At 56.2% G+C, this 69,928-nt stretch overlaps 1 protein-coding gene across 2 annotated transcripts; it reads right to left on the bottom strand.

Moving 5' to 3' along the window:
- Positions 1 to 37,873: 37,873 nt before the first annotated feature.
- INSIG1 (insulin induced gene 1) lies at positions 37,874 to 50,479 on the bottom strand. 2 transcript variants are annotated; one of them, XM_042976212.1, is made up of 6 exons: positions 50,366 to 50,479; positions 49,550 to 49,978; positions 47,127 to 47,251; positions 45,524 to 45,690; positions 45,073 to 45,172; positions 37,874 to 39,699 (listed from the first exon to the last, which is right to left on the bottom strand). In XM_042976212.1, the coding sequence occupies exons 2-6, from the start codon at positions 49,950 to 49,952 to the stop codon at positions 39,670 to 39,672; spliced, it is 825 nt and encodes a 274-aa protein (XP_042832146.1). In that variant the 5' UTR covers positions 49,953 to 49,978; positions 50,366 to 50,479; the 3' UTR covers positions 37,874 to 39,669. The 2 variants fall into 2 exon arrangements, with proteins under 2 accessions (XP_042832146.1, XP_042832138.1); XM_042976204.1 differs by lacking the exon at positions 37,874 to 39,699 and having other exon boundaries at positions 43,686 to 45,172.
- Positions 50,480 to 69,928: the final 19,449 nt, after the last annotated feature.

The raw sequence follows: 69,928 nt of genomic DNA, 5'->3' as shown, positions 1-69,928 counted from the left end.
GAACCCGGGGAGCGGCTCTCAGCAGCCGCCAGCTCGCTTCCCCCTCGTCCCGCAGGGGGAGCGGGGCGCCCAGGGGCGGGAGGCCGCGCTCGCTCGGGCTGGGCCAGGGGGTCGGCCGGCAGCGGTCCCCCACCACCCCCGGAGCCGCCATCCCCCCACCCCCCAAGCCCAGGGCCACCGGAGAGAGATGCCCCCCGACACTCACCCGCACGGAGTCGGGCGCGCCCGCGTTCTCATCGGTCTTTTCGGAACCGAGCAGGCCTCTTGTCCCTCCTGGAGCCCGGCGCCGGCTCGCCGCCCGCCCCCGGCACACTCACGCGCTCGTGCACACTCACACGCTCGCACAGACTCACACGCGCCCCTGCCGCAGGGCCCCGCGGCCCAAGCCCGGGGAGGTGCGGAGGGAGGGTCTGCAGGTCTGCGCGGGGGGCCTCGGAGAGCAGGGCCCGCCGGACCCGAAGGAAGCGGGGGCGTACCGGGGGGCCCCCCAGCTGCTGCGCCGCGGGGAGGGGACGGGCGCAGAGGGAGCCCCGGGGGCCTGGGGTGATCACACCAAGGCGGGGGGCGAGGGCGGGGGGGGGGGGTGGACTGCGCTTGGGCTGCGGGGCGGGGCTGGGGTGGCTGGGACCCCCCCTCCCCCCAAGGGGGAGCGGGCGGCGCGGCGCTGGACACCCTGGCTGTGCCCAGATGCCCTCCGAGGCGGAGGGTGGAAGTTGGCTTTTGTCTGACCCGGTCAGACAGAGCCGTTTTGTGGGCGAAAAGGCTTAACGCTCGGTGCACACGCAGAAAAAACTCGGCGCTGGCCCTCTGACAATCCCATTGTCTGGGGCCTGAGCCCGCGGTTGGGTCTGAAAGCGCCAAGTTCATGACATTTCAAAGAGAAATGATACTGGGGGGGGGGGAGGGGGGCGGGTAGGGAAGGGTGTGCAGGAGAAACAGAATCCTAAACCGCCGGGGCTCCTCAGCAACGCTCAGACCAGGCCCCTTTCTCAGGACAGATCCGGACGGGGGAGCCAGGCTGATGTCGGAGTCCCCAGAAGCTGCTGTTTGCAGGGCCAAGGTGCAGGAAGGAGCCCAAATAAGCAGTGTGGAAGCTTCCAGAACCATTAGCGGAGTGCAGCAGCCATTAGCACAAAGCTCCCATTGTCTGCTCGGCCCTGCCTGATAAGAATTTGCCAAAAGGACTGTAGGGGACAAATTGAGTTTATTTTTTAAAAGATAGGCTGCCATTGTTTTCTTTCATTTTTATTACTGTTATTACCATAGCCTTAAAGAAAAAACAACAACGATGTTCTGAGCCAGGGAGGTTCCATTTTTAGTGTTTAATTTGTTTAACGTGCCCCTGCAAAAGCAACTAATTCGGGAGAGAAAGCGGAGGAGTCAGGAAATTGAACGTGTTTTGTCTCCAGCCAAGTTTCCCTTGAGTGATTTCGTTTGCTTTCTGTCTCGCCGAGCAGACTCTGCACTCGGACATCCAACCTGCTGGGCCAGGCGGTGGCCTGGGTGTGGGGAGGGGGGCGCTCTGCACCCCTTGGCCCACCGGCCAGGTAAACCATCCTCCCGAAGAACAAAACATGGCCTTGCAGAATCCTTCTCCCTCGAGGAGAAAATAGGATTAGGCCAAAGTATCAGCAAGGTAAGTCGGATTATCAGCAATGTTCAATACAGTCTGGCATTCTTGCGTGATTTTTAATTGTGCGAGGGCATACGTTTCCCTTCCCTGGTTTTATTTAAAGAGGATGTTTGTTTGTGCCCAAGAGGTAAATGATGAGCGATAAGGCTCTGTGTGGAATTGGAAACGTATAACCTTGCAAAATGACATTTCGCCCTGGAAAGTGACACGCACGGGCAGATAAAGGCCGCGTGTCTACGCCCGTTCTTTGTTAACGCCTCTTGCCCCTGGCGTCCCTTTGATAGAAGGACACCCCACGCGCTGCAGACAGGCTCCTTCCCCACAGGCAGCGACAGCAATCGATTCATTTTTTAAATACCCAGACAGATTCGGTGTTTAAAAGCGGAGAAACGCAGACACGGCAGAACTCCATGGCCAAGCCTGTTGTTTCTACTATTGAGAAAAATACGGAGATCTTTATTGCATTTCGCCACATGCAGATTTAGTCTCGATTTGTTAATCGGGCTCCCGTGTGTCATACAGTAACACGATTTCTTTGGGGCAAAGCAAGGGAACGTTTCTAATTGTTTCAGGGTGCACAGCGCTGAGCCATGAACTTTGGGGGCCCCGGGGTGCGTTTCCCGAGGTAGCCACGGTCAGTTCATGAACCACTGGGAAGTCATTGAATCTGACTTGTCTGTGGCATTTCTGAGAGCGTTTTTCAGGATGAGCTGCAGACAGAAAGCCGGAGGGGACAGAATTAATCCAAAAGGCTCTGAGGTTCTGGCTGAGAGTAAAGTGTGCATCCGTAGAAGCTCGGGGGGGCCAAAGGAAAAGAAAAGTTCTGCTTGATCAAAGTTTCCCCCTTGAGGGGAGGGCAGGGAGAGAGGCCGGCCAGGGGGTTCTTTCGGCTTCCCTTGCAGACGGCATGCGGTAAGCCGGGGAGGGCACAGATCTGGAACGTCAGTTTCTATAGGGAGAGACAGATGTCCCCAGAAGAACCGTGCAGGGCCAGAACGCTGGGTAGATGTCTGCCGCTGTCTGCTCACAGAGGCAGATTGGCTGTGTCCTGTCCCGGGGAATGGAAAGAGAAGTTTGCTTCGTCTGAGCCCTGGCCTCGCCTACCTTGTGTAACTGCTATCTGAGAGCTTCCCCGCGGGCAGGCTGGCGAAGTCCTGGATGGCACGTTTTCATAGTTTTCTATAGTTTTCTCGGGCGACGCGTTTAGGTGAATCCCTTTTGATCAATCTGGTGAGAGTGCAGTCACGGATTTGTTTATTTTTAAAATGTTTCCTGTTTCCCATACGTAACGTAGTATGTGTGTGTGTGTGTGCGCGCGCGTGTGTGTGCGCGCGCGCGTTAGCAGTAACGAAGCCCTTTTGCAAGGCCGCATCTCACTGATTCCGTGTTTTAATGGCTTGCTTTGCGAATTCATGCACGGGTGCCCCTTTAAAAACTAATCAATAATCTCACTTATTGCTAAGGCTTCAGGACCCCAGGACCCGTTATTTTCTCATAGGTGGGGTAAGACCCACGACCTCGTTGGTCTGAACTCTGTTCTGGTTCCTCTAGTGAACACATTAAGCACATGAGACAGTTGACGGTTCTAAAGGCCCAAAGAATCTGGCCCTTTTTGCCTCTTCTCCCCATCTTTATCACATTTGGGGGTTTTCCTTTACTCAGGTCTGTATCTCTTAGTGAGGTTTTCATTCTCCCAGACGTCTGCCATAGTTACCCGACCCCCCTACCACCATCCTCCCCCACCGTAGGTGCTACATGAGGGGAGGACGTGGGGCACACCCCTACCCTCCCCTTCTCTGGCTCATTCTGCTGAACCCCAAGCTTAAAGTGACACAGAGGCGTCCCCAGACCGGGCCAGGCTAAACAACTGTCAACATGGAGGACAGGGACAGCGGGGGGGGGGGGGGGGGGGTGGCGAGGGGGAGAGTTCCACAGCAGCTGCGTGTTGACCAAAGGTGTAGAAAACATCAGAATGTCCCTTCACTCACACACCTTTGTTTGGGCCTGGGATGTACACCCTCTGCTGATTTTCCCAAGCTTGTGCATAACCAGCAGGTGTATGTGTTTATCTTTACTGTCTTTATCTGGATTAATTATAACATTTGCTGTTTAGCCAGCAATTACAAGTAAGGGTGAACCCTCCTCTCAGGTGAAAGAGGAAAGAGCTCGAGCTCATAGGTGTGGGGGCGGCTCTCCTCTCCAGGGTATCCCTAGGAGGGGGCAGGGCGGCCTTTCCTTTTGCACCTGCAGGGGCCCTGGAGAAACCCAGAGGCCGGCCTCTTCCTTCAGGCCATTTAGTCTGCACCCCTGCCCTCCCCCCCCACCGCCTCCCCATCTCCGACCCACAGACACCGCGAATAATAACCACTACAGACATGAGTGGGCTCTCACTGTATTTGTGCCTTTGTCGGCCTTGGGACTGGCAGCCTCCAGCTCGAAGGATGGCGGTCTGCTCCGGTGAACGAACGGAGCTCAAATGATCTGGGGCCCAGGGGCGGGACATGAGCTGGGGTCGCACCGAGACGGGGGAAGGGCGAGCTGCTCCCTGGTTCCAGGAGCGAGGATTACCGGGCCGAGGCCCACGAGGGGCTGCCCCAGCCCCAGCAGAGCCCTGGTCAGGCCGGAGCCCAAGCTCCTGGCTCGAGGGCTCTCATGTTTTTGTGTTGGGAGAGGGGTTTGGAGTGCACTGGCAGAGCACAGAGGAAATATTAGGATGTCTCTGGCCAGAACTCAGCGCTAGAACCACGGAGGCCAGCTAAGCTACATTTTAGGGAGGCCTAGCCAGGTGTGTGCTGGGACCAGAAGGGACATCATGTTAGGGCTTCGGGGCGGCCTCCTTCCTTTGCACACTCGGAGGGGCTCGGAGCACACAAGAGGCCGTCCAGTGAGCCGCGAGGTTCCAGTCCTTGCTCCCCACTGGTGGCCTGTGTAGGGGAAATGAGATAAACCCACGCACAATCACAGCACACTCAGGGGGAGGGGGAGCGTGAGCCCCAAACAGAAAGGGAGCAATGGAGAACGGAGAAGGGCAAGTTCATCCCCAACAGACCGTAAAGTCGGCGTGGAAGAGAACAAAGCGAGAACTGTTAATGTTTGTAAGTGTACGTATTTATTCAATATTTGTCTTCTCTAAATATAGCATCTAATAAAAGACGTCTTAAAACCCCTGAATTGGGCAGAGTCCAAAAGCTGTCTCTTGGCCAAGTTCGCACACATCAGCTCCCTCCCGGGCATCCTCACACGTTTTATTTATCCTTCAGTTTATTCAAACTTATTTTTGAGCCACACGAAGGCCGTTTTATTTGGCTAGTAAAGATTGTGTTTAACTCATTGAGTATGCATTGTAAAAGTTTTGCAGTCAAATGCCAACCCGAATTCCAAATTGGGAAGTTAAATATTTGTTTTTAATTTTCTGGCTTAAAAATGTTAACTAACAGAAATGATTCTTTCTGCTCTGATGTGCTTGCATAAATGGGGTTGTTATTGGAATCTTCCCCTCAAACAACATTTGCTTCCTGTCCTGACACATCGTGTGCGGAAAGTCCACTCTTAGGAGCAATTTTAATATGTATAAATAAAAAGCAAGTGCTTGACCTTACAGTATTTTGGCTCAGAGGCTTAGAGGAGGCCGACGATGAGAGCACAGCATTCATATGATTATTCGAGAAGCTCGATTATAGACGTTTAAGTAAAAGAATGTATTCTGTGGGAATTTGTAAAAGAGCTTGCTTTCCAAAAAATATTGGCACCAAAGGTCCCTTTGTCCTTTTAATAGGATATATGTTTGTCCTTTTAATAGGATAACTGAAGATTGAATAAATAACTTAAGATCTGGAATTTGGTAAAAAAAAAAAAAATGTCAGATTTAATTGGCCAAAGATTTTAGCCGTGTTGCCTTAGCTTGCGTTTACCTATTCGTACAGGTTACTTCCTTCAATTGAGCACAGTGCTCTTGCCTTCCCTGGGCACAGGTACCTGATGGGGAGGACAAGGAGGTTTGGAAGTAGCCTCACAGGCAGCCGCACGTGGGGAACGGAGCTGGAGGAGGGAAGTGCGTTTCCAGGTAAATCAAAGTGCAAACAGTTTTAACCCCCCTGCTGCAAAGAGACCCGCAGACGATGGTGGAAACGAACCATCTGACCATAAGCCAAGACGGGATGCATTGTGGACAGTCACCACTGCCACAGTGCTCACATCTGAGTTTCTTTAAAAGCATGCTTTTCGGGGAATAGATATGTCTGAAGCCTGGGGAGGTGAGAAACGCATTAGCAGCCACGACAAGCAGGTGGTGGCTGCATCTTAACTCGGAGCCATTCACCTCCACTCCGCTCTACCTCCTCACATCCGAAGGGAGCGGAGATGCCTTCTTGTCCCTGCCTTTGGGTCCCCGCCAGCCACCGGCCACAGGGGAGAGAGCAGCGGAAGCTCACTGGGTTTTCTGTGGATCGCTCACCAAGGACCCTCTCTTCCCCTGACCTTGGCCTTGACGCCCATAAGTAAGCACACACTGCACCTCCTACCGCGACTCCAACCCCTTCCATCTCCTTTCAGCCAAGCAGGGTTTGTGCAAAGTCTGCTTTCTATGGCATCCACACGGCTCCCGCGAGAGACACATGTCCGGGGGACGGCCATGTATACCCAGAGTGTCACAGGTTTCAGAGGGTCAGATACAACCATTCCATGTCCCCCCCCAAGTGTGAACCCCATGACCTTCTTCCTCCTCCTCCTCCTCCTCCTCCTCCTCCTCGCCGGAACCCCAGGAAGACAAAGAAAGAGGGGTGAAGTTCTCTGGTTGCTGGGGTGGGCAGGGATGGAGGGGTTTCCAGGAGGCAAATTTTTACTTCCCTTCACCAAACTCAGGGAATTCGTTCCACCCTGTAATCTGGAGCCAGCCCCGTCTGACATCTCCCCGGGACAAACTTTTGGGTGGCCTTCTGGGTGTCCTTCCCTCCTCTGAGCTCCAGGACCCCTTCCGGGAAGCCCTCAAGGCCACCCAGCTGAGGCAGGCTTTCCTCTCTGGGCATTGCCTCTCCTGGATCATTTTGAAATCTCCTCCCCTGGAAGGAGTGGGCTTTGCCTGCCCCAGCCCTCTCCTGTCCTGGCGGTCCCGCGGGAAGGGACGAGGAGATGGTCCCTTTTTCATTGTACTCAATGCTTCCTCTGAAAAACAGCGGGAGGAGAGACCGCGGTCCCGCCTGTTGGCTTGCCACCCTGTCGCCCTCCCCTTGGCCAGAAGAGCCCCTGTCCTTGCAAAAGCGACCTACAACCCCCTCCGCCCCCGGAAGACACCCGGTTCTCCACCGCCAGGGTGGAGGAGGTCGCGGGGGGAAAACCGGTCGGAGGGGGAGAGGAGAGACTTGTCGGGGGCCTGCCCTTTCCCACCTTCCCTAAGTGACCTTTAGGCCCGTGGCGGCGAGGAAGTGAACACTATTGATTGGGTTCCACGGCGCCGCGCTCCGCTGTGCAAAATGAACCATTAGTGGACGCTATTGACCCGGCGCGCCAGCGGCCTCTCCCCATTCACGTGTCCCCCGCGTAATGAATTCGTCCATTTAGAAACATTACAAGGAATATTGGAGATTGACTGCCAGAGGAAGTGACACTTGACCCTTGCATCCTGCGCCCCGGAGGGCACAGCCGCCGATTTCAAAATAGGAGTCCTGGAAGCAGCGCCGCCGCGCTCCCGGGCTTCTCCGGGGGCCCCTTCCCCGCCCGGGTCCCCTTCCCTCTCGGCGGCCTCGCCCCGCCCGCCCCGCGCGCCGCGCGCCGCGTTCCCTGCTCGACACCTTCTCGCAGCCGCGTTTCAATCAAACGCACTGGGACGGCACCGAGCAGGCGCCAGGGACAAGGAACACGGGGCGGGCGACAACGCGCGAACAAGCCGAGCCGCGCGCTCCAGCGCCCCCACTGACGCGCGCTCCGCCCCGGGGACCCCCATCCGGGCCGCGCCGGGGGCCGGAAGGAGCTGGGGCCCCCGCACGGTGGCTGCCCCTGGGAGGGGGGAGGGGGACGAAGGGACGGCGTTCCCCGACCGCCCCGCTCCCCGCTCCGCTCCCCGCGGGGCCCGGCGCCAAGAGCGGCCGGGGAGGCAGAGAGGAGGCGAGGAGGGCAGGAGGGCCCGGACGCCCGGCGGGGCGGGCGAGGCCGGGGCGGCTCGGGGGCCGCGGGGCGAGGCTCTGGGGCGCGGGGGCGGGGGGGAGCTCGCGGCCACAACCGGGGCCTCCCGATTTCGAGGTCGGGGCGGCGTGGCTGGGGCGCGCGGAGCCCGGGCCTCGGCTCGCTTGGCGCCGGCACCGACCCGCCGCGGCCGCTGGGCCTGCGGGTGCGGCTGCGCCCTTTGTTCCGGCCGCCGGTGTCATTTCACGTAAAATGCCCGTTAGAACCACCGCGGCGGCGACACGACTTTCCCCTTGTTTGGCCGCCAACTAACAGGATTAGCCAACAAGAGCGAGATTTCAAACTAACCATAAAAATTACAAATTGCAATTCATTTAGCTGCCCGTTGACGACATTAAAACACATAAATAAATGGAGCTGCGCTTTCGGAGGGTTGAAGCGCCCGCCAGAAGCTGCGCGGCGGGGCTCGGGCCCGGAGACCGGAGCGCCGGGCCTTGGCGCCGGGATTCGCACTGCGCTCCCGGGGACCGAGAGGCGCCGCGCCCCCTAGCAGCTCGCTCAGCGCACTCGGACGAGGACCGAGCCTGCCGGGCCCCGGCGCGTTTGGCGTCCGCGCTGTTCCCTAGGGCTGCGCGGGGGGAGCAGTGGGGCGAGGAGGCCAGAGGGCTGGCCGGAAACCAAGCCTCTCGGGAGGAAAGCCGCGGAAAACCAGCAAAAGTGATTTGAAAAGATCCGGGGTCGGAGCGGTTCTCGTTCGGTGCCTGGAGCCCGAGGAAGGAGACCGGGCGCGTTTGGGCTGCGGGCGGGAGCGGCCGCGGCCAAGTCATTCCCTCGGTCCCTTCCCACCCCGGGCCGCTTTTAGGGAGCAGGCCTTCCTCTGGCCTTGCGGGTGCTCGTGGGGAGCCGAGGTGGCCTTTCAAAGCCAGTTGCTGCTTCCGCTGGTGACGTTTTTCATGTTACAGATGCCTAGGATCCTGGATTCTGTCTAAGCGGTAGACCCATTGGGAGACCTGATTTCTGGGGTCGCCCGCGGTCGAGGCGGGTCAGCAAAGGGGGAGGCGGCCCGGGCAGGGGCCTCTCTTCCCCACCTTGGCCATATACCAATCAGAGGGAACGCTGACCAATGCTTGCGTCCCGCCAGGCTGGTTTTTCTTTCGTTCTGGAGATTTCGTTCGGAAACCAGATGTCTTTGGCCAGGGACACATGCCTTTCCCCTCTCCGCCTTCTGAAACGGGGCCTCCCCAGGGAGGTGGCATTGCCCCCGCCCCGCGCAGTCAGCAGGGGGCGCGCTGAGACGCCCCGTGGCGCCAGCCTCCAGCTCTGGGGGCAGCCGCGGGTGGGGAGCCCCGAGCTTCTCCCCACAGGAAGAAGGGACCCCGCAGGTCTTGGGCTCTGCCGGCTGTTCCCCTACCTCAGGAGCACCTGCCCTCGAGCACTTCCCTGATTGGGGGAGGGCGCGCCAGGGCGGGCGGAGGCAGGGGCCGCCCGGAGGGAGCCACGGGCGGGGACCCGGAGGCCGGGTCCGGAGCCGGCGTCTCGCGCGGGACGGGCTCGGCTCCAGGGCTCCGTCCCAGGATCAGAAGGAGTGCGGATTCCGTCCGCTCGCTGCCAAGGCGCGCACCCTTGTTCTTTCAGACCGTCTTCGCCACTCCTGCCCTAAACTCTTGGCCCAGTCCAGAGAAATGTGGTTTCTCCCTTGAACATTCTGGAATAAGTGCAGAACATGTAGTCCGAGTCCACCAGTGCATAGGCCTCCACGATGAGGCTGGAGTCAGGTCAGGCGTGGAAGGATGCGAGTGGAGGCAGGGGCTCGGGTCTGCTTAGGAGACCTTTCCTGGTGCCGGCGCCGCTGTCCCACCCGGTATGATCTCTCTCCCCAACTGAACCTGCTCAAGGGGTGGGTGGGGTCCACAGAAAGGGCTCCTCCGGCTCAGAGAGGCCAGGATGCAGGGCCATGGACTTTTCCAGAAGCTCTTGGGAGCTGTGGGACCATGGGCATCACCTCCGACAAGGCTTTGGCGCTTTCGATGGCTCCCAGGATAGGGCGGGCCTGGCCTCCGGGCTGCGCCCCATACGGCGGCGGAGCGACGCTCTCCAGGCCCCCAGATCCCGCCCCGCCCCCACCCGCTGCGCCGCGCCCTGGCGGCCTCCACGCCCCAGGGGAGAAGGGCGCACCCAGCCCACGCCCAGCGCTGCTCCTGCAGCTCGTCCTGGAAAAGGGAGCTAGGCGACAGAGCGAGTCAAGAAATTGTTTTCCTGTTCCCCTGGCTGGCTTTATCACTCTCCTGCACGGAGCCAGAAGACACAAAGGGGAGTTTGTTCTTGAACTCTCCGCCAACAACCGCAGCCAGATTATGTTTCCTTTTCCTCCGCTCACGGTGGTCTAGTTCCCGGGTGCAGGGAGCGGGGAGACGCGCCTTTGTTCGGCTGACAAAGACCGGAAATCTAGCCAGGGACTGTCACAGGTTGGATGGGGTCCCCACATTCTTCTGCACGTTTCAGGGCTGCCGGCGGAACCCTGCGGAGAGCTCAGGGGGCAGCTCCTCGGATCCTGACGCTTTTCTCTTGGGGCCCTAGACCCTTCCCTGGAGCCTGCCTGGACGCTTGCAGAATCTTAGCAAAAAATACCCAGCTGCGTGCAAAACAGGACCTTCGGCGAGAGTTGAGGGGCCCGGGAATAATTCCTGTGATCATGGGAGTCGGCCTCACGGGCCCCCAGGCGGAGGGGCGGGCCGTGGCCCAGCGGTGTAGCCAGGGCCTCCTTTGTAACAATAACCACCGGACGGGCCAGGTGGCTTTCAGCGCTCTTCGTGGATTATTGTGGCTAATCTTTTCCAACGACTCAGCGAGGCAGGTCCATTTATCCCATCCAGTGAGGAAACTGAGGCACAAACAGGGCAACAACTTTTTCAAGGCCACACAGCTAGTAAGTTGGTCAGAATTTGACCAAGATCTGCCTTGAGAACCGACACATTCTGCCGACCCCTTCAGTGTGCCCGTGGGGAGCCCGCTCTGCGCCTGGTTTGGGGAGAGGGGGGTCTCAGATGACTGGCCTGTAAAATGATGCTTAGCCGACCTTACTCCCTTCACCCTGGAGCGAAGAAGCCTAGACTAAAAAGGGATGAGCAAATACTCATTTATACGTTTCTTCAGAAATGCGTAAATACCTGAACGCATGACGTTTGCTCTTAGTGGTGTGGGGCGGGACGTGTTTTGCTTCCTTGTGGCCCAAATGGCCAAGCGCGTGTTGGATTCTGCCCCGTGCACTTGCTGTGGCCGTGCCCTTCGGAGCAGGGGGGCCATTGTCAGATAAGAGGGCGCTTTGCGCTGGGATGATTTTTAACCCGCTGAAGTGATCAGGGACTGTGTTTCAAATTTCCGATGTGAGTGGATGAGTCACGGAGCTGACTAGGAGGAGGTGGGGTTGAGTCCTTTGAGAGAGACAATGCTGGAATCCAAGATCTCTGGACAGCAGTGCTTGGCAAATTTTATCAAGCACCTGCTATGAGCCAAACTCGGTTTTAAGTGTGCCAAAGGATACGCAGGTGCATGGGCCCTGTAGCCCCCCAGAGCTTGCCCCACTATGTGTGGTTGGCTTTAATGTTTTTATTTTATTTTGAGAGACAGAGACAGAGCACAAGTGGGGGAGGGGCAGAGAGAGAGAGAGAGAGAGAGAGAGGGAGACACAGAATCCAAAGCGGGCTCCAGGCTCTGAGCTCTCAGCACAGAACCTGACGTGGGGCTCGAAACCACGAACCGCAAGATCATGACCTGAGCCAAAGTTGGACGCTTAACCGAGTAAGCCACCCAGGCACCCCGTGTTCTTTTTTTTTTAAGTTTATATATTTATTTTGAGAGAGAGAGAGAGAATGTGCATGAGTGGGGGGGGGGAGAGGCAGAGGAGAGGGAGAGAATCCCAAGTAGCCTCTGTGCTGTCAGTGCAGAGCCCAACTCGGGGCTCGAACCCACGAACCGTGAGATCACGACCTGAGCCGAAGTCGGACGCTCAACGGACTGAGCCATCCAGGCAGCCCACGATCTGTGTGCTTTAACTCAAGGAAGGCGGCCTCCAGCATAGTTTCCTAGTTACTGCTTGGATAAATGGGGCACCGATAGGCCTATCTAGAACCTTCCACAGTATGGCGAAAAAGCTGCTCAACTCACTCCCCCATTTTTCCTGTCCACTTCCTGTGGACGGCTTCCCTCAGCTTCGAGCCTGGATCCAGTGCCCAGCATGTGAAGACGCCTCCTCACCTGTGCTGAGCTGGGCCAGTGAGAGAACGACAGGTGAGGGAGATGTATCTAAACGCACATGCACAGGACAATCATGCTCTAGAACATCCCGTGGAAGGCCCTTTTTATACTTGCAAGGGTCTGAGCAGACCGTGCCGCCTTGCACAAGCCTCTGCCGTTCTCACCTCTCACCTCTGCACCTGCTCTCCTGACCCCTTAGGACCACGTCCTCTGGGGGGCAGAGAGGGGCTCCGGCCGGGGAACGAGTCCCACCTCCCACCACTTCCGGTCCAAAGGTGCATCACCTTTGCAGGTAAGAAGCCTCGGGAGGGCAGGTGCAAGGTGGGGGCGGGGTTTCCCCAGGGCCTTGCCAGATGAAATGATCGACCGACCATCGACCATCGAGGTCAGCCACGGGCGGGGAAGAGGGGAGCCCCGGCAGCTGATATCAGGCGTACTTGGGGAGCACTCCCTGAGCAGCGATCACCGTGCCTGCCGCTTCAGGAATGCAGCCTCACAGCGAGCCTGGGGGACAGGCTCCAGCCTCATTCTTCCCATTTTACAGAGGAGAAAGCCGAGGCACCGTGAGGTTTGGTGACCTGCCCAAGTGACACGCCCCCAGGTAAGTGATGCAGGCTTTGTCTCCAGACGGTCTGGCCCTGCACAGCGTCACCTTCACAAAGAGAGGCCCGTCCCATCCACTGTCGCTAGAGGACAACGGACAGGGAAGGAGGAGGCAACGGAGGTCTGGCCACCCACCTGGCTGCTGGGACCCTGCCTTTCATCCTGGAGCCTCCTGGTCCCCGCCCTGAGGGTGAGCTGGAGGAAGCCTCCAATGTTCCCAAATCAAAGAGCGCAGCTGGCCCCACATGCCATTTGTCCCATAACCCCTGCCGGGAGAGATTCCCGATGCTGACCCTGGGCCCCACCCCCCCTGTCCTTAGCTTTGATCTAATGAGTCTTAATCCCCGCTGGCGCTGGCGACCTGGCCTCCGTCCATCTGCTTCTGTCCACCAACCGGGCAGCAACGCCAGCCTCTTTGGGATTCTTCGGCCTAAACACCTGTTCCCACTGGCGACCCTTGTCCCCCGAACCTCCTGTCTTCCCACAGGGCGGCAGAAACACAGCTGGAGTGAAGCTGTCACCAGCCCCCTTAAGTGAATGTTCCCCAACCCGTCCAGAAACAGCCACGCCTGTTTAATACGCTGCAACGAAAGCTCGGGAAGTATGTTTAGTAACGGACCAGACGATTCCCTCCAAAGTAGGGAAAATAATATTAAAGTGGAGAGGCTTTCTTATTAAGGGTGCCTACCTCACCTGCCCGGCTTGAAACTGTGCCCCTGTTGTCTCTGGAACAAAACCACACTCACGTCGGGGTTCCCGGCTTCCACATTTCAGGGACCGGGGGCACGGACAGCCTGATGGAGTTTGGGGAAATTACTCGCTTCCTGCGAGTTTTCCTTTACCCCAGACCCCATAAACGGATGCTGCAGGTGTTTGTTTGTTTTAACCAGACCATCTGAGACCTGAAGACACACGGGCAGGTCTGGATTTCACTGCCATGAGCCTTTTTTGCAGACTCCTCTGAGGAGGGGCACAGCCGCTCCCGGGTGAAGCAGGGGCTGGGGGTCTCTGAACCCCAAGATGGCGTGGCCCCCGAGTAGCGGCTGTTACTCGCCTGCGGCCCCCCGTGTGGTCTGTGCTCTACAGGAAACGAACACTCGTGAGCGTCTCTCCCAGCCGTCCTGCTTCTGGGGTCACATTCACCCAGCCTCCAACGACCTTGCCTCAAAAACAGCCCTCCTGACGTTGGCCTCATCCACAGCTGCTGCAAAATTGAAGTTTAAACGAAAGGGGAAGGACACCTGCAGGGCTGGGGGCCGGGGAGCCTTTGAAGTGTGGGTGCCGAGCGCTTTGCCACCTTTCGGGTGGCAAATGGATTTTCCTTCAGAGAAAATCGAATCCTTTGAGAGGGTGCCTGACCAGAGAAGATGGGGACCGAGGTGTGGGCCGCCGTTCCAGACGGGAACCAGCTCCCCGGGTAGTGACGCTGCCCGCCTCTGCTGACCCCCTCCCCCACGACCGTCCCCACACCGAGCGGGTGGCTTTGCCGCAGAGCTGGCTAAGTGCACCCTCCTTGCAGCGTCCAAATCGGAACGTGGCCTATGGATGCAGTGTTTGCCCAGGTCCCGGAGGCGCCCCACAGGGTCTCCGCGGCACCTGGGGGCTGCGTGTCCAGCAGGCTTTTCCCATACAGCCGGCCCAGTTCCGATGACCCCCGGGAGCGGGGCATCCTGAGGGCGGGGCCCTCCCTCGGTCACGCGTCACGAGTGGCCGGACGAGGGGTAGAGAAACACCCACAGCCGCCGGGTGAGAGCACCCGATCTGTGTTATCACCTGTGCCAGCCACGTGTGGGTCTCTTTTCCCCTGGTGGCCCCTCGGGCGGACCCAGGATGAGCCGGTGTCCCCGCTCCTCCCCGGAAGCACCTGCGGCCTCACCTGCAGACTCTCAGCACCCCCCCACCCCCCCACCTTGGCGTCCGCACTTCCTGAAGGGCCTGAAGGGCCTGAAGGGCCGCGGGAAGGCTGTGTTCCGCAGTAACCCTGGAGCGTCTGACTTCATCTGACTTTCAGGACTCGTGATGAGCGGTCCCCACCCCTGGGTGGTCTGAGCGGTGTGCCGAGAACCTGGGGTCTGGAGGGGACACACTCGCTTCAGCGTCTCGCGTCCCAGACCAGGCGCCGAGAAGAGAGCGGGACGGGCCTCCGCGGCTTGTGGTTTGGCTCCCGTGGCCTTGCCCCACGTCACACTTTGGGGTCTCTAACCTGCCCCTCCCTTAGAGGAGGGGTGAGGACCGTGGGGGGGGGGGCTGAACAGACCACGGTTGAACTGGGGCGACAGTGTCCCGCCCCCTCACGTCCTTCCCAGACCCTCAGGGGTCTTTGCACCTGTCGTTAGTCATCCTGGAGCAGGGTGGCCCTGTAGACGTTGACTGGAGAGGAGGACACAGAGACATCCAGAGAGGAAGGCCACATAACGATGGAGATGGAGGCCGGGCCGAGCATCCACAAGCGGGGACCAGGGAGGCCCGCAGGCTCCCCCAGAGGCCCGAAGAGGCAGGGGGCCTCCCCTGCAGGTGCCAGCTTAGCCTGGATCTAAGGCTGGGAGAGAGTCCACTTCTGCTGCTCAAGCCCCCGGCCTGTGGGCCCCTGTTTCTGCAGACCCCGCAGGAGGAGGGGGGTGGGGCGTGGCAGGCCGGGCGGCAGCCAGGCCGGGGACACAGGAGCCCCCCTCCCGCTGCGATGCCACGGTGCTGTTCCCGAAGCCCGTGTGTCCTCGTCCGTCTGCCCTGACGAAGGGGCCGGCAGGGCCCACGCGGGACCGGGGTGTGCTGGGCTGTGAGGGTGCGGGAAACTCCCTCCGCCCTTTCCTTCCGTCTGGTCCCAGCCCCCACCCGAGAACATCCGCCTGGGCTGCTGCGTGTTCCAGAAGCTTCCGTGTGGGCTGGGGTGTGGCGAAGGCCGAGGGAGGGGATGAGAGCCAGGCCTGGAAAGAAGCCACTGCCTACACTCCCAGGACCCTGAGGGGTGGCCACGTGCCTCGCGGGGCCACGCGGGACGCAGGGGCGGGGCGGGGCGGGTGGGCAGAGGGGCAGGAGGGAGGCAGGGCTTCGGGGTTCCCGAGGGAAAGGCCAGCAGGGCTGGTTCGAAGCATTCCAGTGGGTTCCAAGCTCTGGGGTGACGACGGCAGAAGAGGGTCGCCTCCGGGGGCTCGCAGGCCAGACAGGGGCTTGTGGCTCTGTGGCCGTGGAGTGGCTGGTTTGCGATGGCTGCCCCGGGGCAGAAAGAACACACACTGTATGGAAAACAGCACGGACCCGCTCCCGCAACGCTCGTCTGTCCTTCCTCTTGACAAGTCCCACGTCCGAGCAGGGACGACGCGGGATTGCCCGCCAGCCACCTGGGTCACCCAGCCACGCAGGTGCGTCTGCCTCCCCGGGGAGGGAGGGGGTCCGAGGCCCGGAAGAGCTGGCTCCGGGGAGGGGGGGGACCCGAGGTCAGGTGGCGGGATCGCAGGGAAGAGGCCAGGCGTGTGAGCTCTGTCCGCGGCTTGTGCTTTATCTGCAAAGCTCCGCCTGCAGGGGAGCGTCAGAGCTCCATGGGGGCGCTCCGTGCCCACGGTTCAGAGACCACGGGGGTCCTTGCGGGTCACCAGGCGCCCGAGGACAGGACACTGCTACCCATCTGCCGTTGCCTGCTGCCCAGCCCTCCCCCCGCGGTCCGTAGGTGTTTGCTTAGAGCAGGAAGGAGCTGGGGCCCGTGACCTTGAAGGGGGGAACACAGCTTTGCAACGTGCCGGGCTCCCTTCCGGGGGGCCACGCGGGGCCCGGCCGCACATCTGCCCGGAAACCCGTGGTGGAAAAGGGCTGCTGTCCGTGCAGTGACAGCACAGCCCTGAGGCCAGGAGGACAGGGCCGTGCATGCCGCGTCCAGCCCCGGTCCCTCCTGGTCCCTCCTGGTCCCTCCGTGGCCCGGCTGCCGCGGGAGGGGTGGGGGGAGGGGGTCCGCTGAGAGCTGCAGAGGGCGCAGAGGGGTGCCACTCCCTGCACCAGCCTCCCTGTCCCCTCCCCATCTTCCTTTTCCTCCCCCTAGACCACTTGTCTGTTCCCCTTTCTCTCTTCCTCTTGGAAGGCAGGAGCTGTGGGCAGAGGTAAGTGAGGCAGAGCGTGGCCCTTCTTTAGCTTTTGTGGACCAGGGCCCGGAGCCTCTTTATAAAAACGATGGGGACCGTCACTCAGAGCCAGGCTACGCGTAGGTGTCCCTGTGCCTGATTACCTCCGGAAGTGACATGCCTCCTGGGAGCACCAGGCAGAACTTCCCGCATGGTCCAAACCTCGGGGTCCGTGTTTCCCAAATGGTGTTCCTGGGAATGTCACTCTCTCTAGGTGTCGATATCCTGTGCCATGCAGAACGGACGAGGGGGTTCCGTGAAGAAACAGTCGGGCATACCACCATCTGGAGCCTCCTCCCAGAGGTGAAGATACTCATGTAAGCATAATAAAGGCTCTGACAAGTCCTGAAATGATAAACCTGTGTGGTTTCACTTAACCAGGCATTTCCCCCGGAATCTCTCCCTACGTAGCTCCTACTGATTCCTCGGCGTCTGGTGTTCTGGAACAGTTTGGGAGAGTCCAGTTTTACAGCATCGGGGGGAAATGGTCTGGGAGCAAATCAACAGTGCACATGGTTTCCATTTTTGTGACCTAATAACCGAGCGGGCTTTGCCCACTGACAGGTTTGAGAGTGGTTGTCTGGGCCAACTCCTGGGGAAGATGGGACGGTTTGTCTTCAGTGTCCTTGGCCTCCCCTTCTCGTCCGCTTCTTCCCTGTCAGCGTCCCCTCTCCTTGACCTGCTCACATACCCAGTGTTCTGATTTCTGCCTTTCTTTTCTGTCCTTGAAATGTCCTTCCATGACTACAATAGAAAGCTTGTTTATACTAATGTGTAAATGGCTACCCAGCTGATATCACTTACATTCCTTCGGGCAGGAAGCTTTGTGTGCGCTGCCCACGTGCCTGGGGCGTTTGCCTTTTAGCCGAGGACCATCCCTGTATTTGCTTCAAGTTGAAGGTGTCCTCTCTAACTATAGAGTTTCAAAGACGGCAGAGTTGCTTAGAGTATCTATTTACGGAAGCCTTCATCCATTCAACAAGTATTAATAGCACTATTATGAGAAACCCCGTCCTGTTCTAGATACAGATGTAGAAACCACCCCGCAGGTTGGCAAGAGGGATAAGACCCCTGGGGCTTAGCTTCCGTCAGGAGAGACAGAGAAGACCAAGGTAAAGAGGTGAAGTGCTTTTAATTTTAAGCCAGTTGCTCTAGGCTAAGTGAGCAGGGATGGAGGCTGTCACTGGGAGCCAATCTACACCGTCAAGGAACTAGCGGCTGCCAGAGCGCGTTCCGCGGAGACAGGAAATTAGAGATGCTTAGATCCAGGTGGGCGAACGCCTTCTACAAAGGGCCTCATAATAAACAGGGTGAATTCGGCTTTGAGGCCACGCAGGGTCTCTGCTCACGTGCTTTCTTTGTGTTTTGAAAACCCTTCAGAGACGGGAGAACCACAGTCACTCACCCCGGGGCCAACCTGGTCCGGATCCCCAGCTCAGAGATGGCGTTTTGCCCACCGGAGGGCCCTGTTTTTAGAGAAGCGTTCTGGGTTCCTTCAAAACAAAGCAGAGTAAAACTAACGAGCATTCGTGTAAGTCTGGCGGATAGAGGAGGAAAGTGCCTGAGGTTACGGTTGTCAGTGGTCTGTGTCCTCGGGGCCAGCCTCTGGTGCCCCGGCATTGAGTCAGACACCAGCCTGGATGCTGCTGTGACGGTATTTTGTAGCTGTGATTAACATTTAATCAGTAGACTTTGGGGAAGGAAATTACCCGCCAGAACATGGGTGGGCCTTATCCAATCAGTTGAAGGCCTTAAGCGCAAAGACGGCTTTCCTGGCGAAGAGAGAATTCTGCCTCGAGCCCAACATACTCGTCCTGTTTCCAAGCCTGCTGCCTTTCAGAACTTGGCCTCGAGATGGGGACACCAAATCTCACCTGAACTTACAGCCCCTACAGTCAAGTGAGCCCATTTCTTTTCTATTTTCTTTTAATGTTTATTTATTTTTGAGAGAGACAAGAGTGTGAGCGGGGGAGGGGCAGAGAGAGAGGGAGACACAGAATCCGAAGCAGGCTCCAGGGTCCGGGCTGTCAGCACAGAGCCCGACGTGGGGCTCGAACTCACCACCTGCGAGATCGTGACCTGAGCTGAAGTCAGACGTTTAACCGACTGAGCCACCCAGGCGCCCCAAACGAGCCCATTTCTTAAGTAAAGGTCCCTCCCTCCGTCCCCCCTCTCCTCCCTCCTTACACACCTTCTTGGTCCTGATTCTCTGGAGAACCCAGATGCAGCAGCTTCGAAAATAGTTGTTAATCCGAATCACCTCTTGGTAAATCACCCCGGGGCCTTGAACCTTCCCTGGACGGCTGCAAATGGCCTGTGGCATCTCTGGCCCCACCCTTCCCAGGAGGGAAGAAAGAAAAGACTTCTCTGGAAGGGCATGGGGCCAGGCAGCTGCAGCGTCCTGAGCGAGGGGTGCACGGACCTCTGTTGAAAATCAACAGCCGCCGTGAAGACATCCCCCCCGTTCCTCTCTTTCTTGCCCCCTGTCCCTCAGGGCCACCCAAGGTTGTCTGGCCCGGCCCAGGAGCACAGCCACCTGCCTCTCAGGGTCATGTGTCTCAGGTGTCGGGACTGGGGGCTGGGCCCCTGCGCCTCCACCTACAAGGTCCCTTCCCTTTCCTGGGCTGTCCTTGAGGTCTGACCCCAATGCTGACCCCATCATTTGGCGTATGGACGTCCTGAAGGCTTTCCCTTTCCGAGTCCCGGGTTCAAGTGCAGATAGGCCCCAGCTTTTCTTTTCTCAACTGTGTCTCATGGCGTAGGATCAACCACGAAGAAGGGCTACAGAGGTTCTCGCTCGGCGTGGTAGAGACCGTTAACTGTCCCTCCGGACACAGGAAGAGTTCCCGGTCTCCTCTGGATTAGGTGAGGTCGGGGAGGTCCTGCCCTCTTTCCATTCCCCTGTGGCTGGTGGTAGGCCACTCGCCCCGGAGGACAAAGTGACCGCTAGGACGCGCAGCGAGGCAGCACGCGGGAGGCGCCTGGGCACCGGGCAGCCTTGGGGAGCAGACCCGCCAGACCTCAGTCTCCACCAGCCCCGACTCCTCCTTGGGAGACGAGTGCATCTTCGCCGGAACCTTCCTCCGTTCTCGAGAACTCTCCTCGGGAACCCTGCCTGAATCAGCATCGGCTCACGTCCTAGGCACCTGTCCACACCTCGGTAGGGACCCTGTCGGCCAGCTGCCGGGGAGTGGCATCTAGAGCAGCGGACGTTTGCAGGGGGAGGGCGAGGGTGTGGGAAGAGCCCCGTCAGGTGACGGTGGGTCGATGGGGGGCCCATCCCGGGGGTCCCATACTCCTATAACCCATCTTCGCCTCTGTGGCCACGGGTGGTCGCTAACGGGGGCATCGGAGGCCCTGCCTACCCAGCAGGAGAGGCGGAGCCGGGGCTGTCCTGGGTCCCCGGACCAGGAGCGGGAGTCCCCAGACCTTGGATTCTTGCCTTTCGGCGCTGTTGGTCTCCCCGGAGGCAGCACGGGCTCAGAGGAAGCGCCTGAACTGGGCCTTCCCAAGCCAAAGGGGAGGACCCGTTCAACGCGGCCAGAGGACGGATCCGTGGAGTGCGCACAGAACAAGTCAGACCTTTCTGAAACCCGTGTTGCCTTGCTGGTGGGTCCAGTGGTGTTACCTTCTGTAAACAGAGCTGCGATGGGCGATTGGGATGGGGGTCCTGGGGCCGGAGGGACGGGAGTAATTGGCCACGTGAGAGACACTCTCCTCACGGCAGAGCAGCAGCGAGAGCCCCTCGGAATTATTATATACCGGGAATGAATTTTAAAAATTCATGCTTCCCCGTCTTTTTCTCTTCATCACATGGTTCTTTAAGAATATCATCCTCAAAAGGCAATCTTAAATATTTAACAGGATCGTTCTTGATTAAAATCTAATAAAAGGGGGGGGGCTGCCTTCCACACAAAATGCACGCGCACAACCCAAGGCGGGGGGATGTACGTGCTCCAGGTGGGGTCCCCCTTCTGTTCCAGGTCTCCGAGCGGCTCATGACGCGGGTCTTGCTTCCGTCCCGCGAATCCAGGACCCCTGCTACTTCCCTGCACTCAGCAGGTCTATACCCAGCTCCAAGGATGGGGATCTGATTCCTGGGTTCTTTTTTTTTTAATTTTTTTTTCAACGTTTTTTATTTATTTTTGGGACAGAGAGAGACAGAGCATGAACGGGGGAGGGGCAGAGAGAGAGGGAGACACAGAATCGGAAACAGGCTCCAGGCTCCGAGCCATCAGCCCAGAGCCTGACGCGGGGCTCGAACTCACGGACCGCGAGATCGTGGCCTGGCTGAAGTCGGACGCTTAACCGACTGCGCCACCCAGGCGCCCCTGATTCCTGGGTTCTTATCCCGACTCCCCTGTGAGCAGCTGAGGAGATCACATCTACCCAATGGCTCGCCTAGCACGAGCGATGCGGCCCATCGTGCCCAGCCCCGGGCTGACCCCGCGCCGAGCCAGCCACGCAGAAACTCAGCAGGGTGTCCTGGGGGGTGGGGGGGTGGGGACGAACATGCCGCCGGCTCCTGGTCGTTTCCAAAAGTCGAGGACTCGTTTACGCCTGGGCATCGTCTGTGCGTCTCCGGGCGAGAGGGCTTTTGGTCTGGAGAAAGCCCCCACCGTAGACAGAATCTGCATTTGAGTGTCGAGAAAGCACTATTTAAGTGACACTCCGTGATGCCTTGTCCCGTGAGTGAAATGCGCTCATGCTTCGCTGGTGGCTTGTTTCTGCCCCCCTTCGTCGCTTTCAAATTGTTAAAAGCGTTGGAATGACTGGTAGCTCGGAGGCTTCAAACCCGTTCCCCCAGGGCCCGGGAGAGTCCTTGCAGCCTAAAAAAGGGGATAGGGACAAATTAAATGATAATTGTGCACCTGCTCTGGTCTGTAATTCAGACTCCTGTCATGAAAAAACAATGGATAGCTTGGCCTTTCTTCTGTGTTGAAAGCTTTCATCACAGTTGTTCAGGTTACAAATCAAAAGCCATAGGCCCCCCACCAGCAGATCGCTTCTTTCTGCCCCCGGGGCTGCTGTGGGTAGACACAGAGTGCGTTTTCCGAGCCGGGAGCCCCTCTTCTCCTCCGGAGGTTGGACGGGCTCCCTGCTCCCCTTGAAAGGCTCCCTCCACGGTGCAGGGTGATGACACTTCATGCCGGTCGGGGTCTGGCCTGCACGGTGAGATCCACCCCCCTGCCCCCGCCCCCGTCACGTCTGTGTCCCTGTGTCCCTGCAGGATGATGTCCTGTAAACAACCTGGCCCAGAAGCTTCTCAAGTCACTGCGCTGGCCCACGTTTGCTCACATGGCTCCGCGTGGCTGCAAGGGAGGCTGGGAAGTGAGGTTTTCCGCAGGGAGTCCTGGTGCAGCCTGGGTGTTCTGGAAGGTTCTGAAAGGAAGAGAGGCTCCTGGGGACAAAGTGTGGTGTCTGCCATGGCCACGGGGAACGGAGCAGGCACAGAGAGGAGCCCCGTGTCCACCTGTGAGGGGACGCCTGTGTCCTATGGTCACTCCTTGGCACTGAGCTTCCCTCCGACCCCAGGGCTGGTGTCGGGATGGACGAGAGAGAGCTCGTCCCTTCCACTGGGGTGCGAGGGAAAGGCCCCCACCACAGGTTGTCCCCTGGGCCCCCTGGCCACCCCACCTGCATCTCAGGCACTGGGCCTCCCCGCCCGGGATCAAGACGGACTAGCGGATGCCCAGCTGGGAGGTAAGGCCGCCAGATCACAAACCAGGGGCTTAAGCAGCAGAAATGCATCGTCTCTCAGGCCTCCCCGCGGCCCGAGATCCGCTGCAGTTGCCAGAAAACACGTGCTCAAGCCACCGCCCCCCCCACCCGAGTGTGGTGGCCCCTGGTCCCCGGGCTTCTGGCAGAGAACGCCCCCGCCCCCACCCCCCATTCCTGTCGGTGTCCACACTCCCCTTCTTATGAGGACGCCAGTCACACGGGATTAGGGCCACCCTGCTCCCGTGTGACCTCGTCTTAACTTTCCAAGGAAGGTCACATTCGCAGGCACTGGGGGTTAGGAGTCCAACAGATCTTTTTTTGGGGGGGGACACAGTTCAACCCACAGGAAGGGTTCTGTCCAAGTTGAGGGGAGCTGGGGAGAGGTGAGCAGGAGGGGGAATCCACGGGAGGTTAACTGTTGCAAGCTTTTATCTTTTAATAGGGTGGGGACAACAAGTGCCACTTTATCATTCTTTGTATTTTTCACTTGTGGTAGAAAGGAGTAAACCCACAACAATAGAGCAGGGGAGGAAATGACACCAGAGGGCCATGGAGGGGTGTACCAGGGGGGACGGGGTGGGGGAGGAGGAGGGCCGCCCAGGATGGGGGCGGGGTGCCCGGAGGAAAGACAACCAGTGCCGGCTGGGGGTGGGGGGGGATTTTATACTCCCCACAGGTACCGCGGGGGCAAACAAGCCCTGTAGAAGCTAACTTAGAGGGGAAAGACCGTCATCAACATCAGGGAAAGTAAAACTGTGCACCAGGGGCGCCTGGGAGGCTCAGTCGATTAAGCGTCTGACTCTTGCTTTCCGCTCCCGGTTCTCGACTTCCAGCCCTGCATCGGGCTCTAGGCTGACAGTGTAGCACCTGCTTAGGATTCTCTCTCTCCCTCTCTCTGTCTCTCAAAATAAATAAAAGTAAACTTAAAAAAAAATTGCAGCAGCAAATGAATATCTTACCGCATAAGGGAGCGAGCTATGAACAATATTAACACAACCATATACTATCGTAAGCATCCGGGATCAGTGTGGGGGGGGGGTGTATGACAGGGTTAAACCACGGTTCCCCATAGGAACCAACGAGGTAGCTACTCACAGTATTCATCCACATGAGGAAGGCTCTAGAAACAACAGCCAGAAGAGATATGGATGGCTGTGTCAGCGCAGAAATTCCAAGTGGTGGGGGTGGGGTGGAGGGCTGCTATTGTGTTATAAGCTGCCCAACGCGTTACTTTTTTTTTTTTTTAAGGTTTATTCATTTTTGAGAGCGAGAGAGTGAGAGGACGAGCTGGGGAAGGGCAGAGAGAGAGGGAGACACAGAATCCCAAGCAGGCTTCAGGCTCCGAGCTGTCAGTACAGAGCCCAGCGTGGGGCTCGAACTCACAAACCGCGAGATATGACCTGAGCCAAAGTCGGACGCTCAACCGACTGAGCCACCCAGGCACCGCCCCCCGCCTTTGACATGTTTAAAAAGGTGTACGTGTCAGAACATGGCACCAGTGGGTGAAACTCAGTGTGGGAGCCCCAGGGACACAGGCACGGAGGGCTGGACGGGCTCCTGGCCGCACATGAGGGCCAGTCGGGGGCCAGTCATCCCTTGTGCTGGGGACCGTCAGGCTTTGTGGGAGGCTGTCCCTCCAGCTGCCAGCAGCTGGGGGGTGGGCGACAGTTGAGAGCAGCTGTCCGGGGTGCCTGAAGTCCCCGCAGGCCCTGTGCCCGTGCTCGAGACCCCGGCTGGATGCCTGGCTCAGCTGGCAGTGTGCTCCGGAGGGAGACAGCACCTGGGGAAGAAGGCAGGGCCGCCGGCCTGGTGGGGCCGGAAGGGGACATGTTCGGGCTGGGGAGATGCCCTAAGGCAGCCCCCGGACCACCTCCCCCTCTTCTGCGTCTCAGGTCCGGTCTCCATCCGGCCACAGACTGCTGGGGCTCTGGGCCTCGAGGGGCGGCCCACACAGCCGTGCCTCTGGCCAGAAGCCCACTCTGGACCTTTCGGGATGCACATCGGCAGAGACAGTCTCTCTGGTACCTGGTTATACCTGCAGCAAGGGACGCGGGGGACAGCAGGGCCTGCCCGGGGCGACGCGGCTTGCAGGGGCCTCGGGCTGCCCTCTGCGGCCTGGGGGCCTGGGGGCAGCATCGCGGGACCCCCATTCCTTCTCTCAGAGAGCCTTTCCTGTTCTCAGCGGCGTCTGTGGCCCCCAAACGGCTAAGGCCCGCCCCCTTCGAGTGGGGCTCGGCTGGGCTCTGTCAGCCTCTCCAGCCCACAGATCTGTCCTCGGCCACAAAGGGCAAAGCTGTGGGGTGACAAGCCAGGCTGGTGCCGGAGGGGCAGAGCGGTGTCATCACGTCCCTCAGGCATCGAGGGACGACGGCTCCTGGACGTCTGTGCGTGGAAAGAATTCCCAACCTCTCCTCTGTGCCTTCCCCCCCCCCCCCCGATCTGGCTTCCAGCCGTTTATGCCCATGAATGAGGGGGAAAAGGGTATTTTTCTTCAGTAATGTGCCTGCGACCAAAGCGCCTCATTTAAAAATTCATTTCGGCAGAGGCCGTGGCATCTGTTACCGTTTTGCCTGGGCCCCGGGGGTGAAGGCTCTCACCTTGCTGGCTTCAGACGGTCCCGCTCCCGCGTCCCGTTCCGTTGCCAGGTCTCAACAGCAGGCAGGAGCAGCCAGGGGTCACCGGAGGCCCCAGTTCCCCGCCGGGTCAGACAGACGGGTTTGGGAGCCAGAGACGGGAAGGCAGGTGTGCGCACCCGGCCGGAGCCCTGCTGCCCCTTCCTCCTGTACCCGAGCCCTGACAGTGCCCGCCGCACTGATCCGCCGGGGATCCAGACCCATTTTCCTCCCCGAGCACGGGGGGCGGGGGGCGGGGGAGACTGAGTCGCGGAAACCCCTGATGAGGCAGTTTGCAAACGGGCCGTGAGCCGCCAGTTAAACCACCAGCCGACCCTAAGGTGAGTGGGGAGGGGTCCGGGTGGACCCGGTGGCGGCGTCCACAGCATCAGGGTTTCAACCTTCTGGTTGTCAACGTTTTGGCCACGGACGTGGCACCCTTCCCAAACTGTCATTTTCAGCAATCCGGAGAACTGGCCCCAAATCCCAGCCCCCCGTGACCCCAGCGAACAGATTGTCTAAAGCTCTGTCGTGTTTGTCTGTTTAACAAAGAGAACACGGTACCGACAGCAAAACTGCCACCGGATTCGCCTGGCGGGACACACCCCCGGCCCCCTTGGCCGCTGAGGAGGGCGCGCGCCCGGGAGGACGCAGGTGCCGCAGTGGCCACCAGGGGGCGCGGGCGCCACTTGGAGAACGTGACCAGGCGCCACCGGGAACCAAGGCAGGCACACAAAGGGCCTCCCCATCCCAGCCCCAGCGGGGACGGCGCCCCCAAGTGTAGGGAGCATGTGTCTGTGGAAGGTGTGGCCCGGGCCACAGCGGTTCATTCTAGAAGGGGGGTGGGGGTGGGAGTGGCGTGGAACCTGGGGACAGAAGCAGCCCTCGCCACAAGCACAGCCACGTCTGTTCAGGAAAGGCCCCACGTGCAGGACACGCTGGCCACAAGCCCACATCAGGAGGAAACGTCTGGCGACCGTGGGAAGGTCTTTGAACCAAGGTGGGGTGCTTTCCTGACGGGGGTCCCCACGGTAGCGAGAAGTGGTTTCCAGAAGGCTGATCTTTGGTCAAGCAGGCTCCCCTCCGCTTCCCCCGGTGTCTGGGGCGGGGGGGCAGGCAGGTGAGGCCCAGGCTCAGGCTATTGTTGGGGTTCGGGCACTGGCTGTGGAGGGGGCTGTGCCAGGCAGGGACGGCGAGTGAGGCCGGCACCCCGCGCTTCAGTCCCTGCGACTTTGATGTGGGGACATGTTTGGAAAGGGGGGGAAGGCGTCACTGGCGTTTAGTGGGGAGGGGCCTCCGTGCCCCGTTTCCTCCTCCGGCTGTGGGAACAACCCCAGTTCATCGGCTGTGGGACAACAGTGGGCTGACACAGGAAGCCTCAATGGGTCAATGGATGACGGCCGTGCTGTGATGCTCACCACCCTTAGGAGGAGGGGACCGGGAGGGCCATCAGATGGTGCCATGCGCTGGTTGATTCCAGGCTCTCGGCTCAGATCGAATTTCTCCCGGGTCTGTTTCCACCATTTCACCTTCAACAAAATACCTAATCCAACAGGAACATCCGATTGCTTGGTTCCCCCACTCATTTGTTCACTGGCTCAGGAAACTTGATTGATTTCTGGGCTAAGTGACAGAATGATGTGTTGTGTTCACACAGCAGAAGGGTCCATCCTGGGGGTTGCTCTAAAAACTGAGAACAGCCTCTTCTGGAGGACATTGGACAGGGCCCGGCCGCTTCAGGCAACTTTCACACAATCTGTTCTGGCCCATCTTTACTATACTTGACCTTTGTAAAAAAAAGACTCAGGAACCCAGAGAGAGCCGGACGTAACCAGGGCTCCACACTGGCTACGACTTGTCACTCCAACCCAGATACTGCAGGGTGAGGAGGGCTATTACTAACATGGGTTGCACAGAAAAGACAGAGACCTAACTTTCCTCACGTACAAAGAGGCCCTAGGAGTGAGAAAACGGTAACAATTAAAAAACAAAAACCTTGGGAGCGCCTGGGGGGCTCAGTCAGTTAAGCGTCCGACTTCAGCTCAGGTCACGATCTCGTGGTTGGTGAGTTCGGGCCCCGCGTCGGGCTCTGTACTGACAGCTCGGAGCCTGGAGCCTGCTTCGGATTGTGTCTCCCTCTCTCTCCCTGCTCCTCCCCCAATCGCGCTCTGTCTCTCTCTGTCTCTCAAAAATAAATAAATGTCGGGGCGTGTGGGTGGCTCGGTTGGTTAAGCATCCAAGTCTAGCTTTCAGCTTCCGTCATGATCTCACGGTTCATGAGTTCAAGCCCTGCATGGAGCTCTGCACCGACAGTGCCTGTTTGGGCTTCTCTCTCTCTCTCTCTGTCAGTCTCTCTTCCCCTCCCCAGCTCTCTCTCTCTCTCTTTCAAAGTAAATAAATAAACTTTAAAAACAATAAACAAGTAAACATTAAATAAACTAAAAACTCCAACCAACCAAACAAAAAACCCCAAAAACCTTGCAGAAAACTCACAAGAGAAAACACAAATGGTTAAAACCGCCCTGAAAGCCGCCCGGTCTCACTGGAGAAACGCAAGATAAAAATGAGAAACCGTTTCCACCTGCAGATTGGCCAACAGGTAAAGAGACTGACTGTCAGCCGTGAGAATGCGATCAGGCACCACAGCACTGAAGGGACCTCCACAGCCTCTAACAAGCGGCCAGATACGCACACGCCATAAATCCCGATGTTTCGCTTTTGGAACTCTGGCAACAGAAATACTCAGGCAAGGTCACGAGGACGACTGGACAGGCGTGTCTGCCTGACCGCTGGTTATGACGGTGAAAGTTGGAGATGACCTTAGGCTCTCCAGAGGGGGAAACTGAAATAGCTTAAAATCTATTCTTTTGTTTGTTTGTTTCAGATTAAAAAAAAAATGTTTATTTTTGAGAGAGAGTGAGAGGGCAAGAGAGAGGCAGAGAGAGAGGACAGAAGGTCTGACATGGGCTCTGTGCGGACAGCAGTGCGCCCAATGTGGGGCTCGAACTCACGAATCGCGAGATCACGACCTGAGGCAAAGGCGGATGCTTAACTGACTGAGCCACCCAGGCGCCCCAGTAGCTTAAAATCTTTTCGATAAAAGGGCGTGTGGCCGTTAAAAAGAGAGAGGGTGCTCTAAGGGGAATGCGGTAAATCGTCTGCATCAGACGGGACTCCGTCAACCTCGCCTTCTCTCAGATCCCTTACCCGGCCTCTGAAATGGCCAGGGGGTCCCCCCACTGCCTGAGGTTGGCCAGCTACACCTTGAGTCTCCGGTTCCCACTGCCCTTTCTGGGCTCGGATGAAGCACCAAGTTCAAGGACATGGGACCTGGTTCCCGCCGCAGCTGACAAGGTAGCTAAGGGACACAGCCCGGAGACAGGGGGATAGCTGCAAACTTCAGTTAATGGAGGGGGCAGAGAGCAGACAGCTGGTTGTCTCGTGTGTGCTCTCTCCAGTGCCCGTCAGCCAGGCGTGGCTTTTCCATACAACCTGCCCGGAGGTCTCCTCCGTGGCTAAAAACCCAGTGTTCCTCTCCACGGCCTGTGACAAAGCCTCAGCAGCCCCGGGGCGGCTTGGTTAGCTCTCCTGGCGCCCACACCCGCCTCTCCACCCTTCCTGTCCTCACTACTGTTGCCCAGGGGTTACACCTCCAGGAAGGTGCTAACACTTATGCATCTCCTTGGCTTTTGTTTTCTGGGGAGCGTGAGCTAAGCCAGCTTCCAAGTGAGGTGCGTGTCTGTTTGTTTGCTTTTAGAGCTTATTTATTTATTTTGAGGGGGGAGGGGCAGAGAGAGGGAGAGAGAGAAGCCCAAGGAGGCTCTGCACCATCAGCACGGAACCTGACACGGGGTCCGATCTCACGAGCTGTGCGATCATGACCTGGATGCTTAACCGACTGAGCCACCCAGGTGCCCCCACGGTGAGGTTTTTATTTCAGACATCCTACTCAAAATTGCAACCTCATTCACTGGAAGTGAGTGAACCTACCCAGCCTCACTCCTAATCCTCTTTACTTTGGGTTGATTTCTTCCCCATAGCACTTGCCATCTTCTAGCATACTGTATCATTTGTTTGTTTACTAGTTTGGTGCTCAGTGTCTGTTGTCCCCAGCGGGAAAGGACTCTTGAAGGAGGGGGGGCCTTTGTTTTGCTCAAGTGCCTAGAACAGTTCCTGGGACACGAAAGGCACTTACAAAACACTCGATGGATGAATGGATGAATGATTTGTATAACTGATATCAAAATATATTCCTGATATCCCGTTGGGTAAAAAGCATAGTTTTCAACATCCTGTGTTCAGGGATTGGCAGACGTAAGGTGTCAGTACCACCTAGAGTGATCTACAGACTCGACCCAATCTCTGAAAACACAATGGCATTTTTTTTTGTTTTTTTTTTTTTTTTTTTTTGCAGAGATTGAAAAAAGTCATCCTAAAATCCAAGTGGAATCTCAAGGGACCCCAGAGAGGAAAAATGATTTGGAAGGAAGGAAGAACAAAGTTGGAGGACCCAGAAAAATGATTCGGAAGGAAGGAAGAACAAAGTTGGAGGACCCACACTTCCTGATGGCAAACGTATTACAAAGCTACGGTAATCAAAACAGTGTGGTGTGGCATGGAGATTGACACACACATCAACGGAACACAATAGAGTCCAGAGATAAACCCCTGTGTATGTGGTCAAATGATCTTCAACATAAGTACCAAACCACTCAAGGGGGAAAGGACAGGCTCTTCAACAAGCGGTGCTGGGAAAACTGGACATCCACATGCGAAAGAATGAAGTTGGACCATTATCTTACGTCACATACAAAAATTAACTTAAAGTGGATGAAAGGCCTAAATGTAAGACCCCAAACTAAAAAACTCCTAGACAAAAACAGGGGAAAAGCTTCACGTCATTGGGCTTGGCGGTGGTCTCTCGGATATGACACGAGAAACACAGGCAACAAACGCAAAAGTAGACAAATAGGACGACATCAAACTCAAAAACTTTTGTATAGGAGAAAACACAACCAACAGAGTGGAAAGGCAGCCTAAAAATGGGAGGAAATATTTACAAATTATATACCTGATATGGGGATAATACTCAGAATAAAGAGAACTTCTACTATTCAACATCAAAAATGAACCCAATTCAAGAATGGGCAAAGGAATTGAGTACACATTTTTCCAAAGATGGTATACAGATGGCCAATGAGCATTAACATCACCGAAGTCAGAGAACTGCAAATCAGAACCACAGTGAAATATTCCTTCACATCTGCTTCGGATGGCTTCTATCGAAGTAACAGAAAATAACAAGTGTTGGCAAGGATGTGAGAAGTTAGAACCCTTCTGCACCGCTCGTAGGATTGTAAAATGGCGGAAAACAGTGTAGAGATGTCTCATAAAAATTTTAAAAAGAACTACCATATGATCCAGCAATCCTGCTTCTGGGTATATACTCAAAAGAATTGAAAGCAGGATCTCGATGTGATCTTTACACAGCACCCTCATAGCAGCGTTCTTCTTGATAGCCAAGCATTGGAAGCAACCCAAGCGTTCGTCAGCGGGCGTTTGCCAAATGGATAAACAAAATGCGGTCCATTCAAGCAATGGAACGTTACTCAGCCTTCAAAAGGAAGGACATTGTGACCCTGCGACAGCATAGATGAACCTTGAGGTAATTATGCTGAGTGAAATAAGCCAGTCATAGAAGGACATGTGATTCCCTTTATATGAGGTACCTAGAGTAATCAGACTTAAGACACCAAATAGGATGGCAGGCGCCAGGGGCTGAGGGTGCAGGATGGGAGTTAGTGTTTAATGGGGACAGAGCTACAGGTACCCCACTATATGTATTATTCTTACTATTTGTGTGTATCAGAAAAGACCTGGAAGTATACACACCACATTTTACTCCTGGAAGTAAAAGTGGGAGGAGAGAATTCTAATTTTTTTTTATCCATTTCTATATGGCATTTTCAGAAGGAAAGGATATTACTATTACAGTTTTTTTTAACCAGAAAAATAAGGTTTACTATTTATAAAGTTTAGAGGAATAGGCAGGGAGAGAGATGATAGTTGGTTGGCTAACTAGTTAAAGATAAATGCTTGCGTACGAGTGCTGAAACTCTGTCCAGTTCTCCATCTTAAGAAGGATTATTATTTTTACTTCTCCAGGTAAAATTTGTTATTTCTAGTTTTGTGCATTTATGCTTCAGGATTGTAATTCTAGAAATCAGAAGCAGGGTCCTGTAAAGTAGGCTATCAAATTCTCCTGGTGGGCTTCTCTATAGATGGCCATAGTAGCCAGGCAAAGCAGAGTAGAGCAAACAAAAGGAGTAAAGAGATGATGATGGTGGTGGTGATGGTGGTGGTGGTGACGATGATGTCATGGCGGTGAGGGTGGTGAGGGTAGTGATGGTGGTAGAGGTGGTGGTGATGGTGGTGGTGGTGATGGTGGCAATGGTGGTGATGGTGATGGTGATGGTGGTGGTGGTAGAGGTGGTGATGATGGTGATGGTGATGATGGTGATGGTGATAGTGGTGATGGTGGTGATGATGGTGATGGTGATGGTGATGGTGGTGATGGTGGTGATGGTGGCGATGGTGGCGATGATGATGGTGATGATGGCGATGGTGATGGTGGTGATGGTGGTGATGGTGGCGATGGTGGTCATGGTGATGATGATGGTGGTGGTGATGATGGTGATGGTGGCGATGATGGTGATGGTGGTGATGGTGGTGATGGTGGCGATGGTGGTGATGATGGTGATGATGGCGATGGTGGTGATGGTGGTGATGGTGATGGTGGCGATGATGGTGATGGTGGCGATGGTGCTGATGATGATGGTGATGATGGTGATGATGGCGATGGTGATGATGGTGATGGTGATGATGGTGATGATGGTGATGATGGCGATGGTGGCGATGGTGATGGTGGTGATGGTGGTGATGATGATGATGATGTCATGGTGGTGACGGTGGTGAAGGTAGTGATGGTGATAGAGGTGGTGGTGGCGATGGTGATGGTGGTGATGATGGTGATGGTGGTGATGATGGCGATGGTGGCGATGGTGGTGGTGATGATGATGAGGTCACAGTGGTGAAGGTAGTGATGGTGACAGAGGTGGTGGGGATGGTGATGGTGGTGATGGTGGTGATGATGGTGATGGTGGTGATGGTGATGATGGTGATGATGGTGATGGTGGTGATGATGGTGATGGTGGCGATGGTGGCAATGGTGGCGATGGTGGCGATGGTGGCGATGATGGCAAAGGTGACGGTGGTGGCGATGGTGGTGATGGTGGTGATGGTGATGATGGTGATGATAGTGATGATGGCGATGGTGGTGATGGTGATGATGGTGATGGTGATGGTGGTGATGATGGTGATGGTGGCGATGGTGGTGATGGTGGTGATGATGATGGTGGTGGTGATGATGATGATGTCACGGTGGTGAAGGTAGTGATGGTGATAGAGGTGGTGGCGATGGTGGTGATGATGGTGATGATGGTGATCATGGTGATGATGGTGATGGTGGTGATGATGGCGATGGTGGCGATGGTGGTGGTGGTGATGATGAGGTCACGGTGGTGAAGGTAGTGATGGTGACAGAGGTGGTGGGGATGGTGATGGTGGTGATGGTGATGATGGCGATGGTGCTGATGGTGGCGATGCTGACAGTAGTTAACATTTATTTAGCTCATACTCTTGTCAGACTATAACAACTCCATGAGATAGGTACTATTATTGTGCCCATTTTAGAGATAAGGAGAGTGGGACGCTGAAAATTCATCAGCCAAGTGTGTGTAGCTAGGAAGGGGTGCAGCCCTGGACTTGAACCTGGTCTTAGAGCCAATATCCTGGTCTGCCTTTCCTCGTCTCCACTGCAGGAGAGAGCAGAGTGACGTCAGCTGGGCACAGCAGAGCAAAGCCTGTGGGACAGGGTGGCCCTCGGGAAGAGGGAGCAGAACTCACGGGTCTGTGCCACGGGATGGGCTCAGGCTCATAGCACCAGGAAGCTCCAGGAGAAATCCTCAGAGCCAGGAGGGTGGTGAGAAAGGCACGAGCCTCCCCGTAATCACGTTTCTGCCATCAGTAAGGTCAAGGTCAGAGCTTCAGCTCCTGGGGTGGGGGACGTGGCTAGGGAGAGGGGCAGGGCTCTGTTCCAGGAGGGCACAGGCTCCTTGGGAGAAGCCCGGTGATGTGAATTAGGGCACACGGTGCTCACAACGGGAGCCCAACAAGCATAACCCACACCCCACCGCTATTACGACAGAGTGCCCCAGTGCAGGGGAAGGAGGGCGACGGGGAGCCCGGGGGACAGCAGTCCCTGCTTGCTTGGCCACACTGGCGGCTGCTCATAGGAGCAGTGCCCGGCCCAGAGGTCAGCACTGGGATGCACCAGTGGGAGGAAGAGCTGGGGCTGGACAGAGGAGCTGGGAGAGGCCACGCTCGGACACGGCAGGTTCGGTGTCCCCTCGGGCTTCCAGCCCCTCACCTGTGCAGCCGAGGGGCAGATGTGGATGGTTCCTAAGACATTCCCACCTCCAGTGTGACTGCATTCCCAGTAACAGAAGAGAATTCCAGCCAGGTCTTCCCACGGGCCCCGCGTCTTCGGGCCCCTGGGAAGGGCAGGGATCTGGCTGCCGAGCGGAGCTGGGGCTGGGCCTGGGGTGAGGTCCCCGGGGGGCGGGGGGGAGAGGGGCCTGGGCCTGAGCTTTCACTGTTTTGTTTTCCGGAGTCTGTCGTCCTCAGGGCCAGCTGCAGAGAGGAGACTGACAGATCTCAGCGGGACAATCTGACACTGGCCGTTGACACTCTACCTGGTTAGCGCTAACTTTAATCTGAGCCACTCATGTCCACACAGGCCGGCAAACTCTTCCTTGCTGACCGTGTACAGCCTTTCAGAGTCTGGCTCCCAAGCCAGCCAGTCCCTGGACTGGCTTTGTGGGTTCTCCATCCCTTTCTCCACCACTGCCTGGGAAATGAAGCGTCTCCACGTTCCAAATGACAGCAATCGAAAAGTGAATCGTACTGTCATTTCCAACTATCTATAATACAGCGTGAATATCCTACCTTAGGATGGTTCGGATGATTTGGAATAGATTTCAATACACTTGTACTGGAGAAAAAAGGACTTTGGGTCTAGCTTGGGAGACGCCCAGAAGTCTGGATGAAGTGGGCAAGTAAGTATGCAGACCAGCAGGTCTCCTGTGCTTCCGGAAAAGTCAACGTTGTTGTAGGAGACAGGACACGAACAGATTCAGTGTCTCGGGTTCTGGGGTCTGGGCCAACGTGTCACGGGACCGCCGTCCCCCCGAAGGCACGGGGGCAGGACGTGTCCCAGCCTCCGTCCTCCCTGGGTGTGGACACATCGCTGCAGAGCCCGGCAGCACACGGCATCCTCTCCGTGCGTCCCCGACCATCCTCTGTTCGCTGCTCTGCGTCTAGGATTCCCCCCCTTGGGCAAGGACGCCGTCCTGCTGGATCAGGGCCCACCCTCGTGACCTTGTCTTCCCTTGCTCACGACCGCAAGGATCCTCTTTCCAAACAAGGTCACATTCTGAAGTGCTGGGAAAAGGGAGGCTTTTTTGCATTAAAGACGGATTCATAATGTCAGGTGCCTGGGTGTTTAACAACCTCCCTCCCTCTTTCGCTCTTACGAAAACACCTACCGTCATTGTCATTCCTGATGGTTTTAAATGACCAACAGTACACTTGCAAATTCCTGTATGTGCCCCTTAAAAGATGCAACAATTTCATCTATGAGAAGCCCCCAGACGGGGCTGCTCTGTGTGCCCAGATTTTTAAAAGGACTGGAAGCTTGCTGCTAACCCCATAATGGGAAATAACCTGCAGACTCTCCCTCCTTTGGACGCGTGAAACTCTGAGATGATCTTTCCCGTGACTTGTTGGCATGCTGACCTTTTTCCAGACGGCTCGGCCAGCTGGCGGGGCGTCCGAGGGAGACGGATAGTGACGTGTGATGGAGCGGGAGGACGCAAACCCCAGAACCGGCCCGACAGGCCGGACTTGTGGAGGGCTATTGATTCCAGCAGGCTGTCTGAGCAGGGCTCGCACCCCTCCCTCCGCACCCCCCCCCCCCAAGGCCGGCTGCAGGAACCAGGAGTCAGGGAGGAAGCCGCTCATTAGGGGCACAGCTGCTCTCCTCACCCAGAGAGCTTTCTCCCAGCTTAGCCCCACACCTGCCCTGCCCTCCTTGGGTCTTTGCAACAGAGGTGACTGACTGACAGGAAACTCGGGGGCTAGTGATGCCAGCTGCTCAGGCTGGCGGGGGGCACCAGGCCCACGTGTGGGAGAACGAGGGCAGGCACGAAAGCCGGCAGATGGCCAGCGAGGCACGACGTGAAGGGCAGCCTCAGGCCTCCCGGGAGCCAAAGCTCACAGCGTGGAGCCCAGGAAAGGCCAGTCGTAAGGGTGTCCGTGTGCACGGGGGACGGGCAGGGGTGCGGTTAGCGGAGGGAAGGGGGGCTCCGGGCTCTAACGACTTTCAGTCAGCAGCCACGGCTGCCCCGCATTCGATCTGGCCAGTGCAGCCGGCTGTGGCTGGCGGAGGCCGGCGGCGTGGACGGCCCAGCGCAGCCCGGCCCGGTGCCGGAAGAATCACCCGCGGTGCCGCCACCCTCGCTGACGTGGGGCGTGTGGCAACACGGCGGCCCAGGGCGGCGAGCCAACGTTTCGTCACGCAGACGTGACCGCTTGCCTCAGAGGAGCCCTCGTGGAAGCGCCACCGAGACCCCAGCGAGTTCAGGATGGCGTGGGCAGGTTGGCGAGGCCACGCGGGAAGGGCCAGGCACGGCGGCGCGTGGGCTGACGGAGGCCCGAGCGAGTGAATGAATTCATTGACTCGACATTCCTCCGGCCGCGTGTCCGAGGCCAGGCCAGGCGCGGAACAGGACGGCGGGGCAGCCTCCCCCTGGCGGGCTCACGGCTGGCGAGGACAGGGCCCTGTGGCCCCAGGAGCTCCAGGGGTGGATGTGCTGCGGGAAGAGGGCGACGCTGGCCGAGGTCTGAAGGATGAAAACGCCAAACCGCACAACCGCACACGGACGGCTTCTCAGAGACACAGCGAGACGACTCCTGGCGTGGACTGAGCGTGTGTCTTCCCCGTGCTCCTGAACTTGAGAACGTGCGTCGGAAGGAACAAGGCACCATGGCGAACTAGGAAAACAGGTGCCAAAACACTTCGCCAAATTCAGTGTCCAGTAAACGGACATGGTAAAGAAATACCACTTGTCGGGGCACCTGGGCGGCTCAGTCGGTTGAGCATCTGACTTGGGCTCAGGTCATGATCTCACGGTCCGTGAATTCAAGCCCCCACGTCGGGCTCTGTGCTGACAGCTCGGAGCCCGGAGCCTGCTTGGGATTCCGTGTCTCCCTCTCTCTCTGTCCCTCCCCCACTCACACACACACACACACTCTCTCTCTCTCTCTCTCAAAAACAAACATTAAAAAAAAAAAGAAATACCCCTTGTCACGTGGGCCATTTAGTCTTCAAAATCAGGAGTCCGGCAGGACCCCGCCCCCGCAGCACTCTGCCCACTTGTTCTTTCCAGCCGACCTCATGCCCAGCACTCGCAGGTGTTTCTAGAAATGCTCAGGTAAATCTCTCCGGCGTGAATCTCATGAAGAAAGTCCACAGAGCACCAGGATTAGGGGTTAGGATTGGATACGTTTCATGTGTCTTTCTCTACATATTTTGGCGGTACTCAGGGATCAACAGGAAATCCCTCCTGTGGCCAATTTATTGCGCATCAACCCACCTCCTTTTCAAGGGCAAGCCTGGTGGTAGTTTCGTGGGGAGTGGGCCAGAGTCTTAGCCCATAATATATATTGGAGCCGAATTGTAATGTCCTTATTAACAGTTCACAATATAAAGACAAAAGCTGAAACTCTCGTACAGCGAGTGTTGTTAGGTCTATCGTAACACACGAAAGAGAAAAGACAGGTTTAGGTTTAAGTCGGTCCCCTTCCCTTTTTACCAGCACGGTGGTGGGGGTGCCTGGAATTCAAGGCCAGGGCGGTGCCGGGACACTGGGCGACTTGAGTCGGGTGCCGGTCTTCAATCTCCAGAAACACTCTTTACGTGAGGTTATAGGTGACTCTGAAAACCAGCTGAGTAAACACAGCACCTTCGTGCCCGTCCCGGGTTCCCGCACTCAGCCTTGCTCGGGCCTCCGACAGTGGGGACGAGGAATCTGCGTGACTGGGTGCCTGGCCCGTAATGAAATGGGACGACAGAGTTCCTCCCTTGTTGACCAGATAGATGGTCCAGGAAGCGCCACACTCCCCGGACTTCCCCTCAAACACAGGTATGGACGGGGTCGGTGTGGCCGATCCCATGTTGGAGCCACATGAATTGGGACTCAGGCAGCATTTTGAGTCTCTGTGGGGAGGGACAGGCCTGCCATGCTGGTGGGCACTCAGCACGTTCCCCTTCTTCCCGGGCTCTGTCTGCTGGGAGCCCAGAGGCCCTTGGACACCCATCTGAATGGGGAGAAGGGGCCCTGTCACCCCAAGACCGTGCACAGCGCTCCTGGGAGAGGGCAGAGGAAGGCACAGCAGGTGCCTGGCTTTCCCTGCGTCTGGGAGGAGGGCAAGGGGCGGGGGGGTGGGGTGTGTGTGTGTGTGTGAACATGGCCACTACCGCCCGTCGCCGTCCACCGTGACAGAAAATACACTCAAGTGGGGTTTTCCCAAGAGGCTGTACAGAAATGCAGTCAAATTTGAAGAGCTATACAACAGTTCTCCATTTCACCTTCTAACATCCTACAGAGAAGCCCCCCTCGCCTTTGAAGAAAAACTCATAAATATGATGGTTGGTTTTGAACCTTTAATAAAAGTAACAAACGAATGGAAAAAGAACACAACACTGAAAACTTAGTGCGAATGTGAACCTCACTAGATGTCCATATCTCAGATAGTGCAAATTTTGTTCATAGTATTTTACATTTTTACAAACTCAAATCACTTTGGTTCATATACTTGCTATAAAGTATTGGCAAAAAAATTCTTCGGATTCACATTTTTTTGGCTACATTATTTCTAACAGAGATTTACTTCCAGTTTAAGAGAAAAAAATACTTATTGTTTGTACATGATCAAGTATATTTTAAAGATTCAATTACTGCTTTCACCTAATAACTTCCGGTTTTTCAGAAAACGCGTAGGGGTCGTTTCGAGGTGCGGAATGACCCCGTTTTCTTTTAGACAAAATTCCTTGAAAACAAATCAGCTACACAGCCACCTAAAATTTACTCCAAGGCGTTTTTCGCAGAACAAAGGAACCACAAACCCATCGCGCGGATGAGGCCAAGCACACGTGGCCACAGGCGCCAGGGGCGCCGACCCCCGTCCTGCCGACTGCCTGCGTCTAGTCAAAAGGAGTCTCTTCATGAAATCGCTTCACAAAAAATTTAAAACAAAAACATTTAAATTGCAAAATACAAAAAAGGTAAATTTGTCAGTAAAAATTACAAGTCTACTAAACCCACAAAACTGGAGTATTTCAAAGGACCAGGGCTCAGTGGAGGGCACAACAGAGTAACTTCATAACTGAAAGAAATTATTGCTGAATTTTGCCTCCATGCAGCACTGAAATGAATGGAGAATCCCTCTTTAACATCTCATACGTTAAAAAAAAGAAAATAAATATTTAAGAGAATACAAGGCTCAGATTGGTTTTCAGATACATTGCACTTGAAGTGTGAGACCCAACCCTCGCCAAGCGGGTCTACTATGGTCTATGCCATTAAGTGAATACATTGTGCTCACCGAGATCTTTGAGTATTTAGAAACACCAAATGTTCAACGTGGTGATATGTGCACGGTTCTTTTTACAAGGCAATCACAGATTGCAAATTCCATAGGGCTGCGGAAAAATCGTCATCTCTGCTCTGGAGGATTAAAGAAACGACAGACAATTCTGGCTAAGACCGAAACACACGGCAGACGGGAGTTCCCTCTTAGAGGATTGTGGATTTGGGATGAAACTTCGCAAATACGGAGGTGAGAATTCCAGCAGGTCACAGTGGAGAGCCGCGGCCTTCGCTGCCTTCTGCGCTCGGTGAGATTGTCTACACAGGGCTCCGCGGGGGGAACGAGGGCGCGAAGGGTCTCCGCGCCGCGACCGCGGGAGCGGGCCTCCCGGCCGCTTCTCTTTTTACACAACCCTATTTAAAAAAAAAATCTCTTGGATAAATACGATTCCTATTAGACCACACTTCACCTTTGTTAAAGCACCATCAAGCTATCCCTTGTGGGCACGGATACGAAACCAAGAGCTGGTAATTAGGCTTTAGTTCAAGGCTTTGAAATATGGCAACTTGCTTTTAATAACATAAATGAGATCGAATACTCGGGAAGCCGTGCCTGCCTGAACCCCCGCCCCGTCGGAGCGGACGCAGGCACGGGCGTGTGGTGCAGGTCCGCTTGGAGATCGGCGGTTCCCCTCGCTTGCCGCTCTGGAACAGGGGACTTCTTTTTCCGGGAGTCACGGGGACAGTCACCCAATCTAAACAGATCACGGAGGAGAAAGATCATCTTTGTCACAATCCAAGGTCACAGGTTTTCTTCCCAAATCGTGCTTTTCGTCAGTGGCTTGTGAGACTCAGTCGCTGTGTGGCTTCTCGGGAACACCCTGTGTGGAGAAAGAGTGGCCGCTGGTCAGCACCGCGTGCAGGCACACTGCAGGGAGCCCCGCGTGGACCCTGAGAGGCCAAGAGAAACCGCCTTGACACAGGAGGTGATGGCGACGGAAGTGTGGGAGACAGCGGCCCGGGCCCTCCTCACTGCCCCCGGCCGGGAGCTACCCGTCCCACCTGGCAGATCAGGGACTGTCAGTTGACACGGGCGTGGACAGCTCTCAGTGAAGCTGCTGTGCGGGTGGAGACCAAACCCACACCCGCAGGGAGGCGGCCGGCGGTGGGACGGGCCCCGGTGGGACGGGGCCCGGGGGCTGTGGCTCCCTGAGGTCTAAGGGAGCATGCTGTTCTGTGCAGGATGGGTCTGCTCCCGTGAGGGGGTCTCTGCCCCCCACCTGCACGGACCCCCGCTTCTCCGCTGCACCTCTCCCCTCCGCCGCCTGGGGAGACAGGGGCCCGAAACAGGTGTTGCTTTAGGACGCAGAGTGACGACTCTGCCTCCCTCGACACAGAAACACTCTACACCCCACTTCCTCACGGGACCCTCACCCATAGGTGCCCACCGCCCCCCAGGCCCTGCCGGGGACTCCTCCCTGGAGGACGGGCGTCCCGCTGATGGACGAGCAGGGCCGATGCCGTTCCTGAGGCCACAAAGCTATCGACGGGCACAGGAACACCCGCAGCGAACACTTCTTGCCCTGAGTGTGGGGTGCCCGCCGGCCTCCCCGTCTGGCAACCAGACCGCAGGGCTGACCATTACGCGTCAACTACAAAAGGTTGAGACCTTGCGTGTATCCGGACCCGTGGGGAGTGCCGTGGGGGTGTGGAGGCCGCCAGGGGTTCTGGGGTGCTCATTCCTCCCCCAGGGAAGCACGACTTCCGTTCACAACTGGTCACCCGAAAGCATCACGAACTGACAACCACAGACACGAGGACAGTCCCGAACAAACGTCACCCACGGGAACCCGGGGCTGACCCACCACGCGCTGGGAGGAGGCCCATGCTCCTGCCGAGACACGCAGAGAACAGGCCTGGAGTCCACGGCCCACGGGAGACTAAAATTAGGTCTGGCGTTTCTGTACGAACACAAGTGACCGCTGGCGAGAGGGAACGGGTCAGCCTGGGCCGGGCACCGCACTCGCGCGACCCGAGAGCAGCGTGTCCAGGGGCGGGAGGGGCCCCGCCCCAGGGAAGAGCCACGGGGAGGGCTGCCGGCAGAGGCGAGCAGCGCGCAAGAAGCAAGAAGGGCGGTGTGGCGCGTACTCCCGCCCAGCCCGCCTCACACCCCTGCGCCCACCGGGCGAGCTGTTAACCTTCCCGAGCCTCCGTTTCCCCATCTTTAAAATGGGCTAACACCAGGTCCTGCTTCAAACTGTTGTCATAAAAGGTGAAATCAGCCGACAACGAAAATGCACACCCGTGCACAGCGAGTGCTAATTCACCCTCGAAGAGAACCCCGGCGTGATCCGTGTTGCAGCTGATCGGGTCAATCACAAACAGGAAAGGCAAGTTCAACGCCCGCGGCCGGGGCAGCCCGGCGGCAAGCAGGCATCTACTGGAAGCTGTTTGAAGCCTTATCTTTTTAAAAAACCTGAAGCGATAAGTAGGCATTTCTACAAAATTATGCTACAGACTCATCATTCCCTTTTCAACGCCGGGCTGACAACAAATACCACGTAGAAAAAGCCACGCGAACCACTGAACCGCAAGCAGAGCCCACCTGTGGCTTATGGACGTGGCCATCCTAGTGGTAATTACGTTTCTTCCTCAGGGAGGGGGCCGCGGGGAAGGACAGAAGAGGATTCTAGAACCCAGATGGAGTCGGGGCAGGGATGCACAGGGCAGGCGCCCCCGGTGACACTGGGTCAGGTGTGGGCAGCGCTGGCCTGAGCACGGCCCCCGTCTTCATGTTCCTCACTCGAGGCACATCCCTCACGAAAGCCCCACTTGGTGGAGTTCCTTCTTAGATGCCGCCCCTAAAATACCAGGCCGGGTTCATTTTTCACACAAACAGCTCGAGTGCAAAGGCCTGTGGGAAAGAGACAGCTCGACCGAGCTGCAGGCAGGGCCCAAGGACGGGGCCGGTCCGGTCCCACCCCTGACACATCGAGCAGCTTCCTGGGTTTGAAGGGCGGAAACGAGTTTTCGAATTTTGAGCAAAGAGTAGGCCTGTTTTTACAGAAGGCTGTTACTTTTTCATTTCTTTGGAGAGAGAATAATGAAAGTCGTAGGTGCAAGTACCCTCTCTCTTTAAAGCACCTCTTTTAGCTTGTCCTTTTAAAGGTGGTTGTGTCCTCGATGATGAAGCTTCCAGCAAGGGCCCACCCTGTCACAGGGTCACCTTTCAAGACGCCACAAGAGTGGTAAGAGCAAAGCTCCAAGGTTCACCACTCTGGGACCCCAACACACAGACCTGCAGAACGGGGCCGTCTCCCCCAGGCTGTTGGGGTGCGCGGGCCTCAGCGCGGCCCTGGGGGCGGCCGGGGGGCTCACTCGACAGAGCGTGCTGCCCTGGGCGCCACAGAATCGGGGCTGGGCCGCGGGAGGCACCTGCAGGCCCTTGACGCCTGCAGCCCATGGGGACCACCTCCTGCCAGTGCCGGGGGGTGGGTGGGGGCCGGGGGGAGAAGCCCCCCGAGAAAGGAGGCCCCGTGAAAACACAGCGAGGCGGGGAAACGTTTATTCGGAGCGCGCACCTCACCCTTTGGTCCTGACGCAGCCTGAGACCATTCGATTTCTGACACCCCCGAACCCATTCCCACAAAGAACACAATTTTGGCCTCACGCGCTTCTCTTGTTGATGCTGTGGCAGCGTGAGCTCGGCAGGCCGTCTGTGTGCCCCCCGAGAGGGCACAGAGGGCAGCGCCCTGGTACAGAGTGGACGGGGCGGGCTGCCGGGCTCAGGGGCGCACGGCACCGGCCGCTGGAGAGCGGAGGCCCTTCCCCGAGCACCAGCGTAGACGATGCGCTGCTTTCGGGAGGGACTGGCACACACACCTCTGGGGGTGGAGGCCAAGAGAATCGGAACGCAGGGACCCGCCGACAGACCCGGGGTGGTGGGGGGAGGACCCCGCCTTCCATGTCCACGGCGGCCTCACGCCACAGTCGTGCCCCGAGTAAGCCGACCGGTCTCCAGGAGCCGCCGCGACCAGGCTTCCCCGCGACCGCATGCACGGCGTGCTCCACAGACCGTGGGACGGGTCCCTGCACACCTCCTCGCCTGGGGCCGACCACGACAGTCACGTTCACGTCGTAACTTTCACGACCAGAAAAATCGCACTGTAAAGGCCGCGTGCGGTTCTCTCCAGAAGCCGCCACGTCTAACCGACCGCACACCCCGCTCTCCCCATCCCCCAACTCCGGGGGGGTGCTGCCCCCCAGGGTAGAGGGCCCACGATTCCGGCCCCCTGCTCTCTGAAAACCCACAGGACGAGGACCAGGTTGAGCCCCTGCCCTGGAGCCATATCAGCGGGTGGCAGCCAGGGTGCCACTGGTCCCGGGGAAGGGAGCCCCGCGCTCCCGAGGTCTCGGCTCACCCTCCTTGCGGGCAGGACCCAGCGGGAAGGACTTACGTTCTCACTGGTGGAAAAAACAGCGAGCGAGCGGGGTGGGCGTGGAGATTTGATGACCCGGGAGGGAAGGGATCGTGGCCCTTCCTCGTTTCGCCGTACGACAGGAACGTATCTTACACTCATCCGGACAACCTGTACTTAATTTCCAAATTTGCACCAAAATGACCGGAGGGGACCACCCAGGATCGTTTACGGAGACAGTCTCCAAGCGGTAGTATTTTCACAGGTAACGATTTGCGCGACTCCTTTGAAAGAAGTTTCCTCCCACCGTTTCCAGCCGCTTGCAACTCGCGCACGTGTGAAGCCCCCGCCTCTACCGAAGATGCGCTCACGTCCTGAACCTGGTTCAAAAACGTCTTCGTGCACACGGAACACCGTCGGCCCGTCGGCCTCAAATAACGACAATTCGCTGAATGTTATTAAATTTTAATTTTGTGAAGGGTCACCCTGGCTGAGGACGGTTTTGTCCTGGAAGCCCTATTAGGGGTTCTCTACGGAAGCTACTGGACTAAACTGGCACAAGCACAGGTGGACCTGCCCGGGTCTCCTGGGGAGAGCAGCCAGGGGGGCTGGGAGGGGAGGGAGCCAGGGCACAGGTCTGACGTGGGGCTGCGGCCAGTGTTAACAGGACCCAGTCAAGGGGCACCTGGCTGGCCCAGCAGGCGGAGCGCGGGACTCTTGATCTCGGGGTTGTGAGTTCGAGCCCCATGTTGAGTACAGAAATCACTCAAAAATCTAGATGTAAATCTATAGGTACATCTACACACACACACACACACACACACACACACACACACACGTGTCAAATCCTCTGATCCTCACTGCGGGTGCCAGAAACGGTATTTTAATCGAGTTCTCATTCTGGGGCGGGATCCACAGAACCTCCAGCGGTAGAGGGTGGGACGATGGACTCAGGAACCAGCGGGACATGCTACACATTCTATCTTTTTGAAATTAGTTCTATTTTTGTGAACCAGCCAAGTAGCCTTTAGACTCAGCTCCCACTGGTGAGTATCAGCACTAATAAATGCCTTGTTTTAAAAATGGCATGTGAGGGACCGAGATAGGTTTTCTGAGCAAGCCCCAGGGTTTATCTCTGAGGGCAATGGCCCTCAGAAGTCTCCGTGGTTTCCTTCAGTTCATTCTATTTAAGCCCCAGAGTCTAAGTCAACGCCAAGGAACGCTCACGTGCCCAAAGTTGATTTCCTCTTATTAAAGTGTTCAAATGCAAACTTTTAACTACGGAATAGAACTGCCATAATTATTCCCGACTTCATTTGCCTTTCCGGCTCTCAGGACACGGCTCCGTGCTGGGGGAGTCCATCTACCCGGTGGTGGGGGGGAGGGGGAGGTCTCCGGCGACGCGGGGCACCCCCCACGCCGCCCCGGGGCCACCTGTCCCGGGAAGGGCAGTGTTTGCTGGGCCAGGCCCCGACCCAGGCGCGGGGTGTCTCTGCGGCGTCAGCGAGGGGCTCATTTCCAACCACTCACGTTACCATCTCAGTAACTTTCCTCTGCCACTTTCCATGGAGAGCTCAGAACTGTCACCGAACAGCCCTGTAACAGGATGGGCTGCCCGGGAACCCCGGTTACTTCCTGGCTCATCACGCGTTTACAGATCCCTGAGGCTTCACGTAGCGAGGAACTGCCTTGGGACCGTTAGCTACTTTTGTTTAAGAGTGTGCTGTTCTCAGTAACTGTTGTTCTTGAGTCCCAAGCAGACATTCGTCAACACAAATCACACTGTGTTACATAAAGCGATTGCAGCAGGCGAGCAGAGCTGATTGCTTCACGTACCATAGCCAGCTGGCGTCCTATGTTGCCCACGGTGACGCCTCCTGAGAAAAATATACAGGGCAGCCAGGAGCGGATGTAGAGGAAATCCGGGGACGTGTACCTGCAGAAAGAACAGAGGAGGAGACCTGTCTCCGGGCACTCGGCCTCCCCGAGTCGGGCTCGCCTCCGGGTGGACTGTCTTCACCGGGGAGGCACACGACGCGACGCGATGCGCCACGCCGTGGGAGGGTCACGTCGGGATGCTGTGCTTGCCGTGACTGCTACGTTTCCCCCCAGGTTAGACGGCACGTTTTTAACGTGTGCATCAACAACCAGCGGCATTTTTGAGACTCTCCTGCCTGAATCGACACCACGTGTGTGCATACAACCGGACCGCCCAGCCGGCGGGTGTTTTTCGTGGGAGTCAGGTGACAGCTCGCGGACAAAGGCAGAGTCGGGAGCCCGTGCTTACTGATAGACGCCATTATACACCAGCAGCTGAGTGATCAGCGTGGCCAGGAAGGCGATGGTGATCCCAAGCCCGAGGCCGCTTCTCGACCGGTCGAACGTCCACCACAGGCCCAGAGACAGGGCTGCTAACGTCAAGGAGAGCTGCACGTTATTGGCAAAATCCAGTTTCTGGAGGCGCGGGGCTAAGGAAACTTCAGCGACGTTTAAGGCCGTCAAATACAAGCCAACAACAACAACCCCCTGCAGATCCCACACGCGTCTGCGTTTTCATCATGTAGCAAGAGATTCTCCATCCAACAGTCCTGCCCAGGCTGTGTCCAGATCTGCTGGATACAAGAGGACGGACCTTCTCTGATCACTGGGTTAAACCCATAATTCTACCCGGAAACTTTCTGAACGCCGCGGCTGCCGGCATTCTGAGCACAAAACAACGTATTTTGCTGGTAAGCCACCTGGAGGCGCTATTCTGTTTTTCGTTTTTATTAGCAATTTGAACGGAGCAAACACTCTTCTCTCGTGGCGCCTCAAAGACACCTCATCGGTTGGCAGCAGAATCACACTTCCGCCTGATGGAGACACAGCTAGCTGCCTTTCGTCACAACACTGCTGATCAAGTGGTGAAAACACAGATTTGTCAGAGCTAAGCTAGCCTGTAACACCCCTTCCTGAAACTCGTTTCAAGAAAATACAGGTAGAGCAGATTTAAGAATCAGTAACTCTAAAGTAACTTTCTCTGAAATTTCAAGATAGGACCTAGGCTTCCTAAAGAAACCCCAAATTTCTGAGACCTGGTACTCGATGGCCTATCTTCCTGAAAAATGCACTGAACAACAGACACATAACATAAGTCTGTGCAACATACTCCACCCGTGGACTCTGGAAGTTTGGGGACCTTCCGTTAGGGACCCTACTCCGGGGGCACCCGGGGGGCTCGGTCGGTTAAGCGTCCGACTTTGATTTCAGCCAAGTCCTGATCTCACGGTGTGTGAGACTGAGCCTCGTGCGACAGCACAGAGCCTGCCTGGGATTCTCTCTCTGCCCCCACCCCCCACCCCCCGCTTCCACGTGCACACACGCTCTTTCAAAATAAGTAAATAAACTTAAAAAAAAAAAAAAAAAAGGCTCCTACTCCAGAGAACACCACTTCGGTCCCTGAAACATCATGGTCACGGCCAGGGAGGGGGCAGAGAAGCAGAGACGGGTTTCCCCCCAACCTCTGGAAGCAGTGGCCCCAAGAAGAGGAACCCCCAGCCACCGGTCACTGGGCCACAGAAACCAGATCTTCACAAGGGAAGATGCGAGTTAGGAACCTACGAGGGAATTTACAAAACCAACCGCGAGGATCCAGAAGATTCTGTCTGACAGAAGGCAGAACAAAGAAGTCCACTCTGCTTCTGGTACTACTTCGACAGTTTCCCTGCACCATTTCGAAAACTCTGAAAACTCTCGCTAAGTATAAACCAAGCAGCACGCTTTAAAATAAAATAGCTGGAAGGAGACCATTCAAGTGACCTATAAAGTAAGATACGCTCGTTGAGTCACAAAACGCTGCAACATGGAACCCACGAGAATGCTCTGGACCCGGCACAGCCACCGAAGGATACAGCACTGGCGTGGTTGATGCCGACGAAAACCGCTACGCAGCGCATTACGCTGGCCCACTCTCTCTTGAACTTGTGGGGTTCCCCAAGGTGACTGTCGATGCACGGGTACAGCAAGCCGACAACAGCTGTTAAAACGAAACAAAACAGCATTAGACTGTGCCAGCTTCAAGGTGATAGGATTTCCACGTGGCGCTTGTTAACGTATTATTCAAATCAGTTCTTTCCCTAGAAAACGTATGTGCTACAGAATACAGTATTTTAATTAAGATTAACTTTACATTTTTGTTGTCCTTGAGAACAAAAGGATCACACTGGCTCTGACGGGACCCGGATCCTCATGTTCCTTTTTCCCACGTGTAAAGTGATAAGGGTTATGTAACTACAAGAGCTTACTGTGGCCGGGAGGAGTTAGGGAGTTTTTACAGACACGGAATTTTAAAGCATGGGATCGGATAAAGAGAATTTAGACGGGGGAAGGGTATGGGGTTCCAGGCCAGAAGCAAACCGGGCTGGTGGGGACCCAGGCCCACGGGAGCGACTGTGGGGCACAAAGTTCAGCTCGTCAAGTCACTGAAACGCTGAGGCTTGGAAGCCAGGGAGCACATCCACCTGGCGTCCTATGAAAGAGGCAAGTATTTCAGGCTCTTGAACCGAGAAACAAGAGGCTCGGTTCCAGAAACTCGGGTTTCAATTTCATTCGACATTTTCTCAAGGTCTAGTTTTGGAAATTTGAAAACTGGAATGCAAATGATTCTGTAACTTATTTCGCTACAATTTAATCTCACCTTTGAAGGTTAAAAGCGAAATAGGTACAAACACTCCAAGGGGGCGTAGTAAGAGAAATTGTGTTTCAGGTAGTCCTGGAATTCCTTGAGGCTGCAATTGCAAAGAAAGCCTAAACTAAACGATTTCACTTTTAGAATCATATTTTTGATTCAAACAAACTGCTGTACCAAATGTGCATGAAAAATGCAATCTGCATCTAGGTAAGTATCTCAAAAAGGATATTTAAGAGTATAGCTGTGGGGGCGCCTGGGTGGCTCAGTCAGTTAAGCGTCCGACTTAGGCTCAGGTCATGATCTCACGGCTCGTGAGTTCGAGCCCCGCGTCAGGCTCTGTGCTGACAGCTCAGAGCCTGGAGCCTGTTTCAGATTCTGTGTCTCCCTCTCTCTGACCCTCCCCCGTTCATGCTCTGTCTCTCTCTGTCTCAAAAGTAAATAAACGTTAAAAAAAAAAAATTAATAGTATAACTGTGCTACTTAAAGGTTTAGAAAGGCAAAGTAGGATCCTAAGTTTCTTTCTTTCTTTTTTTTTTTTTTTTAAACGTTTATTTATTTTTGGGAGAGAGAGTGTGAGCAGGGTAGGGGCAGAGACAGAGGGAGACACAGAATCAGAAGCAGGCTGCAGGCTCCGAGCTGTCAGCGCAGGGCCGGACGCCGGGCTCGAAGTCACCAACCTCGAGATCATAACCTGAGCGCAAGTCGGTCGGACACTTAACCAGCTGCGCCCGCAGGCGTCCCAGGACCCTACCTTTCTACGAACAAAGATGAAGACATTCTGCCCGCGGAGTTAAGTGCAGTACCCCCCAGGGACGTGTCCTCGCTAGAACACAGCTCCCCATTCCCAGTCCTGGGCCCTCCGGCGGTTTTCAGGGAGCGCGTGCTGAGAAGGTGCTGCGTTTCCTCAGTGCGCCGCACACACACCCCGACTGCGGGGAGGCAGTACGCAGAGGTGTGAGCAGTGGCCCTGCTCTGTACTGTATGCCCTTAGACCGGGTCGCTTAGCCTCTCTGTGACTCAGTTTTCACATCTGTAAAATGGAGCACCGGCAGAGAGCGCTGTTGTCAGGCGCGAAGGAAGCGAAGCGCAGAAGATACAAAGTAATGAGCAGACCGCGAACGCCGGCCCGGCTGCAAAGCAAGCAGCAGGGCGCCCCCGTCGCCGCACCTTTGCTCTGCGCACCGCACCGGAGCGGGCCGCGCCGAGGGCAGGGGCGGGTACAGCGGAGGCCGCAGCCCGCACCTGGCGAGTGTCTGCCGGCCGACGGGCGCCGCGTGACTACAGACGCACCAAGCGGTCTTCTGGGCCCGGATCGGCCGTGTCTTTCCACGCGCGCGGCCGGGGGGAGCGCACCGGGCGCCCCCGCACCTGACCCCCGCCCCGCCCCGCCCGCCGGCCCACGTGACGGTTTGTTTTCGGCGGCCCGCGGGTAGCGTGTCGGCGCGCGCGGCCAATGGCAGCCCGGCCGCGCCGCTCACCAGTTCCGCGGCGGCCAATCCCCGGCGGGCGGCGGGCTCCGCGCGCGGCCCCGGGGCCAGGGCGGCGGGAGGCCGGCCCGGCGCCCCCGCGGCCCCCGCCCCTGCGCGCCCACCTCCGCCCCCCCCCCAACCCCGGACCTCCCCCCTCCCACCCCGCTCCACTCACCGGCCGCCGTCCCACAGCAGGGGGGCACCCACCAGGCCGAGGAGAAGATGGTGGCGATGACCTCCTCGGGGAACAGGGTGACGTTCCGCTGCACCTGCAGCAAGTTGAGCACCAGGGCCAGCACGACCCCCACCGAGAACAGCACCAGGCTTCTCTGCACCAGGTGGTGGTGCCAGCTGCCGGGGGGGCCGCCGCCAGCGCCGCGCCCCCCCGGCCCGGGGCTCCGAGGCCCGCGAGCGGGCGCGGGGTCTGGGTCCGGGCCGCGGCGGGCCGCCAGCGCCGCGGGGCCGAGCATGTCCCCCACTTTGGCCGCCAGCCCTCCGGGCCCGGCTCGCGGGAGGCTCCGGTGCCTGGCGCCCTGAGCAGAGGAACAGCTCCAGCAGTGGTCGTCCAGCCTGGGCATCGGTCCCCGGGCGCCGGCCGGCGTTCCTGCAGGGGGGAGGGGGCGGGACCCCGTCAAGTTCCCGGCCGCCGGGTGGGGACGCTACCCCCACCCCCCTCAGCCCACCTGGCCGGTGCGCGGCCGGGGAGGGGGGCGGCCAGGTGTCCGGCGCAGCTGCGCCGCTCTGCGCGGAAGCAGGGCACGCACCTCTACTGCCGGCCCGTCCAGTCCGAAAGTTTCCCGGACCCCGCCCGCGAGCTGCGCCAAGTTCCCGGGGCCGGCGGACGGAGGGGGGGCACTGAGCCGGCCCGCAGGGGTCAGGGGTGCAGCCCCGCCCCGGGGCCGGGCCGGGGGCGCCCGGATCCCCGGCTCCCGACCCGAGCTCGGCGCCGGCCCGCATCGACCCCGGGGCATCCCCAGCGCGCCCCACCTACCTGTCCGAGGGGCGCCCGCGCGCGGACTCGCTGTGGAAAGTGGTCACGGCCCGGACCGCTTGGAGTTGGGCCCTGGGCGCGGGGCGCGCGGTGTAGCTTTTAAGGCGAGCGACGGTGGCGGGGCCGCGGGTCACATGACCCTGCCCGGCCCGCCGCTTGGGGGCGTGGCCTCCGCGCGCCCCGCCCCGCCCGCGCGCCCGTCCGCTCTGGGTCTGGTGAGGCGGCCGCGGCCAATCGGGGGCGGGCGGCCCATATGACGTCAGCACACGCCACCGCCGCCTCGCGCCCGGCGCTGGCTCGGGAGCGCGGACGGCGGGCGGATGGGCTGACGGACCGAGGGGCTTCGGGGACTCGCCGGCCGGGCCTGGGTGGGAAGAGCGGGGCTGGCCCGGAGCGGGTGGGCGGCATCCCTCGGTTGAACAACCTGGGCCCTCGATCGTCACGTAGACGTGGCCCACTGATGAGCTTCCCCTGCTGACCTGGCCCCTCCACTGGGCGGGCAACAGGTGATCGCTATGCACCTGCCGAGTCACCTGACGATGCTGTGACCTCTGTCGTGTGGCCGGCTTCCGTGGCGCCGGCTGGTCACCACACCTGCTAGTTTACGGCGAGTGCACTGGTGCGTGCAGTGCCCCGGGGCTCGGAGGCGCGCTGCTCCGTGTGTGTGTGTGTGTGTGCAGGCGTGCGTGCTGTTAAAGGTGCATCGCCGCTTCCCGCGGCAGAGCGGTCCACAAACCTCTGGCCCACGTGACGTCTGTTACGAAAATGCAAATGGTAAAAATCTCATTCGTCTTTCCTTCCTTACCCGGCGAAAGCAAGCCACCACCGTTCAAGAAAAAAAGGAAATCTGAACCCTTGACTCTCCTCTTGAAGAGTAGATTCGTTTACCGCGTTGGTGCGCACGTGATTGTGTCCTGCTTGCCAACGTGTGTCACATCAGGCCCCACAAAACCCACATCTTGTTGAGCGAGGTCCTGTTGTTTCGCGGGATCTTCAGCAAACGTAGGGGAAGAGCCGGGTCTGCGGCACTGTCCGCGGAGCCCCAGAGATGGAGAGGAACTCGGACCTTGAGAGCAAGTCTGATGGCCACGACGTGGCACAGGCTCGGGCGGTGTGAGGTTCCACTGTGTGGCATCTCCAGTATCGGGGCTTGTGGCCATCTGCCAGAATCTTAAAAAAAAAACAACAAACAACAACAACAGCAACAAAACAAAAAACCAGAAACAGCCTCCTGAGATACTGATGTTTCTCAAAGTTCCTGGTTTTGGTGGTGGGGGGTGGAGGCAGGATTCGCATGCATTTTTAATGATTAAACAGGAGACTTCCAGGAAAAGCAGTGCTTGCAGTGCTGGGGTCACACTCCCCGACTTCAAGGGGTGTTGCCCTGGGAGAGTTTTGAGGAGCGCTGCGTGAAGACATTTGCCACTCGTTAGCCGGTCACTGTTGCCCCCCCCCCCCCCACCCCCCCCGGCCAGTAGTGGGTTTTTGGCCACGGCTCACTTGCAGGCCACACACAGCCTGGTCGTGGTGTAGGTATCCCACACCCAGTCCGACATACCACGCTGCTGTGACCTCTTAACCTAATCTACGTCCGCGAGAGCACACATTTTTAAGAAGTGTCATCATCACGCGTTATGACAAAGTGGCTTTCAAACCGTCGTGCACAATCCGGACGTGGCACTTGTGAGGGATGTGACTTGTTTTCATTTCTTGAGCATGACCCAGACAAAGTGGGGGTGGGAACGGGGGGGGGGTTCCGTGGTCACGTCTTCCCGTGGGAAGGGCAGGAGGCTCTCACCCTCTGTCCGTCTGCCCTGGTCCCCACTATGAACTCGGTTTCCGGAGGTTCCCAGCACTTTTGACCTCATGGCGCGCTGTGATCCGGGTCCCGGCCATTTTCTCCAGCGCGCCTTGTATAAGTGCGTCCTGTCGTAGGAGCCTTGGGACTTTGTCAAAGCAAGAAAAGCAGAGGCTGCCCTGCTGCCCACCGACAGGACGTCAGCTGGATCAGTGGGGGCACACCTATCCAACCGGACGCCGAATAGTCGAGTCCTTCTTCAGTCGGTCCTCAGAAGCCTGCGCGGCTCTCCCCTCCCCGCCCCGCCCCCATCAGCCTCAAGCGCTGGGTAGAAACAGGACAGAAACACATTACACGTCACACAGGCACCTTGAGAAGCACCGATACACTCAACGTGTGGACCTCACGGAGGTGTGTCTCTCCCACCGTCTTGACCCTGAAATGTGGGCATGTCACGGACTCCCGATAGGAAACGCCGGTAAACGCACGGAGCTTCTCGCCAGCTTTCAGAAACTGGCTTATTTGGGTCTATAAAGGCCCAAGAGGCAGAAGCGACAGCTCTTTGCTTCCCAGTGGAGCTGCTGTATCTGCGGATTCCTTACAGCACAGAACTCAGTGTATCTGTCCTCCAGGGTGTAAGGTGCCCTCGGTTTTCTTTACGTTTTCCCTCTTGCCACTCGGCCTGGCCGTGCAGACCTTCCCAGTGTCATTTTGAGTTGTAATCCTCCTTCCGGACAGGTACAGACCTTATGAAAGCATTTTATGGCTTCCTGTGTGGAAAGGGACTCCCCGTCCCACGAGCTTATTGGTGTGTTGAAGTCTGTTCACTTGGCACCTTCCTGTCCACCTGAGCCGCTGTCAGCACAGCCCAGCCTCTGACTCTGTGTTCCCTCCCATCTCTACTGGGTCCTTGTGAATCAGGGGGCTTCCCGGAGCCACGCAGAGGCCCACAGACCATGTGGGAGGGTGCTTGGGGGCTGCGTTCTGTTGGGTCCCTCCTGAGGGCTGTGGGTGTGGCCTCCATCCCACAAAGGGTTTGTCGCTGCATCCCCAGGGTATGTATCATGGGAGTCTGGTCCCACGAATGAAGTTAGTCTAGGGGAACGGCATTGGAGGAATGTGAATTTGCAGTCCTGAAACCACAACCTTGGTATGGGAAACCATATTCAAGTATTTTGAGAATTTGCAACTCGATCAGCCCCTGCCACGGACGTTGTTATTGTTGTCCTTTCTCTAATAAATGAGGGCTGTATCTCGACCATGACGGGATCTGCTCTCCCTAGCCCCAGTTACTCTGACTTAAGTATTTAGGGAAATGTGTTCAGGAGGGTAACATTTGGTTCTTAACGGCATCCCTGGAGGGTAATCCGTGTAGATGTGCCATCATGTGACGAGAGTTTACTGTCGCTTGTGGACTAAAGGTAGCACAGTGCCTTCTTCCCAAATCGCTGACCCAGGACACAAGACCTCTCTAGCTCTTCTGGACACAGAAGACTCATGGGAAGAAAGGGAGGACGTGGTGTCTCAGATCTTTGAGAGGTCATGCAGTGAGCAATCTGCTGCCTTTTTCTTTAAAGAAAAAAACACATTGGTAACCATTTATAATAAATACTCTTAAAAAATAGGGTAGATGACTAAGTATATTATTTTTAATGGAAAAATATCACATGCTCCCTGCAAAACATTCAGAAAGTATGCAAGAATATATTTAAAAACCTCATAATCCCAGTGACTAAACATAATGTAACATTTGGGGGTGTGTATTTCCACATTTTTTTTCTCTATGCATAAATTATGTGTGTGTGTGTGTTTCAAAAAAAACAAACACGCGTAAGATCATACTTCGCATATAATGGAACCAGAACTTTGGAGATAATGAGTATCTTTCAGAGTCGATCAGTGTAGACTGTGTTATCATTTTTATACAGCTTTATTAAGATATAATTCACGAACCACGCAATGTACCCATGTGAAGTGTACAATTCGAAGGCTTTTAGTATATTCACGGATCTGTGTGACCATCACCACCGTCAATTCTAGAACATTTTCATCGACCCGAAAAGAAACTCAGGCTGTAGCTCACATCTCCGTTACCCCCCTCCTCCCCACCTCCCAGCCTCCTCTCCTCAGCCCTCGGCAACCAGTAATGTACTTTCCGTCTCTATCTATAGCTGGTCCTGTTCTGGAAGTTTATTTGAATGGGGTTATATAACATGTGGTCTTGGGGGACTGGTTTCTTGTACTCAGCATAAGGTTTCAAGGTTCACCCATGTTGTATCATATGTTAGTACTTTACTCCTTTTTATGGCTGAATAATATCCTGTTATGAGGAAATGCCCGTTTTGTTTATCCATTTGCCACTTGATGGATAATTGCGTTGTTTTCACTCTGAGGCTCTGATGAACAATGCCCCTGCGACCATGGGCGTGACCGTCTCTGTGGGGGGTGGGGGGGCACGCTTCCCTTCTCCCAGGTGAGGCTGCCCGCAGTGCAGGTGCTGCGCCCAGTGGTGGCTCTGTCTTGAATCATTAGCGGAACTGCTAGACTGTTTTCCAAAGCAGCTGCCCAGTTCACATTCCCGCCAGAGTATGAGGGTTCTGATTTCTGCACATCCTTTCTATTCATTTTATTTATTTATTAAAAAAATTTTTTTTTAACATTTTATTTTATTTTTTTGAGAGACAGAACGCGAGCAGGGGAGGGGCAGAGAGAAGGGGAGACAGACAATATGAAGCGGGCTCCAGGCTCTGAGCCGTCAACACAGAGCCCGACGCGGGGCTCGAACTCCTAGACCGTGAGATCATGAGCCGAGCCGAAGCCGGACGCTTCACTGCCTGAGCCACCGGGCACCCCGTTCTGCACATCCTTATCAACACCTGTCACTACTCGCCTGTTTGAGTCTCATTATCCCAGGGGGTGTGAAGGGGTTCGGTCCCGATTCCGAGAGCAGGACGGTGTTCTTGGATGTCGAGGAACATCTTGGCTTGCGCGCTAAGACTTTATCGGTGAGTGTCACCCCCACAAGAGTGGGGGAAAGAAGCGAGTACACACATCCAGGGGCCACACGGGCGTCCTGTGGGGGAAGAAGTGTGGCTGTTCGCTCTCTGCTCCTGTCTCCAGCGGGCCCAGGTTTGCTCCAGTGTCGTTCACCCCTCTGCTCTCCTTGTTCTAATACTTCGCGCCCTGGTGCCTCTGCCTGTGCGGAAAGGTCACTCAGACCCTCCTCTGTCCCCCCGCAAGTGGGAAACAAATCTCCCATGTGAAAGGTGCCCTCTCTGTCCCAGGAGGTGAAGAGGCACCCTTATGACCAGCGGTGGGAGATTGAGGGCCGAGAAGGTTGTATAGACAACCCTTGTCACTTTCTACTAATTTACTCCCCAGCCCAAGTCTGTTTAGAATCCCTCACTACCACCGGAAGCTCCCAAAGTTAAGCTTTTCTGGTCTCGTCAATTCCTCACGGATCCGTTGTCTCTTTGTCTAAAAAGCGGAAAAACTGCCCGCCTCGGTCATTTCTCTGGGTCTCAATTTCATTCGCGGGCCACTGCGAGCACGTAATAAAACGCTGGTCTTCTGTCCTGTCGATCTGTCTCCCATAAGTTTAATTATTACTCCAGGGGCAAGACCTCGAAGGATAGAGAAGAATGCTTCTGTCCTTCCCAGACCACCTTAGCTGCGGCAGCTTACGGGTGCATCCATCAGAGACCATCCGTAGGGCGGCCGAAGCCATTGGACGAGGGACCAAGGCAGAGTGTGTAGGATGAGAAACCAAATGAGCCTCCGACAGCCCTGGGAAGGGAGAGGAGGAAAAGAGGCGGCAAAGCGTGTGGGGGTGGGAGGTCCAAAGGGGCGGGAGGAAGATATGGGCTCCAGAAGTCCAGGGGTGTGAGCTCCAGGAAGGAGGGCCAGCCGTGGCAAAGAAGGCAGGCCACTCCTGACTGCCCCACGGAAGTGTGCGGCGATGTGGGGCCGCTGGGAACCCCGAGGAGAGCTGGAGCCCAGGAAGGTGACGCAGCAAGTATAGACAAGATGGCGAGAGACTGGGAGCTGCGCGAGAACGTGAGGCGGAGGGAGCTTTCTTCTGTTTCAAAAATGGGGAAGACGGGAGCAAATGTAAATGCTGCTGGAAGGTTCCAGCAGAGACGGATAAAGGGGAAGGACGTGGGGGCGATTCCCAGGAAGAGTCCAGCGGAGGCTGGGTAGGCATTTCCTGTAATTACCCAGAGGCCACCTGTAGGGTAGAAAGGACTGGAGTCCTGGGTGGGCTGTGGGCGTGGGGGGGGGGTGGGCTGCAGGGCGTCGCCCTCAGGCAGTTCCGGTTTTTGCCCGAGGAGGAGGAGGAGGAGGAGGAGGAGGAGTGGTTCAAGGGAGGGAGGGGCTGGTTCGAAGAGACTGCAGTCTGGGTTTCAGTGTGGACGGCCTGGCTGAGGTTTCTGCCGGGATCCCGCAGGGGCCTCGGGGCCGTGTGACTATTGTGAGCCACACCCTGGGCCGGCGGGGAAGAGAAGGCCCGCCCTCTGAGGCATCTAGAACTGGCCTCCTCTGGGACAAAGTGGCAAGGAAGTCCGGGACCTTGACTAGTGGTTGAAGGGGGCCCTGGGGCCCAAGCAGGGCGGAAGGAAGTAGGGCTGGGGCGGGGGGGGGTGCAGCAGGGAAGGTGGGGGGCCGCCTCTCCTGGAGGTCGGCTCCACCCCGGCGGGGTCATCGTTCCGCCCACTGATGGAAACCAAGCAGTCACAAATTTGTTACTGGAGGTGGCACCTGGTGTGGAAGAGGCCACGGGAAGCTTTATGAATGCGTGGTTTCAGAGGGAGACAGCAGCTGCAGACGATGACAACGTCTGTGCCGTGGCCCCAGGATTGGGTGGCTGCAGCAGTGTGGAGTGAGTCACTGGGGCCGGCGAGGCCGGGCGCAGAGAGGCCGGGGTTTGGATGGGTCATGTTTGTGGAGGACGAAGTTGCTTAAGCCAGTGGCACACCTGCCATGTGAAGGTGGGCCGTGTGGCTGGGGCCTGAGGTCCTGGGGAGCGAAGGCAGTTGCCCGGGAGGGCGGGACACGGCCGTGGCACACCCGTGGCACACTGGCGTGCCGGGCTGGCTAGCGTCCCCCTCGCATCCTGTCCTTTCTGGGACCACAGAATACACCCTCGTTTGGAAATTTGGTCCTTGTGCAGGTGACTGGTCAAGATGAGCTCATCTTGGACCTACTGGAGTAGGTTTGGCTCTTAATCCAAGAGGCCCGATGTCCTTGGAAGGAGAGGGGAGCCACAGAGGAGACACGGGAGAAGGCCACGAAGCCGCAGAGGCGGAGGTCACAGGGATGCGGCTCCCAGCCCCGGGGAGGCCGAGGGCTGCCAGGAGCAGGAGGGGCAAGGACAGTCCTGCCCCCAGAGGCTGCGGAGGCTCGAGCGTGCCCACACCTTGACCGTGGGCTCCGGGCTGGCTGGTGGGCCTGGGAGGGGTTGGAGGTCTCTGCTGAGTCCCCTCCCCCCGTGCGGGGCTTTCCCAGCTGCAGGGGGCTGGCAGGAGGGGAGGCACCCCCACCAGGGGTGGGGGGTGGCTACGGGCAGGGGTCCTGGGAGAGCGGGCTGGCGCGGGTGGGATTCCCGCGGGGGACGGTCCGGAGGAGGAAGCACAGCCGGGTGGCAGGGACGGAGGCGTGTGCGGGGCGTGTGCGAGCTCGTGAGCTCATCCGTCGTGCCTCACGGCCCTGTTTTCTGTTTTCCTTGGTTACCGTCCAAAATGCAAACGCCCGATATCACCTCTGTTGTTTAGTCCTCGCACACACCTGCCAGACGGTCATCGGGGACGTCAAGTGAAGCAACGGGATCCCGAATGAAACTTGCTCAGACCTACCGCGCACTGTGAGTGGCAGAGCGGGGTTCAAATCCAGGTCCTTCGGAGTCGCGAGCGGCTGCTCCCCCGACCCCTCGACCTGCCCCTCCACCTCCAGCCCCCTCTCCTCCCCCCCCCCCCCCGCTGTCATTCACAACCCCTCTCGGGGCCTCTGCTGTATATGCCGTGCTGGGCACACTGGGGGCTCAGCCCCTGCACGTGACCTGGAGGAACCCACAGGAGAGAACGGCATTGTGTGAGTTTCCCAGGGGCCGCGGTGGCAGGTTGTCCCCAACTCAGTGGCTTCAAATAACAGAGATGTGTTATCTTAGCGTTCTGGAGGTCGGACGTGGGAAATGGGTGTCAGTGAGTGGAAATCAAGGTGTCCCCGCGTGTGGCTCCTTCCAGAGGCTCCACGGGAGAATCCATTTCCCTGCCTTTCCCACTTCTGGAGACCACCTACTGTTCTTGGCTCTCCGCCCCTTCCGAGTGTCAGTCCAGCCTCTGCCTCCTGCCTTACGTCTCCTTGTCTGACTCTGCTCCCCCAGCCTCAGTCACATCTCGGGACCCTCGCACCCACATAGAACCCACCGGACGATCGCCCGGTCTCGAGACCTCCAAGATCCTTAATGACATGTGCAAAGGCCCGTTGCCGTAGAAGGTGACACAGGCTCTGGGGTTGGAATGTGAACAGAAGGGTAGAGGCTGTTGCTCCCCGTGCCCGAGGGGAGGACAGAGTGTCCAGGCACCGCGGCAGGCTTTCTCACGGAGTTTCACGCAGAATGCTAGGGAACGGAGGTGCGACGATGAGAAAAAGCTCCTCAGGAGGTGGGATGTTTGCACTGGGTCTGGAAGGACGAGTCTGTGCTGAGGAGAAGCGGAAACACGGCAGGAGGCAGAGGGAATAATGCACAGTGGTGCGACGTGCCAGAACTTTCCGGGCAGGGCTGAGCGTGCTGGGAGCGTGCCTGGAGAATTTGGGAGAGATGAGCTGGGCCACGTCCTGCGGGAGGGACAGGCTGAGAAGCTCGGCCTTTATCCTGTGGGTTCGTGTCTCCAAACCTTGTTCGGTCGTGTGTTCCTTTTGGCTGAGCCGATCTTAGCTTGCACCCCCAAGTATATTGGTGTGTTTATGAATTACACGGGCATCACTGTGCTGATATCTTGTGTACGTCGTAACACGCGTAAGGCAGAGAAACCTAACAGAGCGCCTGAACCTTGGCTGGCTGCCTGGCCACCAGGTAGAGACCGCAGTTCTCAGGCTCCCTTCCAGCAAGGTGTGGTCCCATGCCTGAACTTGGGCTGATAGGATGTGCACGGACGTGCCACGGGCAACTCCCGGCCCGTGTCTCTAAACACAAACCGGTTTCCTGGATTCTCTTTGTTCCTGCAGCTGGGAACGTAGAGAAGTGAGCCAGCTTCTACTATGCAGGCAAGATGATACAGGGCCGTAGGGCCCTGGGGTGACCCGGGAAGTCAACCCACTCACCTCCAGGTGGCTGGGGGAGACAGGGCTCAGCTCCCGTCTGAGTCACCTTGTTTTTGGACTCCTGTTATAGCGGTCTGTTTACCCCTAATACACATGAGGGGTTCACATTTAAGCTCAAGCTGTTTTCTTTTCTTTTCTTTTCTTTTCTTTTCTTTTCTTTTCTTTTCTTTTCTTTTCTTTTCTTTTGAGAGAGAGAGCAAGGGAGAAGGGCAAAGAGAAAGAGAGAGGAAGAGAGAGAGAGAATATCCGAAGCAGGCTCTGTGCTCAGCACCGAGCCCAGTGTGGGACCCCAGCCCATGACCCTGGGATCTAGACCTGAGCTGAAATTAAGAATCAGACGTTCAACCAACTGAGGCACCCGGGTGCCCTAGTTTTTTTGTTTTGTTTTTTTTCATACTTCTCCCTGATAGACAACAAGGCTGTGCATGCAAGAAAATATTTTCATGGTCACTTCCCCTTCCTCATAGAGAATTATAAAGATTTTGTTAGAATTACATAGAGCGTAAGCCGTATCTCTGTTAAGACGGCCTCTAGGCCAGCTCTGGGCTTCAGCGGGGAAGCAGGCCACAGAGTGACGGTGGCTTGAGTTGGTAGGATGGGAGGGGGCTTTGATCTGGGGGCTGTGGAGTGGAGAGTGGTGGCTGGCCGTGCCTTCTGTCCCCTCAGTCCCCGGGATGAAGGGTGCCTTGCTGGCACGGGCTGAGCCCCGTTGGGATGGGCCCTGTGGCCTGGAGAGTCTGACCGAGCACAGAGCCCACGTCCCCCCTGCGTGGCCCTTCAGGCCCGGGACCTGTCAGGGAGAAACAGCTTATCAAGCAGCTCATCGTGTCTTGTACTTGGCTGAGCCCAGGAGACAGGGGTGGGGACAGAGAAGCCAGTTCTCAGAACAGAAGGTGGAAAGCCCTGGCTGGACCTGGCTGGAAAGACCTTCAGAAGGGAGCCGAGGGCTGTAGGCTGGGGCCAGTGGCTCCTGCAGGACTGGGGAATGTTTGTCACTTCCCCTGGTTTGTTGGTTTTTATCTCTTGTCAGCTTCCCTGCGGTTGTTGGCAACAAAACCTTTGAGACGAAAAAGGGGCATTCATTGTGTGCCCTTGTTCAAGATTGACAGGAGACAGGGAGGGAGAGGAAACCACTGCTGTTTGGCAACCAGGCTTGGGGTGGTGTGGAGGGACCCGGGGACAGGACCCTAAGGGACAAAGTGCGTGATGGCAGCAGAGAGAGGGCAGAGGGCTGGGATCCCAGACCCGGCAGTTGCCTGAGGGCACAGGTGCCCAGAGCCCCTCAGAGACGGCTGACGGGCAAAGAGATTGTGGCGTGTGCACGCAGAGGGGTATCGCTCGGCCACAAACGAGAACGAAACGCGTCCACCGGGACAGCGTGGGTGGACTTCGAGGGCACTGTGCACGACAGAAGCCAGTCTCAGAGAGACTAGCACTGTGCACATCACTCCGTCACAGGTCCCTAGAGGCGCCGAGTTCACAGGGACGGAAAGCAGAAGGGTGGGCACTGGGGGTGGGGGGAGGGGGACAGGGACGGGGGTTAGTGTTGAACGGGGACAGAGTTACAATCCGGGATGACAGAAAGTTCTGGAGATGGGTGGCGGCGGTGGTAACACAGCAAGTGAGTGTACAGATAACCGCACAATGGTGTCCCTAAAATGGTTACGGTGGTAAATTGCATGTTTTGTGGATTTTGCCCCAACTAAAAACTGTGAGAGAGGGGCGCCTGGGTGGCTCAGTCGGTTGGGCATCCGACTTCGGCTCAGGTCGTGACCTCGCGGCTCGTGAGTTCGAGCCCCGCGTCGGGCTCTGTGCTGACAGCTCGGAGCCTGGAGCTGCTTCGGATTCTGTGTTTCCCTCTCTCTCTCTGCCCCTCCCCTGCTCATGCTCTGTCACTCTCTCTCTCTCTCTCTCTCAAATAAATAAACACTAAAAAAAAAAAAATTAAAAAACAAACAAACAAAAAAACTGTGAGAGGAAAGACGGAAAGAGGTAGAAACGACCGTGGCCTGGTTCTCCCGTGTGCGCGTGGTCACGTCGGGCCTGTGTTCCGCGGCCTCGGGCTGGCGAGCCAAAGCAGAGAAGAGAGAGACCCGGGAGGAAGAGGGGCCTGTCGCCTGGTGCCATGCGGTCCGTGTCCTCCGCAGCCGGGGACCGCAGCAGCGTCAGAGATGACAGAAGGCCTTTGTCAGGCTTCTTTCTCTCTTTCAAGTGTCTTTTCTGAATATTCACTGTCCTTTCCCCCACGCGCTCCCCACACTTGACTTCTAGTGTCACTTATCTCTGCACACTGAATAGTCACAGTTGCTAAAAGGCGCGAGCTTCGTGACAAGAACGTTCTTGGATGACCTGGGGTTTCCGCGGCTCCCTCGGGTCGTCCGCTAGGTTGGGCTCTTTCAGGAAGATTCCTCTGGGGTCGTCGTCATCCTCTGCCTCCTGGACCCGTCTCTGCCCTGCCCGGCCACCGCCTGGCCGCTGCGTGTCCTGTGCCCGCTGTGGGAGACTGCTTTGGGGAGGAGGGCTTGCCCTCCGGAGGCCCCTCCAGCCCCCCTCCCAGCTGCATCGACCCCATGGTGGGCATGACCTTCCCCTTGGTTCGTCTGTAGACACCCGGCTGTGCCTGGTTTCTTCCCTTCCCCCTGGCCTCCTCCCTAAGTAGTCCTCACCAAGTCTTTCCTTAACAATCCGGGGGAGTTCGATCTCCCACTCGGGCCTGGTGGAATCACTGTTACCTCCTCTTGTGCTTCTCCCAGCAAGAAGCTTCCAGAAATTTCTGAGGACAGCAAGCCCGGTGGCCATTCACGAGGTTATCGGAAAGACACCGAAGGTTCTGAAAATGTCCCCAGGGCCTAGTGGCGTTGCCGCTGCCTTGGGAGTGCGGGCTTCCCTGGAGAGCAGGGCGACGCGGCCACTGCATTCAGCATCGCTAGGGGCCGTCACCGTGAGTGAGGGGCTTAGGACGCACTGAATCTGAGCCATCCACGGATACTGGGAAAACTCTGGGCCCGATAAAAGCCGCATTTGTCTTGTTACTGCGCTGGTATTGGTAGGTACGATGGGATTGTGGAGAGCAGAACTGATAGAAATCAAGATACCAGTGGGGCCACACTAGCTCCAAAGACTTTCAGTGGAGAATCCGTCCTTGCCTGTATGGGTTCTGGCCAGCCCCCTCCGGCAGCCCCCTCCCTCCAGTCTCTGTCCCGGTCGTCACATGCCCGTCTCCCGTCTGGTGTGTTCTTTCCATGTTTCTTCCCTCCTCTCATAACACACGGGTCCCACTCCAGCAGGACCTCATATTTATTTTATTTCTTTTTAGGTTTATTATTTATTTATTATTTATTTATTTATTTTAGTTAGTTTTTTTTTTTTTTAATGTTTATTTTTGAGACAGAGAGAGACAGAGCATGGACGGGGGAGGGGCAGAGAGAGAGGGAGACACAGAATCTGAAACAGGCTCCGGGCTCCGAGCTGTCAGCACAGAGCCCGACGTGGCGCTCGAACTTACAGACCGTGTGATCATGACCTGAGCCGAAGTCGGAAGCTCAACCGACTGAGCCACCCCACTATTCATTTCTTTTAAGGGAGAGAGAGCACGTGAGCAGGGGAGGGCAGAGAGAGAGGGAGGGAGAGAAAGAGAGAATCCCAACAGGCTTTGTGCTGTCAGCGCAGAGCCCGACCTGGGGCTGGAACTCACGAACAATGAGATCGCGACCTGAGCCGTTATCAAGAGTCGGACATTCAACCGACGGACCCACCCGCGTGCCCCAGGACCTCATCTTTATTAATTCCATCTGCAACAACCCTATTTCCAGAGAAGGTCGCGTTCACAGGTCCCGGGGGTTAGGACTTGAACACATCCTCTGGGAGACAAATTCAACCCTTCAGAGTACCGCTTGGTTGAAAGCAGGGATCTCAGGTAGACCCAACTGTAACCAGAAGGTCACGTAGGCAAGTCAGAAGAAGCAAAAACAAGAAAATAAAAATGACCTATGGTTCCCAGACTCGGAGGTGATCATGGTATGTACACACGACCAGATCTTTTACCCGTGTAATTACACTTGTCAACCTGTGGGCAAGTATCATTAGGATTGTACTGTACCTAATATTTTGTTGCCTTGTCAGTTTACTCTTGCCCCCGACAGTTCGATAATCCAGGGTTAAACATCAACCTGGGGTAAGAAACATTTGGCCACCGCAATGTTTACTGGCTACATGGGGTGTGTGTGTGTGTGTGTGTGTGTGTGTGTGTGTGCGTGTGACAAATTTCTTAGCCTATCCTATCAGTGGACACTCACAGATAGCCTCCTATTTTTCACCATCAGAAACAAAGCTTCAACAAATATCTTCATAGCTAAATACGTACGCACATCTTTCTTCTTTCGCCTTAGGATAAACTTCGGCACTGTCTTTTGAAGTTCATCTTCTGTGCCTCATGGGTCACGTGGCTCCTGTTCTGCTTTTCATTCACAATCATTTCCTGTTTCCCTATTTTTTTTTTGTTTTAAATCAGAGCTGAGCTTAAATCTGTGGTTGAACAAGAAACCCTTAAATTGCTTATAATCTGAAATATTTACTGGCACTTTGAAAACAGAACAGTGTATAAAGTTCATTAATGAACGGGATAGCTGTGTTTCATCAGTGCAAGATTTTGCTTCTGTTGCTCTGTATGCAATTTTGCGGTATGACAAACAATTGTATCCAGCTAATGGAATTCTTTTCCCTTTTTGCAATAAGTAGAATTTCATGAATTGTAATTTATTAATTATTATTAAGTATTGGACTAATTTCCTTCTTGCTGCAAGGTATTGGGATGTAAAATTTCTACATATTAAGAGTTGAGAAAAGAGATAAGCCTCCCTCTTCCCCACACTCAGGGCCACACCCACTGAAAACAGAGCCACTAGGTATTTGGGTGTGTGGGTGCCCTGTGACCTCACCGCAGATGACCCCGACCTCTAAAGGAGACAGGACTGCCTTCAGAGTGACCTGGGCTATGCCTGGGCTCAGTGTCAGTTTACTCACGTGACCCACTCAGCAGCAAAAAACAATAAAATGTTTTGCAACCAAATGTGCATGGCTAAGATCCCTGCAAGATTTTGCATCTGGTGAGAACAGAGTGAGATGGAAAGCTTCCTCTGATTTTCTGAGTTTGCCTGATCTGCTCAGGATCTCTGGTTTTTCTCCTGATTTGGGGCGATTAAGTACAGGATGTGTGCAGGGGCTGTGTGTTTGCACGCCAACTGCAGGGTGTGTGGTGTGAGTCGAGAAAAGTGTCTTCTGTCCTGAGCCCTGCCGTGTGTATTTTGAAGCTCTGTTATTAGGTGCATATGCCTTTATGATTGTTACAGCTTGATGATAAATAGACTCTTATTATTATGAAATGTTCCCCTTTTTCTGGTGATTCTCTGCTCCCTCTGCATCTTTGAGATGATGTCAGTACAGGGACTGTAGCCTTACCCATCGTGTCTGGGCCTTCTCCACCTTTTTGTTTCCAGCCTATCTGTGTGTTCACATTTAAAACACATCTTTTGTACCCAGCATATCATTGGGTCTCCCTTTTTAAAATCCACTCTGCACGTCTCTGCCTTTTCTTTGGGGAGTTTAATCCTCTATATTTATTGTAATTGTTGATATGACTTGTGATCTATCATTTTGCTATTTGCCGTGTGTTTGTTTTTCTTCATTTTTTTTTTTAGCTGGTATTGTTCCTCTTTTCTTCCTTTCTTGTCTTTAGAGTTGCTTGATTTTTAGCATTCCATTTTATTTTTAATTTTTTAATTCTTTATTTTTTTTAAGTTTATTTATTTATTTTGAGAGAGAGAGAGAGTACAAGCAGGGGAGGAGCAGAGAGAGAGGGAAGAGAGAGAATCCCAAGTAGCCTCCATGCTCAACACAGAGCCCAAAATGGGGCCCGATACCACAGATTGTGAGGTCATGACCTGAGCTGAAATCAAGTGTTGGATGCTTAACCGACTGAGCCACCCAGGCACCCCTATACCACATCTTCTTAATCCATTCATGAGTCAGTGGACACTCGGGCTGTTTCTATAGTTTCGCTCTTGTAAACAATGCTGCTATAAACATTGGGGTGCATGTACCCCTTTGAATTAGTGTTTTTGTATTTTTGGGTAATAATTTTTGTACTCCTCCATGGTGGATTTATTACTATTAACAAAAAAATCCCAGGGAAATTTATTAATTTTAATATTATAAGAACTTGAAAATAATGGAAAAGAGGTTTTTTACTGATTTTTTTTAAATGAACACCCTTTTAAAAAAAATTTTTTTTAATGTTTATTTATTTTTGAGAGAGACAAAGAGAGAGAGAGTGAGCAGGGAGGGGCAGAGAAGGAGACACAGAATCCGAAGCAGGCTCCAGGCTCTAAGCTGTCAGCACAGAACCTGACACGGGGCTCGAACCCACGAACGACAAGATCATGACCTGAGCCCGAAGTCGGATGCTTGACCGACTGAGCCACCCAGGCGCCCCAAATGAACACTCACAAGTGCACGAGAGGGTTGATGGTCTGATGCATTAAAGGTATTCAGGCAAACAAAATTGGAGGGCAGCGATCGCACTTTTGAGAATCACTTTTGACCTCGATAATTTTTCTTTCCACTGTGAACATGCAGGTTTGTAAACAAACACAGGTAACAAATTTTGTTCTGAAGCCAGGCATACACACGCTTTTGATGCATTAGCAAGGTGTAAGGATACGGCTCCCATTGTAGAAGTTACGCCTAACACAAAACCCAGCAAGTACCAGGCGGTGGCATCAGAATAGAGGCATCAGAGGCATGAGAACAATAGGCCAGCTTCTAGGAAAGCTGTTCATGATGCAGCAGAGGGAGAGGACAGTTGTCTCAAGAAGAAATATGGTAGATGGGCTTCCCGTGAGAGGGCACAACCCCTCCAGGCAGAGAAGGCAGGACTGGTTTGAGTCCTTGCAACGCGGAGCAGATTTGAATCTTCCGGAAGCACGTCTCTGTCAAGGGTCTTCTCCAGACTCCTGCTCTCAGGGCAGCTCAGCCCCCACTGCGGGGAGGGGGGGCTGAGGGGGGCGGGGGACTCCCACTGCGCCCACCTGTCCCGCCCCCGCCTCTGCCGAATTAACCACAGTAGTTGACTTTACTTGCCTCTGTTTTCCTACTTCCCCACTCAGCGTTTCTCCGCACTTGAGAGCTGGGGTGGGGGCTGTGGAAACTCTCTCTCTCCTTGAGACACCTCGTTCCTCCAGTACCCTCTTTTTCGCTTGTACCTTCAAAATCTCCCTTTCTGCTGGCTCCTCCGTTTCAAATCCCCTTTCATAGAAAGAAATTTGGTGAAGGCTTCTTCCAGAAACTTTTCACGATTTCCTTCCCAGGCGCGAACATGCGGCCAGTTATGTTAATTTCAATCAGTCTACATAGGAGGGATAAAATGAGGTCCTCTCAAAAAAAAAAAAAAAAAACCTACTCCGATGCCATGCATACAGAAAGCATTTAATAATTGCTTCATATTGCCGTTGTGGATAATATACCTCTTTTGCCAGCAGTTGCTTTCTTGTGGCATTGAAAAGGCAAAAGAGCAGGAAATACAGGATTTTCACCAAATATCTATCAAGTCCCATCTAATGCCTTCCCTGTCAAGCTTTAACGTGAATGCAGATTCCCAGGGGATCCTGCTACAGTGCAGATTCTGATGCCTGGGTCTGGGGTGGGGCCCAAGACTGTGCATTCCTTGCATGACCCCAGCGATGTTGGCCACAGACCCGGCAGTACCTTGCAGTAACCTGGAAACGGACATCCAGTTACTGGCACATTCAACCACTCGCCCTCTACTTGGGAATACTGAGAAGTTCCCGGGTGCTTTTTTATGGTGCCAGCCCGAATTTCAACTCTTGGTATGGAGTGACGCAACGTTTCGTGACTGTGTTTGTCACGTGCTTGCCTGGTGTTCAATACGTAAGACCGACGATAAGAAATCATGTTCATAGAACATTATTACAGCTTGATTTTGTTGCTAACGATCCCCGCCCTCGCCTGGCCAGTTGGGGGTCTGTGCGGGGGCCACTGTCTTAGACGGTTTCAGGAGTGTCGCGCCCTGGGACACGGCATAACTGTTCTGTAACCACCAGCTCTAGGCTCCAGATGCTATTTTGGAGAGTGAAAGTCATATGACGGCTTATGCAGTGTGCTTGTTTATTTAAAATATTCCTACTTCCATAGATTTCTCTACCCGTCCCCCCAACTCTCTAGAGAGAGAGAGATGGGTGGGGGAGAGAATCTCAGTTTCCACAGTCAGCGTGGAGCCCGACACAGGGCATGATCCCACAACCCTTGATCACAAACTGAGCTGAAATCAGGAGTCAGATGCTCAACGGACTGAGCCACCCGGGTGCCTAGATGTGAGATTTTTATAGAGGAAATGGGGTGATATATACAATTTACAGTTCTCCTCACTTTCCCCATTTAACAGAGCAAGACAGAGGAAGAGCAAGACTTATCTGTATTCACTGGACACATCCAAGAGTCATCGTTCGTGCGTTACTCTTAGTTCCTAGAACATTCTACGTGTCCGTGACTAAGGGGGTGCGTGTATGTGTGTGCATGTGCATTTAATCGTATTATTTATTCATTTTTTTAAGTGTATTTATTTTGAGAGACAGAGAGAGCAGAGGAGGGTCAGAGAGAGAGAGGGGGAGAGAGAGAATCCCAGGCAGGCTCCGTGCCATCAGTGCAGAGCCCGAGGCGGGGCTCCAACTCACGAACCGCGAGATCGTGAGCTGAGCTGAAACAGAGAGTCGGACGCTTAACCGGCTGAGCCACCCAGGCGCCCCGGCGCGCGTTTGATTTTACAGGCAGTGTGGTGTCAGGGCAGTTCGGCCTCTGACTCAGAGGTTCTGAGTTCCGGTTCTGACTCAGCCACTCATCACATGAGCTGGAAGAAGTCATGATCTTCCCGGAACTTCGGCTTCCTCAAACATCTGGAGATGATCGAGAAATCCCGAGGTGACACCAAGGGGACTCCCAGCTCCAGGAGTCTGCTTCCCTCTCTCCTCCCATTCCTAGCGTGGGATGTTGGAAGCATTTCTGCATCAACACCAGGAGAACAGAAGGTAGAAATGGCTTCGAGGAACGAGACGTGTGACTTTAGACGACACTAACATATTGAAAAATTCTAAATAGGGTGAGAATTACTTTTTCGTCTTGTGCTTGAGCAGTAAACACTGTCTTGTTCATGTCCGGAGGTCGACGCCCGTGGAGGTGGGTCTCTGCTGCATCACCCACTGCCCTCTCCTCTCACGGGCTGTGTGAAGCGTGTTAAGCAGACGCGGGTCCCCGGAGGGGCCCCGCACTCATGGGTGAGCCTCTTTGGGGAGGCGAGTACGTCTGACCCCCGGCTCTCATGACAGCCCGTCTCCGTCTGGCCCTGTGCCTGGGGAAGGTGCGAATGGTCCCCCCAGGGTAGGGTGGGGGGTCTGGGGCAGGCTCCCCGCTCCCCAGCCCCCCACGGCGCCTCCCTGCCCACCTGCTGCAGCCCCACCATCCACACGGCCTTCTCTCCAAAGAGAATGTAGCTGCGGAAGTCACAGCTCCTCTAACACAGCGAAGCAGATTGACTCCGTCCGGTGTGGCCGCTTCGTAGGCGCTGGATGGTTCCAGTCGGGACTGGAGGACGGGCGTCTGGCGTGTGTCCCACAGGCGTTACCTCTCCTGCCTGCTCTGGTCCTGACCTGAATCTACTGCATCATCGGCTCAGCATTATTGATTGGTCCTGTGCTGTCCTTTCCAAGCTGGGAGACCATCCAATTGGAGACAGGACAGCTTCCAGGAGTTTGGTCCCAGAGGTGCTTTTCTTGGGGACGCCAGTGGGCAGCAGAAAGGGGGTCTGCATCGTCACCCTTTTGCGTGATGGCCGGGGTGCTACATTTGGGGGTGGATGCGTACCCACAGCTTCTGTTCTCTCCCTCCCTCTCTCTCTCTCTCTCTCTCTCTCTCTCTTAAAGACAGGGGCAGTTGGGTGGCTCAGTCGATTGAGCATCTGACTCTTGATTTCAACTCAGGTCGTGATTTCAGGGTGTTGAGATCAAGCCCCAAGTTGGACAACAGACTGAGAGTGGAGCCTGCTTGGGATTCTCTCTCTCTCTCTCTCTCTCTCTCTCACTCCCTCTGCCTCTCTCTTCTGCTCGTGCATGCTCTCTCTTTATAATAATAATAAAAAAGATAAGGTAACAAGTCTGTAAGTTGAAGTCCTTTAAAACGGGGCTGTTTAAACCTCGGTGTTCCTTCCCGTCACCGGGGACCTCGTCGACCTGCAGGGGTTCGTCGGACAGGGCTGGGTGGGCTTGGGTTCTGCATTCTAGCAAGTTCCCAGGGAAAGCTGGTGTTGCTGGTGTGGGGACCACACTTCGAGTAGCAACCTTTTAGGAGAAACCTCATCATAATCCTTCGCATTTTCTTTT

This window comes from Panthera tigris, chromosome A2 (genome assembly GCF_018350195.1).
Source record: "Panthera tigris isolate Pti1 chromosome A2, P.tigris_Pti1_mat1.1, whole genome shotgun sequence".
In the NCBI taxonomy this organism is placed as follows: domain Eukaryota; kingdom Metazoa; phylum Chordata; class Mammalia; order Carnivora; family Felidae; genus Panthera; species Panthera tigris.
This window is presented reverse-complemented; position numbering and strand designations above follow the sequence as displayed.

Bases quoted from the DNA above. Each gene is read 5' to 3' on its own strand.
- INSIG1 (XM_042976204.1), bottom strand. From the start codon at position 49,952: ATGCCCAGGCTGGACGACCACTGCTGGAGCTGTTCCTCTGCTCAGGGC. The intron at 45,691-47,126 runs GTATCCTTCGGT...CCGCGCCTCCAG, and splicing joins GCATCAACCACGCCAGTGCT to AAACTGGATTTTGCCAATAA. The intron at 45,173-45,523 runs GTAAGCACGGGC...TTCTTTCTGCAG, and splicing joins GTGTATAATGGCGTCTATCA to GTACACGTCCCCGGATTTCC.